General features: G+C 45.5%; 3 protein-coding genes across 3 annotated transcripts in view; 1 reads left to right on the top strand and 2 right to left on the bottom strand.

Annotated features, from left to right (window-relative positions):
* The window catches only part of LOC149461969 (uncharacterized), a 12,346-nt gene extending 6,789 nt beyond the window's left edge, over positions 1 to 5,557 (bottom strand). Inside the window, exon 1 of the mRNA XM_089677682.1 lies at positions 4,031 to 5,557. Coding sequence (XP_089533808.1) covers positions 4,912 to 5,547 — 636 coding nt within the window. The 5' untranslated portion in view covers positions 5,548 to 5,557 and the 3' untranslated portion in view covers positions 4,031 to 4,911. The remainder of the gene's footprint in view (positions 1 to 4,030) is intronic.
* A 1,923-nt stretch (positions 5,558 to 7,480) lies between these two features.
* On the bottom strand, positions 7,481 to 8,937 carry LOC149461968 (uncharacterized). The gene is made up of 3 exons (XM_089677771.1): positions 8,782 to 8,937; positions 8,394 to 8,600; positions 7,481 to 7,600 (listed from the first exon to the last, which is right to left on the bottom strand). The coding sequence occupies exons 1-3, from the start codon at positions 8,935 to 8,937 to the stop codon at positions 7,481 to 7,483; spliced, it is 483 nt and encodes a 160-aa protein (XP_089533897.1).
* A 7,103-nt stretch (positions 8,938 to 16,040) lies between these two features.
* LOC149461967 (uncharacterized) lies at positions 16,041 to 70,651 on the top strand. The gene is made up of 10 exons (XM_089677770.1): positions 16,041 to 16,736; positions 62,439 to 62,666; positions 62,746 to 62,952; positions 63,062 to 63,203; positions 63,595 to 64,392; positions 64,486 to 64,572; positions 64,659 to 64,730; positions 69,061 to 69,125; positions 69,222 to 69,287; positions 69,839 to 70,651. Exons 1-10 carry the CDS (start codon positions 16,041 to 16,043, stop codon positions 70,610 to 70,612), a joined length of 3,135 nt encoding a protein of 1,044 aa, XP_089533896.1. The 3' UTR covers positions 70,613 to 70,651.
* Positions 70,652 to 72,089: the final 1,438 nt, after the last annotated feature.

Genomic DNA, 72,089 nt, shown 5'->3' with positions numbered 1-72,089 from the left:
TGTTGTTTTCATTTCACCATAGTTAGCGCTAGAGTTATTCAATTTATTTTAGATACTACTGCTCATGAGATTGGTCTCTTTCAGTTGGGTTTTGGGGGTGGTAAAAATGGACAGCTGAGCCAGTGTTTCTGCTCTCAAACTGTAAAATAACAGCCAGATGGGGCTATTAACAGGCTGTGTCTGCAGCATTATTACCTCGGGGTGCAGAGTCTGACAAGCAGCACCTCTTATCAAGCTCCCCCACTGGGCTCAATGGGGCCACACCACCACTATGTACAATGCACACAATTACAATGTGGTAGTGAGTCATTGTAGGGTGAAATCAGGTGTGGGGGTGGTAATAACATGTCCTCATTCCCTGTCAGATGTCCTGTGAATGGAAGGAGAGAGCCTGAGATGGGTACAGGGGGGATTTCTGGGGGTCCTGGCCTGGAGTGAAGGACAGGTGAACATCTCCCGGGGTTTGCAGAGTGGAGGCGCTAACACAGGAAGGACTCGGCTGGGTAGCAGAGTGGAGGCGTTGACACAGGAAGGACTCGGCTGGGTAGCAGAGTGGAGGCGTTGACACAGGAAGGACTCGGCTGGGTAGCAGAGTGGAGGCGCTAACACAGGAAGGACTCGGCTGGGTAGCAGAGTGGAGGCGCTAACACAGGAAGGACTCGGCTGGGTAGCAGAGTGGAGGCGCTAACACAGGAAGGACTCGGCTGGGTAGCAGAGTGGTGGCGCTAACACAGGAAGGACTCGGCTGGGTAGCAGAGTGGAGGCGCTAACACAGGAAGGACTCGGCTGGGTAGCAGAGTGGAGGCGCTAACACAGGAAGGACTCGGCTGGGTAGCAGAGTGGAGGCGCTAACACAGGAAGGACTCGGCTGGGTAGCAGAGTGGAGGCGCTAACACAGGAAGGACTCGGCTGGGTACCAGAGTGGAGGCGCTAACACAGGAAGGACTCGGCTGGGTAGCAGAGTGGAGGCGCTAACACAGGAAGGACTCGGCTGAGTAGCAGAGTGGAGGCGCTAACACAGGAAGGACTCGGCTGGGTAGCAGAGTGGAGGCGCTAACACAGGAAGGACTCGGCTGGGTAGCAGAGTGGAGGCGCTAACACAGGAAGGACTCGGCTGGGTAGCAGAGTGGTGGCGCTAACACAGGAAGGACTCGGCTGGGTAGCAGAGTGGAGGCGCTAACACAGGAAGGACTCGGCTGGGTAGCAGAGTGGAGGCGCTAACACAGGAAGGACTCGGCTGGGTAGCAGAGTGGAGGCGCTAACACAGGAAGGACTCGGCTGGGTAGCAGAGTGGAGGCGCTAACACAGGAAGGACTCGGCTGGGTAGCAGAGTGGAGGCGCTAACACAGGAAGGACTCGGCTGGGTAGCAGAGTGGAGGCGCTAACACAGGAAGGACTTGGCTGGGTAGCAGGGTGGAGGCGCTAACACAGGAAGGACTCGGCTGGGTAAACATATACAGTAAATGGTTCCTCTGCTGATTCACAATTGTGTAAATATGGTGATAAGGTGGGTAAGCAAAGGGTCTTTCCAACCAACTCATGTAGCCTCCCTAAAGGATACTTCTGCTGCCCTTGTCTCCTCCTCAGAAGAAACCAATAAAATACTGGAAGATATTTGTGCCGCTCTATATCTAGATCCAAGACCTTGAGGTGACCACACAAGTCTTAGACTCTCTTCATTTACTCACTATTGGCCCCTCCCACCTACAATCTGTAAATGTCCCTATTTCATTAAAGGAAGAGTCTGAGGTGATTAAAGGCTTACCTAGTGGGAAATCACCTGGTCCTGATGGCTACACACCAGCATTTTATATGATGATGGACTCTCTTCATCCCTCAGCTACTGACAGTATATAACGAGGTTTGGGAGGGGGGCCCATACCTTCCAATGGGTCACCAAGCCTATATAAAACTGATTTCTAATAAGGGCAAGGACCCACTTGAACCGGAGGCATACCGACTCATATCCCTCCTAAATGTGAACACTAAAATACTCTCTGAAATAGTAGCATCCCTCTTGGCTGCAATATTACCCTCCCTTATCCATACTGCCCAGGCTGGCTTTATTAATGGTAGACCAGTGGCTTCCAACATTCAGAAAGTTATTGCAGTGCTGGAACAAGGCAAGGTACACCCGTCTGAGGATCGAGCTATTATTACATTGGATGCTGGAAAAGTCTTGGATAATGTCAGCTATCATTGGCTTGCTCTGGTTCTTCTGATGGGCTTTTCAGCAGTATGGATTCTGCACCTTCACCCAGGGTGGTAGCTGCAGGTCTCATATCAGGTGAAATATTGCTGCACGAAGGGTACTCACCAGGGTTGCCCCCTTTCACCTCTTCTTTTCAACCTTGTCCTGGAACCTTTCTCCCGTTACCTTTCCTCCAGAGCCCCAATACATGGGATTCAGACAGGTCAAGAAGAACTCTGTGTAGTCCTATTTGCCGATGATATTCTTATTTTTTATGGTGGATCCTGTGGCAGATATTCACATTCTCCATCAGGTCTTCACAAGCTGCCTACAGTGCTCTGGCCTTCCAATCAATTCTGCTAAGAGTGGAATACTTTCCTTATCTGGAACCAACACCCTTCCCTGGGCCCAGCAGTCTCTCTTCACGTAGCAAATGTTCAGATCACATATTCAGGCATTACGATAGGGAAGGAGCCATCCTCGGTCTATCATTACTACCCTCCACTGATATCTAAAATAGGAAATGAGATGGAAACATGGATGTACCTTCTCCTATCACTTTTTGGGGGATGCCACCTGTTCAAAATGGAGAGCTTTGCTCGCCTATTGTACCCTCTTCAAACAATTTGGTTCCTGCTTAAACAGGGGGAGCAAAAAAAGAGGGTGGAGCGAACTTTCCCAATATTTGATTGTATCACCTTGCCTGTTTATTGTGTATAGGGACAGACTGGATACTTCAGGCTTCCTCATACACCAATTATGATTTGGAGTTGGCAGTGAGGCAACCATATGACTTAGCTGCTCTCCTGCATTGCAATACAATTGTTCCCCACATGTATTCAACACAACCTTCTGATACGGGATCTGATTCTTACATGGAGGGACATACAGAGCAAACTGGGCCTGTCACCCCATGTCTCCCAATATTTGCCCATACAAAGTATTACAATGTTTCCAGAAGCCATTCAATATGCGGCTTTTAACATTTGGAGTTCTAAGGGGCTCTCCTGCGTTGCCTCCCTGTATGACGCATATTTGAACCATCAGGAACTTGAAATCTTTCCCAACCCTTGCATCAACTTATGACCTGCCAAGCCATCCCTCTCTCTACTACCTACACCTCTCAGGTTGTATAAACTGGTGCTGCCCAGCCAAGCAACAATGTTTTCAAACTTCCATATCGGATCGCTTCCTACAGGAATGGAAATACTCCATATCTGACATCTATCGACCTTTACACTCTCTCTTTACTAAACCTCTACATCCCACATCTGTGAAATCTTGGAGCAAGGTCATACCGGGGGAGAACCTGGTGGGCAACATACTGGAAGGATAGAACAAAGTGCAAAGGCTTGTGGTGAATGAATCCTGGAGAGAGTCTCAATGTAATCTCTTCCATGGGGCCATCATCCCATTTCTATCCACCAAGAACTCTCCACAAATCCACTATGTAGTGAGCACCGCCCTCTCTCTTCCACCGATTTCAGGAATGGCCCCCCCGCATCTCAACCTTTTGGGAACAAGTGTTAGCCTACATCTCAGGAGTTTGTGGCTGCTCACTCCCCATGGACCCAGTTCTTCTACAACTCTACATTCAGCTGAGAAAACCCACATCCACAAATCCCACGGGAGCTTGCAGTGGATATTATTATGTTTACTGGTGGCCCACAGGGCTATTCCTAAGAAATGGACTATCGCCTTGTCCCCCACCATCACAGAAACTAAAAAAGATCTACGTCTTCTGATTTACAGAGAGAAGGTAGACATGGAGCTCAACAACCAAGCCTCAGTCAAACATTTCCATAATAGATGGGACACTTTTATTGCAGCAACACTTACATCCTTGGAGCAATCCTCTATGTTGTCTTCTTTTACTTCTATGGATGGGTTGGTGAAGGTGGTTACATTGTAGAGATCAGACAGCCGTGTATGGAACACGCATTGAGGACACGCATACATAACAGGTGTTACTTGCTCCCCATCTGGCCGTGTATACTTTGGTTTTCTGGTTCATGACGTTGTCATTCTTTTGCTCTCCTCATGTGTCTGTGCGCACTCATGGCCGAACCTTACTTCCTTGGCTTTATCATGACATCTAGGAACATTATGACATTCTGCTCCTCTCACTTATTGGAGTTGGGAACAAAGTCTCAGGAGAGAGTCCATCCATGTTTTCTAATCAGGTATCACACCCGGTCACACCTCCAGGTCAGTTCCTGCCAGAAGATTCTTTCCTCTTTCTTTATTGGAGAGATTATAATTATTTCATTGGTTACTGTGATTTATCTTTTATTCAGAAGTCATGGCAAGAAGTATGAGGTGCTCGTCTCATCTTTCACCCCAGACATATTGCTTCTTTGTATATCTCTTTAGAAAACTCAATAAAGAATGTTAAAAAAATGTACTCAGCCAATGACAGGTAATGACTCCATTTTTATTCTTCTCCTGCTATCAATGGCCAACCCGGTCCCACACTTCATCTATGTCTTTGGGGGCCTCTGATCTCCTTATGAACTGTTCCTTCCATGATGAAGATCAGCCATGGAGTATATCTGAGGTGTATATCAGGGTGTGCTTCTTCCCTACATGAGAGCTGGGATGTCCAGCAACATTCATCTAGAAGACATTTCCCGCACTCAAGGCACTAATACACCTCCAGGGTTGTGTGGGGCCCCTGATGTACAGGAAGACAGGACTTCAGTGAGGAACATTTCCCTCACTCAGGACAGGAAATGTGGCTTCTCCCCCATGTGAGTTCTCTGATGTCTGTAAAGATCAGACTTCTGCAAAATACATTTCCCGCACTCAGAACAAGAATATGGATTTTTTCCTGTATGAAATCTCTGATGTGTGTTAAGGCCGGATCTCCCTGAAAAAAATTTCCCGCACTCAGAACAGGAATACGGCTTCTGTCCAGTGTGCAATCTCTGATGTGTGTAAAGATGGGACATCTGTGAAAAACATTTCCCGCACTCAGAACAGGAATAAGGCTTCTCCCCAGTGTGAGATCTCTGATGTATGTAAAGATGGGGCTTCTGTGAAAAACATTTCCCACACAGAGGACAGGAATGTGGCTTGTCCCCAGTGTGCAATTTCTTATGTCTGTAAAGATTAGACTTATCTGAAAAACATTTCCCACACTCAGTACAGGAGAACCTCTTCCCTGTGCCGGCTCTGACCCGCACAGTCTGAGGTTCCTCAGGATACGAGGAATCCGATGGTCCATCTACACTGGGTGGTGCCGGATGGACATTGGAGGGAGCCGAGTTTTCTCCTGGACTATACTGTGTGATGTCCTCATCTTCTACTTTCCAGTCTGGAGACAAAGTGAGACAATCCTCGGAGGTTTTCCTCATCTCCCGGCCATGGACTAAAATACAAAGACAAAGAGGATTACTAGACAGGAGCTGATTGGTTCCCCCAAACCAGGACTCCGCCCACATCAGGCAGCTTGGTCTCTGAGGAGCTTACAATTCCACCCTCAAGGGAACTAGGAAATGGCTCCTCTGATCTCCTACCAGGTCATTTCTTTATTCATGGACCTTAGTCAGAGAGTGAGGAAACAACCAGAACTGTCTTTTATAGGAGGGACAGTGATGAGGGGATTATAGGACGAGGGTCCCCACCCCCTCTATCACTCATCGCCATCTTCCCAACACAAGAAGTACTGCACTTCCTTATTTAGTCCATGATTTAGTCATGAAGAACAGCGGGGCTGAGCCCCACCAGAGGTCAGAGAGTGAGGATGGGGGGAGAACAACCAAGATGGAGACTGGACTGATCCTGAAGACCACCATCATTGGGGTATTGACTCCTCCCTCATTATCACTTTCTGTTTAAGGGTCCAAAGTTGGAGGATGTTATCACATTATTATCACCATGTAAAAGTCTGTGCTCCAATCACATCATCCGATATAAAATGTCCAGCTGGGAGGAAATGGGGGGAACAGAGGAGAAGACATATTATGTGTATATATAGCAGTGGGGGGAGGGGGAGAGCAGAAGTCAGGACTATGGAATGTACAACAGAGTATATAGTGCAGAGGTCAGGAGTATGCAATGTACAACATAGAGTATATAGTGCAGGGGTCAGGAGTATGTAATGTACAACATAGAGTATATAGTGCAGGGGTCAGGAGTATGTAATGTACAACATATAGTATATAGTGCAGGGGTCAGGAGTATGTAATGTACAACATAGAGTATATAGTGCAGGGGTCAGGAGTATGTAATGTACAACATAGAGTATATAGTGCAGGGGTCAGGAGTATGTAATGTACAACAGAGTATATAGTGCAGGGGTCAGGAGTATGTAATGTGCAACATGGAGTATATAGTGCAGGGGTCAGGAGTATGTAATGTGCAACATGGAGTATATAGTGCAGGGGTCAGGAGTATGTAATGTACAACATAGAGTATATAGTGCAGGGGTCAGGAGTATGTAATGTACAACATAGAGTATATAGTGCAGGGGTCAGGAGGATGTAATGTACAACATGGAGTATATAGTGCAGGGGTCAGGAGTATGTAATGTACAACATAGAGTATATAGTGCAGGGGTCAGGAGTATGTAATGTACAACATAGAGTATATAGTGCAGGGGTCAGGAGTATGTAATGTACAACAGAGTATATAGTGCAGGGGTCAGGAGTATGTAATGGACAACATAGAGTATATAGTGCAGGGGTCAGGAGTATGTAATGGACAACATGGAGTATATAGTGCAGGGGTCAGGTATATGTAACATGCAATATACTATATAATATACAGTATAAGGGTCAGGACTCAAATTATGGGTATTTAGAGGGAGTTTAAATGTTTACTGTAGACAAGTTGCAGAGATCCCACACCGCTGCCTCCCATCTCCTGAGACTGCACTCAGTGACTTGGGTCTGAGACACTACAGACATATCCCTCCACCCGGCACAGCCAGCAGACAAGCAGATCTTGCTAGATCTGGGCATTGGTAAGAACCCCAAGACACATGCCCCAAGTGCCTAGGTAGAGCAACACCTATGAAGAAGATGAACATTTTGCTGCCAGCTGAACCCCAGAATCAATATAAAAGCAGTCTAGATACATAAATTGTGTCCCATGTGCTGATATTGCAGTGGTTACTCTACTCTGGACCAATCAGAGAGCAGTATTGTCACGATCAGAGCAGAAGACCACCTGGGACTGTAAACTCAGGATCTATAGTGGACCAGTGGAAACAACTAAACAGGTGTACCTGGGTACCGGTCCTCACATATACAGGAGCAGTGTGACCGCACACAAGAGTCGCAGGATCTAAGGGGCCATCCGGTCTTCACCAGAGCCACTGGAGGGGTGGATGTTGTGCTGCATGGCAGCCCCCAGGTTGCGGCTCTCTAACACACCCGTGCAGGCACAGTGCAACCAAATAGCATGCTGGAAGGACACGCGGTACACACAGGATACTAGGAACCAAGGTCACCTACTGCAGCAACCTAGGAAGGGGCTCCGGGGGAGAGGATGCAGGGAACACGTGTAAAGTGCAGGAGAGGGAGGGATGCTGAGCAATGGTGCAGAGAGAGACTCAGCAAGATGGAAAGGGCTGCAGGCAAACAACAGGAAACAATGCTGAGAAGGACACACACAGCAACAGGAAATGAGGGGATCCACGGACAGAAACCAAAGGGAATATAACTGCACAGCCAGAGGGAAAACACTGAGAACAAAGACAGGATCAAACAGCACACAGAATATGGGAATACCCAAGCAGCAGTGAACACCACAGGAACCAGAGGGGTCCGGCTTCCACATGAAGACACGTTGCTGGAACACTAACACACAGGTACAAAGACTTGATAATACCTAGGTTCAGGGGGGATAGGCAGGAACCCGAGCAACACGGACAGGAGGCAAAACCCGGTGCTGGATCAATGTGAAGGGAAGCATGACAAGTATGGGTGGAGGAATGGATTTAGTGTTCATGACCCACCTGTGCTGATCTCTGTAGGAGTGTCCTCCTCTATAAATGTCCCCGTTATTCCATCCTCCTCCATAGACTGCTGATCATCCCTCACATACGCCTCTTCTTCTTCTGCTTTCACCTCAAATTCTATATCGATTGGATCTCCACTCTAAATCAAGGAAATGAGAGGAAATATCATCTGTAAAATATAAGGTCACATAAAAAATCTATATAGTGTCCCAAGTCCATGCTCTCCGCCCCACCAACCTTGTAATAGTGAGGGATGGTGTGACCTCCCTGTGTGGAATCCCGGGAATACAGAGGACGGGGACATCCCCCTGGGGGGTTCCTGGTATTAGGTGGCTCCATCATATCCTTGTGTCCTTCTGAAAACTCCTCCATCACTCCATACTCCTCATCCTCCTCTTTATACTCTTCTTTAACATCAATATTATCATCCCCGAGGATTCCACTCTGAAAGATATAATAAAACATTCATTGTAACAAACATGCTGTGTATAAATCACAACTACCAATAATTGTCATCATCTACCTGATGATGGTGAGGGATGGTGTGACCTTCCTGTGTGGAATCCCGGGAATACAGAGGACGGGGACATCTCTCTGGTGGGTTCCCATGACTGGATCCATCTACCTGATGATGGTGAAGGATGGTGTGACCTTCCTGTGTGGAATCCCGGGAATACAGAGGACGGGGACATCTCTCTGGTGGGTTCCTGTAGCTGGATGACTCCACCATGGTGTCCTGGTACAGATCTTTGTGTTCTCTTAGAAGCTCTGACTCCTCCATCCTCCCATCCTCCTCCTCCTCCTCTTTTATCTCTTCTTTAACCTCAACTTTAGGATCTCTCAGGTTTCCACTCTGAATATATAATAAAAATGCCATCAATGGTAACAATGCAGATAATGTACAGATCCTAATGATACTATCAGTGATTGTTCCTCATCTACCTGATGATGGTGAGGGATGGTGTGACCTTCCTGTGTGGAATCCCGGGAATACAGAGGACGGGGACATCTCTCTGGTGGGTTCCCATGACTGGATCCATCTGTAGGAAACACACACACTGACTGAATCCATTGTTTCTATGTGTTTATCAGATGATGGGGGATCTAGGTGGATCCTCCGTACTGCTCTCTCCTTTACAATAAAGTCTCCTCTTACCCGGTGATGTGAGGGGCGGCTGATTGTCCATCATGACGTCCTTGTAGAGATCCTTGTGTCCTTCTAAATACTCCCACTCCTCCATGGAGAAATAGACAGTGACACCCTGACACCTTATAGGAACCTGACACACACAATGATACAGTCACCATCCAGACACATCCCTTGTCTGTTACTGGAGAATGTCCCAGAATTCCCGGCACCGCTCACCTCTCCTGTCAGCAGCTCAGTGATCTCTCTGGTGACTTCTAGAATCTTCTTTCTCTCTTCTATCAGGGAGGGAGGTGGAGGCAATGTGATGTCATATGATCTCCAGACTTCACAGGAGGAAAACTCTACATCTGAACACAAATAGTCACATCAAATGATATTCCCAGAATCCTCCTCACCTCTCCATTCAGGTCTCCATTTTATTAAAGCCCCACTTCAGGCTGAGGTATAATTCCCCCCCACAGGACCCCCACACTACGCAGGGTATAGGCTTGTTGCAGCATTCTGATGTCATTACATACAACGCAGGACCAACAGTCCCACTTTACATGTGAGGATACCAAGGGGCCCCCACATCCTAAGAGCAACAGAGAAATGCCAGATGGAGGAACATTGGGGGGAGGAGCTGTGAGGTCAGTGTGATGTCATAGGATTCTCTGACTCTGGATGGAGGGACATTGGGAGGAGGAGCTGTGAGGTCAGTGTGATGTCATAGGATTCTCTGACTCTGGATGGAGGGACATTGGGAGGAGGAGCTGTGAGGTCAGTGTGATGTCATAGGATTCTCTGACTCTGGATAGAAGGACATTGGGAGGAGGAGCTGTGAGGTCAGTGTGATGTCATAGGATTCTCTGACTCTGGATAGAAGGACATTGGGAGGAGGGGCTGTGAGGTCAGTGTGATGTCATAGGATTCTCTGACTCTGGATAGAAGGACATTGGGAGGAGGAGCTGTGAGGTCAGTGTGATGTTATAGGACATATAGACTCTGGATGGAGGGACATTTGGATGGGGAGATTTGAGGGGTCCTCTATATGAGGCTCCCATGTAAATCAAATCCTTGTTCCTGGGTGCGTCCTACCTCTCCTAAACTGAAGAGTGACCTTTGACCTTTACCATCCAGAAATCTGTCCGGAATCTGTGGAAGTAAGCTGTCATGTGATCAGGTGACGTGCGGAGGAACGGAGTGTAAATAGCGGACAATTGTCTCCAGAGCCCCTAATGGTGGGGATGGATTTGGCGGCGTGCTGGTGCCAAGTTTCCTCCCCCCAGGGTCACTGCAGGTGTGGAGAAAAGCTGTGTAAGAGGATATGGAGGAGAGATAAGGAGGAGATCCAGGAATCAGGAGAAAGGTCAGGGCAAGCAACAGACGAGCACATCCAAGAGACCAAGCCGGGGTCACTACACAGAAAATCAATCCAAGGAAACAACAGGCAGGACGAGGAATAGCAAGAAGGAGCTGAGAGACAAATGAGAATATTGCTCAGCCAATGGGAGATGATCTCAGCATGACTTCCATCATGAAGGAGATGAGGGGGAGGGGAGGAAGTCACTGAAGGTGACCATAGATCCATGGAAATTCAGCTGGTTCAGCAGGGATCGCTCACATTTCCATCCATGTGTGGCCACTGCCGGATAAAAGCCACTCCCCCAGCGGCTGCAGCCAATAGCTTCAGTGCTGATCCGTGTATTCTGAGAGCGGAGGAGTCCCCCCATTGTCAGAATACAAGAGTGCAGCGGGGAGGATTCCCCCATCCACCTCCAATGTGTGGATGGGGAAAATCGCTTCAGTTTTTATGGTCATCCCGCTGGCTGAACGATAAAACTGAACCATGTAGGCCAGCTTTGGGAGCAAATATATTATCATCAACTCCTCCCCCTGAAGGGGTTCATCTACGTATTACCTCCTCTGACACCAGATTCAGATTCTCCTCTCCGCTTCCTCCCAATTCATCTCTCACCCAGAGCATCCTGTCTGTACCCGACATCACGTCCTGTCTGTACCCGACATCACTTCCTGTCTTCCATAGAGACTTCCTGTGTGGGTAGAAGTGAGATCCCCACCTTGTGGAGCTCAGAGGAACTGCAGCCCCGAGAAGCGTCTGGTAGTGTGACCCCGGCCTTGTGCTGGGTGTGTATGGACTGTAGATCCTTATAGAGGGGTCACCTCCACTCCCACCAAGGGGGACAGAAATATATGACTGCTCGGGGGAGGGATTTTGGCCCCTTTGATTTTGCAGTAAATGTGATTGCATTAGTCCCGTTGATTTTCGTATTTCCATGTAATAAAAGGTGTCACATGATGTCGGGTTCCCCTTTCTCTCCTCCCTGAGTGTGTATTTAGAGGCGGAGCTCCTGCTGGAATGGCGGTCGGAGGCGGAGTCTAGGAGGGAGACTGACAGAACCCGCAGCAGACTTGCAGGAGTGAGCGAGGAGGATCCGGTTCCTTTACCATCGGAGATGAGGAGAGTGTGAAGGATGTTTGTGACTCTGGGAGCTGAAAAGCTGGGAGTCCTATTGGTGTGGTGAGGGGGAAGCACTACTAGGGGGCGCCCTCACCATCCCGTGTACAAGAGGTGGAAGAAGGCGGGGCTACACTACAGCTGACACAGTTTGGAGGGCGGAGCACTTTCACCCCTTATCAACTTTTCACTGATTGGTGGATATTTGGAGTAAAATAAGTGGATTGAAGTAGCTGCAAAGTGGAAGCGGTGGACTTGCAGAGAACACTATACTGAGCACACAATATTGTCTGTCTCCATGGATTTGCACAGGATTTGAGATGATTTCCTATAGCAGCAAATCTGATGAGATGAATGAATGTAGCGCCCCCTCCTGGTCAGGTCTAGGATGTGTAGTCAGGTAAAGCATAGCTGTGTTTCTCTGCTCACCAGAGAGGCTGTCAGGTAAATTCAGTCGGATATTCTGATTTACAGAGAGCTGTGATTGATTAGTCAGGTCTGCTCATGCTGCTCTGGTTCTGTTGGAGTTTGTCTGAGTTCTTCCTGCCTTCAGGAAGCTATGAGAGTCTTCCAGAACATGGGAATTGGCTAGACAAATGACCAGCATGAATATGGATACAGTCCTGACCAATTGCAGGGGAGGGTGACCCCATTGCATGCTGGGAGTGGTATTTATACTCTGAGAGCACATGGGTTCAGTGTCTTTCCTCGGAGAGGATTGCACCAGACAGGCTGGAGGCAGGCTGCCTCACCTGGCACTTGCTGTTATGTGGCCTCGGGTGGGTGACCTGAGGGCCTGAAGTTAGAGAGAGTGACCCTGATTCTACAGTAAGCTGACTGAGGGGAGCTGTCTGCCAAAGCTCTGTCTGGTGTCACTGGAGAGAGTGGCTTGGAAGATTGGAAGGAGGCAACCATTCTGTCCTTGGACCTGTGAGTGCAAACTCTGAGAGATCTGGGGGGCTCTGTGTGCTTGTTACCCCTCTGCATGGTGCTTGATAGTCAGCCTGGGTCTGAGAAAGGGAGCCCTGCCTAGTGTTCTGCAGAGCTTGTCCAAGTATTTCTACTAATGGGACTTCGCTCTCCTACAACTACTTGCTGCTATTTGTTACTGAGAAGTCTGCTATCTACTGTCAGCCGAGACTTCACAAGTCTTCTACTAAGAGATCAGCTAGATGTCCTCAGTGTGAAGAGTTCTGATTCTGGAGGATCCGACTACATTCCCCATCCCTATCCCCAGTTCTACAATAAACTCCAAACACAAAACATCCCCTAGACTGGTCATTGGAGACAACGAGCAGAAGTGTGTGTGTTTGCCTTGCTGTGGGGCAAAGCAAAGGGGAACCAGGGGCAACATTCAGCTCCTTCTGAGGTAGTGCTACATGAAGTCAGTGTAAAGTGGAAGCAGTAGATCTGCAGGGAACTGCATCTTGAGCACAGAGCTCTTTTTTTATATGGATTTGCACATGGTTCAGTATTCTTAATTTACTGGCAAACACCTCAAGATCAATTAAGTAGGTGTAAAGTGGAAGCAGTAGATCTGCAGGGAACTGCATCTTGAGCACAAAGCACTTTGTTGTATATGGATTTGCACATGGTTCAGTATTCTTAATTTACTGGCAAACACCACAAGATCAATGAAGTAGGTGTAAAGTGGAAGCAGTAGATCCGCAGATAATAATATTTTGAGTTGGGATGGGCTGACGGTTCGAGTCAAACATAAGTTCAACTCGAACATTAGCCGTTTGAGTGTTCACCATTATGCAGGAAGTTCACCTGCGTGCCCAATGTAAAACATGTTTTGTGATTGGCCAAAGCATTGCACCTGACCACAGGTCAGGTGCAATGCTTTGGCCAATAAAAGCTGAGTTCTCAGGAAGAGCCATGATTGGCCAAAGTGCTGGCCGTATTATTGAACCACAACATGCAGAAGAGGTGGTGGAGTGGATAAGTCAGTCATCCTCATCCTCTGTCACCCAGGCTCATACTATTTTGCCTTCCACCACAGCTGCCAAAGTGTCCTGTTCCTCCGGCTCCTTGTCCACCACAGCTGCTCCTTCCGTAGCCCCACCATCATGCATGGAGGAGTCACCAGAATGATTGGATCATAGTGTCAGTCCCATGCTGCTGGAGGATGTGCAGCAATCTGAATGCTGTGATGTTGGTTCCCAGGATGAGGAAAGGAGTGACGTGAGCCTAGAGAGAGGGGGTGCCAGTGAGGGAAAAGAAATTGTCAGTCCTGTTCCCCCAGCCGTAGCACACTGCCAAGTTGGCTCCATTGATGAGGAGGATGGGGATGATGAGGTCACTGACCATACTTGGGTGCCTGAGAGAACAGAGGAGGACAGTGAGGAGGAGGCAGAACTCCAACAAGGCAGGATGTCCTCCAGGGACAGGCATAAGGGCAGCCAACCAATGGCATCCCACGACAGAGCTCCACAGGTGGGGGGCGCTGCTGACTCCATGCAGACTTCCACAAGTTCTCTGGTGTGGGCTTTCTTCAACACATGTGCAGCATTGCTGTTTGCAGTCTTTGACTGAAGCAGACCAAGCGTGGCCAAAACACCAGCCACTTGGGCACCACATGCTTGACAAGACGTAGGATGAGCTGCCATGCAGCCCGCTGGTAACAGCACCTGAAAGACCCAGAAAAAGTGCAGACTTCTCCTTGCTCCTCATCTGGGATCTCTACTGTAAAACGTCAGGTCTTCTCAACAGCCTCCACTGAGAGGAGTGATGGTACAGCAGTGGGTGGCCCATCTGACAGCAGGACACCACCTGTTGATTTCAGCAGGAACATTTCACTACCCCATTTGCTGAACCATGAAAAAAAGACTGTCCCACCCATCCACATTCTATCCTGGCCAAATTGCTGCCTTACAACTGCTGCCTTTCCATCTGGTGGACTCTTCCCCCTTCCGGGAATTTGCAGAATGTGCTGTATCACAGTGACAGGTTCCGAAAAGACAATTCATTTCATACAAGGCCATTCCAGCTCTGTACCATCATGTGGAAGGTCATGTTTTGGCCTTGTTGGACAAGGAGGTCAGCAGCAAGGTCCACATTACTGACACGTGGTCCAGCAGGCACAGTTGGTGATGGTACATATCCGTCACGGCACACTGGGTGACTCTGCTAGCAGCTGGGAAGGATGCAGGACAGGGTTCAGTTCTGGAGCTTGTTCCACCACCATGCCTCCAAAAACCTGGTGGTGATTCTGCCACATCTGTCTGCTCCACTCCCTCCCCTTCCTCTTCCTCTATGGCCTCTTCTGCTGAATTGTCATCTCCACTGGCTTCCGCACACCCAATGAATCAAATTCAAAATAATAACAACTTACAAAACCGAGGGAGAGGAGCCTAACTATGGCGGTGTAGGAGAGCGTGATGTGGAAGCTCTCCGTCCTTCCCCACCGGCTCGGATACAGATACTGGAGAGCAGGGACTGGGGGGACCTACCAGAGTATGGTGGGTTCCGTGCTGAAGCCGTGGCTCCGGGCGCTATGAGTAGGAAGTGAACGGTGCCGTCGGATTGAAGACAGGCTGGAGACCCGTCCTAGGGGAGAGAGAGCAGGGTTGCCGAGGAAACGAGCAGGCTCGGCTTGACCACGTGTCAGCCACAGAGAACTACTGGGTAGGGGAAAAGCCGGCTGTTTTTTAGAGCTGAGAGGGGAGAGGAAGACGTCAGATTGCTCCCCTCCCAGTACATGAGACATTCTTATGGGAGAAGTATGCAGCAAGATGCCTCCCTCCCCCCCCTGAATGGAGGTGACTTTGTTACAGAGGAGTGAAAACGAAGAGACCTGGAAGAAACCCCCCCCCCCCCTCCTGAAGAGAGCTATGGAATGTGACAACCGAGGAACTTGCTAGAGCTGCAGCTGTGAAGGGTGAGTGAGAGCAGCCTGGATGGATTATTGTGATACATAAATGACTGTAGTCTAACAGAAATTCTGTTGTCTAAAGGCAAAGGAGGAGTTGTGAGAGAGGCGGTTTCCCTGGGGGGTCTGACGGAGAGAGAGAGGAGGAGATTAAAGTAGCCTGGAAGGAATACTAAGTAGAGAACTTGAAGAAGAAAAAAAAGTCCCTGGTATATATTGTTATCAATCTTTGTGTACCCCCTATTGAAGAAAGAAAAAGAATGCATAGAAGAGATGAAAAATAAAAATGTTAAAAATAGTGGCCCAAAGGGGTCTCAAACTGGCACGATAAAAAAATATACATCTCAAGGAAACGTGACTCCAGATAGATCTCAAAGCGTTGGTGATAAATGTGAAATGGAAATGAGTATAGAAGGTAGCCCTAGAATCTCCTTGGGAAAAGAATATAACAGTCAACATCTTACAGAAAAATTGGAAAGGAGAGATACTGAAAGTGAATTACAAATTCCAAACAAGAAAGAGATGGCAGATATGTTCAAGAACTTAGAAAAAACATTAAAACATGAAATGACAAGTATACAAAATGATTTGGGCCGGATGCTATCGAGGGTGGAGGAGACAGAGGAAAGAGTTAAAAGCCATGCTCAATATATTTCTGATCTGGAGAAAAGGACAATGGAAATTAAGAAAGATCAAAAAAAGCTGTTATATAGAATGGAAGTACAAGAAAATAGGGAAAGGAGAAACAACATTAGGGTGAGAGGAGTTCCGGAAGTGGTAAAAGGAGAAGAAACAAGAGGCCTTATCTGTAAAATATTAAACTCCATTATGGATAGATCAGAAACAGAAAAGATTAACCTGGAAGGTGTTTTCAGGATAGGAAAAAATCAACAAGGAAGTGGAAAAGAGAAACCAAGAGATATAATAGTCCAATTTCAGAAATGGGAGGATAAAGAAGAAGTATGGAGAAAGATCAAGGGAAGATCAAGTATTAATTATGGAGAAATGAATATACAGATTTTTGCAGATTTAACACCAGAGACATTGTGGAGGAGAAGAACTCTAAAACCCCTGTTAGAGCAGATGATAAAGCAAAAGGTGCACTATAGATGGGGTATGCCAGAGTGCCTAATTGGATGGAAGAATGGAGTTACAGCCCAGTTGAGATTTCCTGAGGACTTAAGAAACTTCTGTGATAGACTTGAATTACAAAGGATGGAAGTCCCTGGTTGGGAGGTGGAAGAGGGTGGTTTGGGAGGTGGAGAGAGAGAGGAGTGGCAGTTTGCTAGAAGAGGGAGATAGAGAATTGAAGGAGAGGAGAGAGAAAGAGAAGGGGAAAGAATTTTTTTTTTTTCTCTCCTCTTATCACGCTTGACACCACCCTCTCTCTCTCTTTTCTCCGTTGGGACCTTAAGAAAGGTGGAACATCTTGAATTGATGATGGAAATACTTTTGGGGTATCTGAGGTGGTGGGAGGTGTGGGGATCTGTCCATGGTTGGAGTTCAACCCCAAGGAGGTAATCTATGGTGGGTTTGGCCCCGCAAAAGATGTATAGGCAAAACATAAGCCTAAAGGATGGGAAGGGTGGGAGGGAGGGGAGAGGTGGACAGGGGGGTAGAGGGATATGGGAGGGATGGAGGAAAGATAAGAGGCTGTATAGTTTGGAGGAAGAGAAGAGTAATTGGGGCAGAGAGAGAGAGGATAAGATAGAGAGAAGGGAAAAGATATAAAGGAAATGAAAGATCTAAGATTTATAACTTATAATGTAAACGGGTTGTGTTGTCCAGGAAAAAGATTTAAATTATATAAGGAACTACAACATAGAGCAGTATCAGTGGCTTTCCTACAGGAAACGCATTTTGAACTAAAGTCAAATGTAAAGTTGAATTCTAGATATTACCCATTATGGTACTATGCAGATTCCCCGGTTAAGAGAGCAAAGGGGGTAGCTATAGGATTTGCAAAAGATATAAGGTTTGAGTTGGAAGAGAGAGAGACAGACCCGGAGGGGAGGTTTTTATTTCTAAGAGGTAAAATAGAAGACATTGAATGTACAGTTGCTAATATTTATTGTCCTAATAAGAAGCCGGAAAGATTCTTGAAAAGAATTTTAAAAAGATTGATGGATTTTAGAAAGGGGTATTTGATAGTAGCTGGGGACCTCAATTTATGTATGGACCCACAAATGGATACTACTTCATCTATACAAAGAGAGGGTAGTAAGTCCCTAAGAGTACTAAAGAAAGAGATAAGGGAGTATCAGTTAGTGGATGGTTGGAGAATTATGCACATGAACGATAGAGACTATTCCTTCTTCTCAAGGGCCCATGAGATGTATTCTAGACTGGATTACATACTGATAGATCATCGATTAATAGAGTCTTTGGTTAGAGTGACAATAGAGATAAGGTCACTCTCAGACCATGCCCCAGTTGTAATGAAAATAGGATGGGGAAGAAAGCCTCCAGGTGGTTTGATGTGGCGGTTGAATGAGTCTCTCCTAATGGATCCAGAGACTGAGCGAAAGGTTGGAGAGGAAATTAAGAGATATTTTGAGGAAAATTAAACGGGAGAGATATCTGAGGCTACAGTGTGGGAGGCTCATAAGGTCTACATAAGGGGAATTCTTATTGCAATAGGGGCTAGAAAGAAAAGGGAAAGGAGAGAGAAGATCAGTAGGCTCCTAAAAGAACTGGCGGATGTTGAACAATTGCATAAAAAGAATATAACGAAAGAGATAATGCAGAAGGTAAAGGAAAAGAAAGAGGAATTAGAGATTATGATGGAGGAAGAGAAGAAGAGAGTCTTTAACAAAGTATTATGCGAAAGATATAGATGGGGTGATAAATCAGGAAAGCTTTTGATGAGAGCTTTGAGGAAAAAGAAAAATAGGAATTACATAGAGAAAATAAAAATCCTCAACGGAGAACTGGTGCACTCAACTAAAGATATTGCGAAGGTGTTTAGGGATTATTATAGCAAACTTTATAATATTGCCCCTCAAGATTCAACACGTAAAGATGGAATAATAAACGTAGAAAAAAGAAGAATATATTTAAAAAACGCAGGACTACCGAAATTAAATGAAGATCTTTTGAATTCCTTAGAATCTGAAATTACCTATGAAGAAATAAAGATAGCATTAAAAAAATCTATGATAGGTAAAAGCCCAGGACCAGATGGATATACTGTTAGATATTATAAAAAATATAGTGAACTGTTAATACCTAAATTGAAGTCCTATGTTAACGCCTTGGGAGAAGAGATGGATATGAGACGAGAATCACTGCAGGCTCAGGCGGTCCTCATATACAAGGAAGGAAAAGATCCCACCCAATGTTCAAGCTATAGACCAATATCTTTGCTGAATATAGATACGAAGATTTATGCAAAGATTTTGGCAAATAGATTGAAAGATTTAATGCCCGAATGGATACATGAAGATCAGATGGGTTTTGTTCAGGGGCGAGAGGGTAGAGATCACTGTTGCTTATCCAGAAAAGTAGAAAGGGAAGGTTGCCAGCGGTGGCTCTTTCAGTGGATGCAGAGAAGGCATTTGATAGAGTCAAATGGGGATATATGATGGACACATTGGAGATCTTAGGAGTGGGCGATAGAATGAGAACTTGGATAGGAAAGTTATATAAGAACCCCTCTACAGTGGTAATGGTAAATGGGGAGCTATCGGAATCTTTTGAGTTGACAAATGGAACAAGACAGGGCTGTCCACTGTCCCCATTGTTATATGTTCTATCTTTGGAATCATTATTAGCAACAATAAGGAAAAATGTAGACATAAAAGGAATACGGGTGGTAAATATAGAACATAAGGTTGCCGCATTTGCAGATGATTTACTGTTTTATGTAGAAAATCCTAGGATAATGCTCCCTAATTTAATGAGGGCTTTGAAGGAATATGGAGAGATGTCAAACTTAAAAATAAACCCGTCTAAAACAGAGATATTAAATATAAACCTTTCAAATAAAGAAAAAAGGGGGATACCAGGGGAGTTTCCCTTTGTGTGGAGAGAGAGAGAATTGAAGTATTTAGGGGTAAAACTCACCTCGGCCTATAAAAACTTGTATCAAGCAAATTATATAGTAATGTTAAATGAAATTAGAGAGGAACTAAAGAGATTAGGGGGAGGAAATCGGTCCTGGTTGGGACGTATAAATTTGATAAAAATGGTTGTAGTTCCCAAAATCCTATATAAATTTCAAATGGTCCCTATTAAGTTGCCTGAGGTATATTTTAAGATACTGAAAAAGATGATGACAAGATTTATTTGGAGTAATAAAAAACCTAGAGTATCTTATGAAGTGATAACTAGAAATAAAGAGAATGGCGGATTGGGAGTCCCTGATTTTAAGAGATATTATAATGCAGTTATTTTGGCTAGAATATTTGATTGGACATATAATGCAAAAGGGAAAAGTTGGGTCACAGTGGAAAACTCACTTAGTGGTAATGATTTAAGTAGGAGTATATGGGTGCCATCAGAGTATAGAGGATTAAAAGAAAGCACAAGTGTGTATACTTTAAATGTGTTAAGAGTGTAGGATAAAATGCACAGACAGTTAAAGTGGGAATTTAATTCATTATTGATGCCATTGAAAAATTCAGGGTTCTTCCCACCAGGTAGGGAGGAGGTTTCAGGAAAATGTATCACAAATGAGAGTGCCCAATTGAGAGATATAATGAAAGGAGTAGAACTGAGAACACTTAAAGATTTGAAAAAGGAAGAGGGAAAGATTTTCACTAGGATAGATGGTTGGAGATATAATCAATTAAAATGTTTTGTGGGGAAATTGCCTAAGCCTTTGAGAGCGAGTATAGATTGGAACTTGTTTGAGAAGCTGTTGGGAGCACGAGGTGATGGGAGACACGGTACGGCAAGGATATATAAAATTCTCACTGAGTTAGATAAAGGTGGAAAAAAACTAATGTATATAGTAAATGGGAAAGAGATTTGGGTGTGGAGATAGATGAGGTTAAACAAAAAAGAATATTTAGGTTGGTTCACGAGAATATAAGTTCACGGGAGGTGGAAATGAATTTTAAATGTTTGACAAGAGGATATATTACACCGAGTATAGAACATAAGATGAGTGGGGAGAAGTCACCTTTTTGTTGGCGGGGGTGCAGAGAGATAGGCACGTTTTATCACATATGGTGGGAATGTCCAAAGATACAAATATTCTGGAGAGAAGTGGTAAACCAAATTAGAAAGATTACGGAAATTGATATTAGTCTGGACCCTGGAACCTGCCTTTTACATAATACAGAAATAGCAGTAAATAAATATAAAGAGTCAGGAGTATGGTATTTTCTAAATGCAGTCAAGGGATTGATTCCAAAATTTTGGCGTCAACTAGAAGGTCAAAAAAAACAAGACTGGATAGTTAGAATGGACCATATTGTAAGATTAGAGAAACTGTTTTATGCCCAGGAAGATGGTATGGGGATATATCAGGCGAAATGGAAAAAATGGGAAGAGTTTAGATCAAGGGTGAATGGACGAGAGTAAGGCCTCTCTTTTTCTTGCCTCCTTATGATGAGAGCACGATTTAGAGCCTCTTTTTTCTCTTGCCAAAGAGCGGTGGATGTAGGGTAGGGTGGGAGGTTAGGGTGGGGGGGTGACTATGGAGCTGCTAGTGGGGGGGTTGGGAGAAATAAGGAAAATATGGGAAATTAATGTTTAAATTAGATACTGTTGTTATATAAATGTAGAGAATTTATACTGTGGATTTTAAATTTCCTAATATTTTGAAAATCAATAAATATTTAAATAAACAAAGCAGCATGGCTTTACTGAGGGCAGATCATGGCAGACTCGACTGATTGGACTTTTTGACTATATTACCAATGATTTGGACCAGGGTGGTGCTGTGGACATAGAATATCTTGATTCCAGCAAGGCATGTGATATAGTTCCACATAACGATCTAATACAGAAGTTGGACAAGCTAGGACTTAGCCCTTGGGGGGTTCAGTGGATGTGCAGTTGGCTAAAGGAGAGATACCAGAGTGTGGTTGTAAATGGGGTTCACTCAGAACAGAGACCAGTCACTAGTGGTGTACCCCAAGGTTCTGTACTGGGAGCTGTTCTATATGTAATCTATATGTAAGTGATAGAACTAAAGGGTTGTTGGGTAAGGGGATGTCTCTTTGCTGATGACACAAAGGTGTGTAATAGGGAGGATATCCCTGGAGGTGTCTGTAACATGGAACAGGATTTAGCATTGCCGGAAGATTGGTAAAAAAGTGGAAATTGTGGTTCAATATTTCAAATCTAAAATAATGCACCCAGGAAAAAAGAATCCCTTGAGAAAGTACAACATTGGAGGTACAGTGTTGGCCAGCACTTCAGAAGAAAAGGATTTTGGGTACTTATTTCAGATGATTGCAAAATGAACAAACAGCATGGCCAGGCAGTGGGGAAAGCGAATAGAATTCTAGGATGCATCACTAGAGGGGTCACCAGCGGGAGGAAGGTATGACAGAATGCGGCATCCGACCTCAGCCCTTCTCACCAACTCGTGACCGAAGGACCAGCCGATCTGCCACTTGCGTAACAATGCCACTCTCAGTTGCGCCCTGAACAAAGGTTTTCCAGCTTGTGGGACTACAATCTATGTGCCAGCAGCCTGAGGGCGATTGTTACTGGTTAATTACGCAATTAACCCTTCACACTGCCACCACCACCTTTTTACAGAGAAGGAGGAAACACACAAATCTTAGCAGTAACACTATGATATTAGTATAAGTGTCTGTAATACACACTGTCACCTCAGACAGGGATATCAGAGGATTATTACATACAGGAACACTCTTCCAGGGACAGAGATATTCAGAGGATTATTACATACAGGAACACTCTTCCAGGGACAGGGATATTCAGAGGATTATTATATACAGGAACACTCTTCCAGGGACAGGGATATTCAGAGGATTATCACATACAGGAGCACTCTTCCATGGTCAGAGATTCTTTAATTTGCATTAAAAGCTTTAGAGACAGTTCAACACTTTTCAGAAAATAGGATTTATTACTAAAAAGGTCAAAATGGTGCAATAAAAATATTTACAAACAAAGTTGTAACAAAGATATAAAGAGAGCAATAAAACAACAGAGAAATAAAAGAAAGGAGTTCAGAAGGCAGAATACTTTCAATATCCTTGGTTTGAGCAGAGTCCAATTGTCCGAACAAAAAGATTGCCTTGGCTCTCAAGTCTGTTAGATGTTTTCTGATTGATGTTAAATGAGAGCTGTCTTCTCCAGGCTGTCAGTCTTTTTCTACCATATTAAAGGGGTGTCTCCTGAGAACAAATGACCAATCATCCAGTTTGGGGATGGGTGTTAGGCGGTGTCATGGAAATTTTGTATTGTTGGTCGAACTTTAAATGTGTCATGTATTCGTGTTATTCATATGTCTCTCGTGTGGCTTAATTAAAGCTCTGAAGGCTGCAATTGGGCCATGCGCATGTACAATGTATGTATTACAGTACTCGGCTTGGTAATGGATGAGATGGCAGATCTGCGCTTATAGACCGGCGTGTATACCACCACGGCATTCCATGCGAATGCTGCTGTCAGTAGACCGTGGGCCTGTATCCACATATCAGCAGCATGGTACCACGTGGGCTTCATAACGCAATGCGCAAGCGGTGTGAACTCCACGTGTAGGCTTATGCATATCTTACAACCCATTACCAACTTGAAACTGTATCTTGGATGGATGTGTTTTAATAAAGATCGTATCGGGCCCATCCAGGTACAGACTGATATTTTTAGGGAGTGCTTGTGCAGAGAATTTTGCATACCAATAGAAGCTAGTAGGACAGGAAATATGACCTCAGATGGCTCATAGGGGGGAAGGGGAGGAAGTCTGCTGACCTCAGAAGACTCATGGGGGAGGACCAGTGATAGATAATAGCAAAGGCTATGCTCCAATTGGAATGTATATCCTCTGTATAGGCAATCCCCATTGTATTGTTCGGTGGGAGGGTTTGACTTTATTCATGTGGGGGGCATGTGTGTATTCTTAATAAAAACAGAGAGCTGAGCCTAAAGCCGGCCCTTATGTGAGTTGCAACCAGCCTTAGAGTGTCGTGTGATCATTCCAGGGTAACGGAGCTCCATCACCCACAAATTCAACAGAACCAAAGTATTTGGATGGGCAGGAATCGTGTAGTTTGGCTGCAGTCGTGGTAAGCGAGATTCGCACAGCTTTATGGGGGATTTCTGCGCATCCAACTGCGAGTACTCACGGTAAGGAGAAATTCGTTAAAGCGAATTTCCAAGACAGTTTGGCGAGCCTGGTGGATACTAACGCGTATTCTTGCGTAGCTAACCTAGAACGAGGGGGGAATGGCCATCATGAACTAGCAAAAAGTATGCCGGCACATTTCAGGTCTCTCTGCCATTAAGAGGATCGCTTTTTGCGTGTTCGTGTGGCTGATTTCGCTCTCTGTTAGCTAACAAGAAATACCGCTTAACAAGGACCTCGTTTTTTGTCCTAAACTCTTGATTTGTGGGTGAAAGACAAGGGTTTGTCTCTGCGGAACGCAGCAGAGGGGGGGGTTTTGGTTGGCTGGATTTGGTCAAGTTTAAAAAATCTTCCAACCAAAAATTAAACGGGTATATGTTTTAGTGGGTAAAAGTTGTTGCATAGTGTTAGGTAAGTATTTGCGGGTTGTAGGTACTGTGGTGATTGCTTTACCCCCCTCCACGTGAGGTAATTATTACAGTGCTGAAAGGCTTAGGTTAATTGTTAACTGTTGTAAGATCTGTGTTATGTGGTCTGTACAATGTTTTGTGGTACCACTGCTCCCAGCAAGCATGCAGCAGGGGGTCCTTTTTGTTACATGTGCATGTTAGTGTGATATGTTGGTGTTTTATGTCCGTTCTGTGATTGTGCCCAAATTGTGTTGTATGTGTACTTCATATTGTTGTGTAATTGTCCAGTGTATGTTCTGTCTAAAAGTCTGTTTTATGTAAGAGGCAATTTTGAGGCTAGAGTCTGCAGTGTGTTTCCCTGTGGGGGGTCATTCTAGTATCTGCCATGTGCTCCTCTGTGGGGGGTCATCTTCTTGACTAACCACATGGACTCTTTTTGTTTGGTGGCCATTTTGTTGGCTACCATGTGCTTTACCTGTTGGTGGCCATTTTGTTGACTACCATATGTGTAGTAATCTCTATGCAATGTGCATGAAGTTTCCTATATGCATTTGACCCATATTGTGTTTTTAATCCAAATTTTTTACAGTTTAAGTTGTTTGCTTTTAGCTTTAAATTTGCGTATTGCCAGCCAATTTAAAGTGTATTAAGCGAGTTTTCCCTCACGTGTTCCACATTTAATGAGCGCGGTGAAGTCTGGGTTTTTGCACATAGATTTCTTGTATAGTGATTATGTTTTTCTTGTGTTTTTCCTGTTAAAAGTAGTTCCTTATTGTAAAGCGGGTTTGTTTTAAGCTGCTGTGTCGCGTGTTTCACGTCCAGCAGACTTTTTGTGTAAACGGTTCTAGGTGGTTGCAGCGAAGATTGCGTGTGTAGCGCAGATCGTTTAGCGGTGCTGATAGGAGTGATTTTTGCGTCAGCAACAAGGTTACTTTTGGCGCAGTTTTTCGGTTTACCTCTGTGTAATTGTTTTACTGTGAAACGTCCCGTGTTTTTCATAAGGATCCACTTTGTCCTTTTTAACAGTTTTTCAGGTTGAAAAGGGTTTTTTTTTCTGTGTGTATTAGGAAAGTTTTTTTCTTTACACAAATTTCCTAAAGGTCAGTTAGTAGGTTTCTGCCCAACCAGTGACCCCTAAGTAACATCCAAGAACCCCTCTTTTTGTTTTGACTTGTGTTAGCTACTGTGTGCAGGGAGAGAAAAGCCACTTTCATCATTGTGCGGTGTGGCCTGCCAAACACAGTGGGTGATGAGAACCACATAAATTACGCTGTGTGAGTGGGCGGTCCAGGGAAATCCTGGTTACCACAAACACTTCGGGTGGTCAGGATCACACAAATTGCGCTGTGGGAGTGGGAGGTGTGCTCTCAGTCTGACCGCCACTTGATGCGCTTCGGGTGATCGATAAGTATCACATAAATTACGCTGTGCTGGGAAAGTGGTGGAATCAGGCCTCTCGGTAGGATCCCACCGAGTGCTCCAGGGGGTAAACAGGTACCCGGACGCGGGATATATACCAGTGACTAGTCACGATGGGCAGTAGTCAGTCCATGAAGAGAGAGGGGGAACCAGCCCTCTTCAGGGTAAGGACAGCTGCACAACTGATGAAGGTGAGTTTGGGGGGGAAGTCTACAGAACCCCTCAAAAGGTGGAATAAATGGTCGAAGGGTACCAGATGGGAAATTCCCCGGGAAGGTACATTTGACGCATGGAGGTGGGAAAAATTCATCTCTGAATTTGGACCACGGATGCAGGCGTCAGAACTAGAGATCGCACAGCTATGGCTTCACAGGTCAATCCGATTAGGGAAGCAGGGCATACATAAACTGGTGTCTGTCCGGAAGAACCAGGTGATGTATACCTGGCCTCCAGAGGGAATAAAACAGGAAGATCCGGTGTCAGAGGTGGAGGAAGCTCTTTCAGGGCTGACTCTACTAAGGCAGGCAGGATCAGGGTCTGCTGGGGTCCCCCAACAACCAACAGTGGCTGAGATAAGTATAACTGCACCTGTCTCTTCTGTTAGTGACGTCACTCTTGACATACCTTCTGTGTCTTCTGTCTCTATGCCTCAGCCTCTACCTCTACCTCTCCCTTCTCCCTGCTTCACCCCAGCTCCTTCTGTTTCCAACTATGAAGCCTACTCAACAACCGATTTGCAGACTATCTGTGAATCAAGGGGAATAGACACCCGGTTAAAAAAACAGGGCGGATTGCATCAAAGCGCTACGAACCACTGATCAGACCCCTGCCCCCCAGCTATACCCTGATCTGAGGGACCTCAAACCTGAAGGTGCAGTAAGCGAGGTGGTTAATCTAAGCCCACCGATGATGCTGGGTCAGCCCTTGCACTCTTCCCGGACCGAGGCCTATCCAGTCAGGGTGCAGCAATTTGAAGGTCCTCCCAATGCACGGGGGGAACGGACTTTAGGGGAACGGGTAGTTTGGCATGTCCCTTTCACCCCGGCAGAGATCCGCACTATTCTGGCTGAGCTCCCGGACTATCGAGTCAATCCGAGAGGATTTGCTCGAATGTTTGGACAAAACCAGTTCAGCTATGGTATGAGCGGGTCAGATTGTGCACAGATCCTACGGGCAAAGGTGGGCATGGAAGTGGCCAGTACAGTGATTGCAGGGTGCTCTATAACCACGCATGAGGAGATGACTTCAGGGGGCAAAGAGTTCTGTACACAGCTAAAGGCAAAGCTTCCAGAAATGTATGGTGCTACCTCTACTACGGACATGATGAAGCTCACCCAGGGTCCTAATGAGGAAAGCGCCTGCTTCTGGCGCCGTCTCAAGCAGACGGCACTGGATGCAGATCTGGAAGTTGGACCTGATGCTCCAACTGAAGGGGTAAAGGTGACCGCGACGCACATTCTGTTGCGGGCCAAATTTTTGGAAGGCATCAATATTAAAATTCGGGAAAGGCTAGTTCTGGCCCGACCCGAATATAATGAGATGTCTATCCCTGCTATCCTTTCCACTCTTGCGGCAATAGAGAGGGAAATGGATAGAAGAAAACAAGACAAGGCCAAAGTTCTTATGTCCCAGACCCCACACGAAAAACCAAGGGATCTGGGTCACAGGAAGGATAGGCCCCCACCCAGGTGCTTCCAGTGCCACCAAACGGGGCACATGAGGAGGAGCTGTCCCCAATTACCTAAAGGTCGGTGGCAGTTCATTCCTGATGAGTCCTCCGCCCCTATGACCACCATGGTAAGTAACTCCTATGAATTCTCATAGGAAGTTGACAAATCGGTGTCGGCCCAGATCCATCTTTTTCTAGAGGAATTAAAATATCCCCTCCCTTGCCTCACTGACACCGGTGCAGCAAGAACGGTCCTGCGAAAACAGGACATCCAAGGCAAGGTACCCCTCTCAGGGGAAAGCCCTCCTAACCCCTACTAACCTCACTATCAAACGATGCACTATTCTTAACCCAGCTTCTCTTCTTCCTGTGTTGGAAGATGAGAAGGGGGGGGAGGACAGCAATGACAGTGCTGAATTTTGCAACACGACTAACAATACTAACACCTCTTCTGCTAACATGTCTTCTTTGTCCACTACTAATCTCTCTTCCAAAGGACACGACTGCATTTCTTTGGTGGAACTGGAGTCAGCGGCGACACACCCCATATCACCCCGAGAGTAGCGGTAAGGTTGAACGTCTTCCGATACCCAAAAACCTTGGCCTGAGTGTCTCCCCATTGCCCCCTATTCCATCCGGAATGCCCCTCGGCAACCACATGGGCTGTCACCCTACGAGGTGTTGTTTGGGGGACCTCCCAAAACAGGGTTGTACTTTCCTCAACAGTTGTCGTCTTTGCATTCACAGCTTACAGGTTATGTGCAATCTCTGCAACGGGAGCTGCAGAAGATACACCATCGGGTTCGCGAATCGCTCCCCGATCCAAATACAATAACAGGTGTTCTTTCTATTGAGCCAGGTGATTGGGTCGTCCTAAAGAAACATCAAAGAACCGGACTCGAGCCACGGTTCACCGGACCATACCAAGTCCAGCTGACGACACCTACCTCACTCAAGCTCGAGGGACGAGACAACTGGGTGCACGCAAGCCACTGCAAGAAGCTTCTCAGCTACACCAGAGAATGAGGGGTGTCATTTTCCTTTTTCTTTTTGTTTGTATGTCATACATGTGTGTGAACGGAGGAAAAGACGGCAGATACCCCAACCTTTTATTTAAAATGCACCTGCGTTTAGCCAGAACCGCCAACAAAACCAACTGTTGGGTATGCTCAAAGCCCCCACCCAGTCATCACATGTCCGCAATGGCCGCTGTTCATGCCCTATATGACATCCGCGTCGGCATGAAAAAGCAAGGGACCCCTGGTCAGCCCCCACGTAGACATTTGTCGGTAGAACTTAATGACACATTTTTAGCAGGTAACATCAGTTTCAGCACCAATATTAGCTCTAGCTCCTGTAGGGCCCTCACCAGTCCATTATGGGTAACTGGGCAGCTAGGCAGCCCTCAGGTGTGCTTTAACATCAGCTTTGGCACAGGTAACAAGTTTGTTGGGACTACCACCTGTGAGGGAGGTATAACTGTCAATCTGACTAACCAGACTTCCCTTCTGAGTAACCACACTGACCGACCAGACCACGTGTGTTGGAAGGACGGATGTGATGTGCAGACTGAGGGAGCAATCCCCCAGTCTGTGCAACTGTTGCTCAGTACCAGAGGCCGAACGAGGAACTCCTCCTGTTCTGCTCTGACAGGTCCATACTATTTTCTGTGTGGTTCGGCAGCCTATAGAACATTTCCCCAGAACGCGAAAGGTTCGTGTGCCCTCATAAAGCTAGTCCCCGCATCCTATGTAGTGATGGACCATGAAGAGTTGATGGTCCACAAGAAGGTAAGGATGGCAGGGAGAGTTCGCAGGGAGCTGTTCTCTGAGGGCGACCAGGCATGGGCTTGGTTCCCCTCATGGACAGGATGGGGAATAGAACTTATGAAGCGCCTGAACAATTTTTCTGTCATCGTGGATAGTATGTTTAACGAGACCGTAGAGGCTGTCAGAGAAATTGCCCAAGAACAACGGCAGATGGGAATTTTAGTGCTTCAGGAGAAGATGGCCCTTGATTATCTTTTAGCCGCCAAAGGGGGGTTCTGTGAGTTCATCGGAGAGGATTGTTGTACTTGGATAGAAGACACCGATGACAAGGTCCAGGCCCATATGGACAAAGTTAGTGAACTACAGGGAAAAGCTAGAGCTATAGCTAGTGAGGGTTGGAATCCGTTCAAGGGTTTGGGAGGATTGGGAGATTTCCTGTTCTCCATCGGATCTTGGTTGAAGGAAGTGGGAGTGTATATCCTGATGCTTTTCTTTTTCATCTGCCTTTTATATGCCGCGGTGAGATGTTCCTGTTGCCTCATCGACCGTGTAAGCCAAGCTCGGGCAGACGACCACATCTCCATGCCCGCTCCGGGGATCCCACTCCAACCACTGATCGGGGGAAGACCTCACCAACCAACCACCTTCTCTACAGATTACGTCCTGGCTTCCCTCTAATTTATCTCTCTGAAGACCACATTCTCCAAGACCTTCAAGCAAGCTTCAAGCCTCATCATTGTTTGTGTCTGCGATTTGGAAAACTGTCTGGGTCGAGACCAGCCTTGTGTGGCCCCGTCTGCAGGGGCAATTTGAGAATCTATTGCTGGATCTCCCCAGACCACCGTGGGATCACAAGCTTTATTCATACCACAAGTCTGTTTGTGGTTTTTGCAAGAGCCTTCCTGTAGTGAAGGTTCCAACGCTCTTGAGGATCATCGCTTCAATCAAGCCTGTTTGCGTCGAGTCTGCGTCGGGTCTTGTTGTTTCAGGTACCCCGTGGAGCTTTATTCTCAGGGACAACTACAGGAACTCTTTGAAGTTTGAGACTACACCCATCAAGCTGAAGAAGATCAAGAAGGGATACGAGGAGAATATGATAAAACAGGAGGGAATGTCATGGAAATTTTGTATTGTTGGTCGAACTTTAAATGTGTCATATATTCGTGTTATTCATATGTCTCTCGTGTGGCTTAATTAAAGCTCTGAAGGCTGCAATTGGGCCATGCGCATGTACAATGTATGTATTACAGTACTCAGCTTGGTAATGGATGAGATGGCAGATCTGCGCTTATAGACCGGCGTGTATACCACCACGGCATTCCATGCGAATGCTGCTGTCAGTAGACCGTGGGCCTGTATCCACATATCAGCAGCATGGTACCACGTGGGCTTCATAACGCAATGCGCAAGCGGTGTGAACTCCGTGTGTAGGCTTATGCATATCTTACAACCCATTACTAATCTGAACTGTATCTTGGATGGATGTGTTTTAATAAAGATCGTATCGGGCCCATCCAGGTACAGACTGATATTTTTAGGAGATGCTTGTGCAGAGAATTTTACATACCAATAGAAGCTAGTAGGACAGGAAATATGACCTCAGATGGCTCATAGGGGGGAAGGGGAGGAAGTCTGCTGACCTCAGAAGACTCATGGGGGAGGACCAGTGATAGATAATAGCAAAGGCTATGCTCCAATTGGAATGTACATCCTCTGTATAGGCAATCCCCATTGCATTGTTCGGTGGGAGGGGATTGACTTTATTCATGTGGGGGGCATGTGTGTATTTTTAATAAAACAGAGAGCTGGGTCTAAAATCGGCCCTTATGTGAGTTGCAACAGCATCCTGAGTGTCGTTTGATCATTCTAGGGTAACGGAGCTCCACCCCCACATTTCAACAGAACCAAAGTATTTGGATGGGCAGGAATCGTGTAATTTAGCTGCAGTCGTGGTAAGCGAGATTCGCACAGCTTTATGGGGGATTTCTGCGCATCCAACTGCGAGTACTCACGGTAAGGAGAAATTCGTTAAAGCGAATTTCCAAGACACCCTCTTATTTTGCATCTGCAGGTAAAGATCCCTGGGAGGGGCTTCTATTTATCTGCTGATGTATGCTCTCTACATGGTGAGTCTGTGTCTGGCCAGCCCTGATTGATGCTGTGCCGGTCACATGACTAAGAGCACAGCTTCAAAAAAGCAATTCATATTAAATTATAAATATAAAAAAATTATTTATAGCTCCCTATAAATCCTTATTGAACATCAAATGTGTAATTTTTGTGCATTAATATGGTGTAGGCGGAGTCAGAATTGATGACACTAACTTTCATTTTGTTCAGATGGCAGCAGCATCCAAAGCTTTATTTTTTACTGTACAGGTATTAGCATTTACATTTAAATCTTGCACCAATGCTGGGGGTTTTTATTGTGTAAACTGGAACTGATACTGGGGGTTTATTATTGTGTAAACTGGAACTGATAAACTGACACTGATACTGCGGGTTAATATTGTGTAAACTGGAACCGATAAACTGACACTGATACTGGGGGTTAGTATTGTGTAAACTGGCACTGATACTGGGGTTTTTTATTGTGTAAACTGGCACCAGTGCTGGGGGTTTATTATTGTGTAAACTGGCACCAATTCTGGGTTTGTTTTATTGTGTAAACTGGAACTGATGCTGGGGGTTATTATTGTGTAAACTGGCACTGATGCTGGGGGTTATTATTGTGTAAACTGGCACCAATGCTGGGGGTTATTATTGTGTAAACTGGCACTGATGCTGGGGGTTATTATTGTGTAAACTGCACCAATGCTGGGGGTTTATTATTGTGTAAACTGGCACCAATGCTGGGGGTTATTATTGTGTAAACTGGAACTGATACTGGGGGTTATTATTGTGAAAACTGGCACCAATGCTGGGGTTTTATTATTGTGTAAACTGTCTCCAATTCTGGGGGTTATTATTGTGTAAACTGGCACTGATGCTGGGGGTTTATTATTGTGTAACCTTGCACTGATGGTGGGGGTTTATTATTGTGAAAACTGGCACCAATGCTGGGGGTTATTATTGTGTAAACTGGCACCAATGCTGGGGGTTATTATTGTGTAAACTAGCACCAATGCTGGGGGTTATTATTGTGTAAACTGGCACCAATGCTGGGGGTTATTATTGTGTAAACTGGCACCAATGCTGGGGTTATTATTGTGTAAACTGGCACCGATACTGGGGGTTATTATTGTGTAAACTGGCATCGATACTGGGGGTTTATTATTGTGTAAACTGCCACAATGCTGGGGAACTTTTGCTGATACTGAAACCAATTCCCGAGGTTATTGTCAGGAGTGTGGTCTCATTTCAATATCCTGGTTTTGGCTGTAATACATTCTCCCTTTTCTGTCTGTCCACCTACAAGGTGATGGAAGTGGCCAGTCTCTGGGTGGAGACCAAAGCTAATTTAGGCCAGTCTCATGCTTGTGATATTGCATTGGTAGCACATGCTGCAAGTTCCCTGTTTTTTTGTCAGTTTGAAATCCCTCATTGACGACCTCAGATCAGACATTGACTAGCAGGAACAACTTTTTACAGCATATTATGCATCCAATAAAAGAAAGTTGTGAGAGCACTGAAACTACTAAAACAAAAATGCTGGTAACGTGTGTGGGTGAATTCTGTTTTGAATTAATTAAACCTAATTTCATTGAAATTATTTGACATATGTTCTCTTGAAAAGACACTGACTAATTTGCAATAAACCAGTGAAAAGGCATTTTTTTTCTGGGCACTGGATGTCCTTTCCCTGGGCACTGCATTTAAGGCATGCCTCGGGTGATAACTGTCACACTCCTCCACTGTGTTTATAGAAGCTCTAAACCAAACTTTCAAGACCTCAGATGTCTGAAGTCATAGCTGATCACGTGTGCAGCACCATGAAGTTGTCAATTAATTGCAGGATAATTGCAGGATAAAATGGCACCTTCCTGGGATGCAAGGGACGGGAGGGTTTGGTTCCACTTTAAGAGAACAATAAAGGTGGGCTTACCCAATCAGTGTTTAGTATAAGGAGTTCAGTGTTGGTTGGATGAGTCTCTTTTATACATGTGATATCAGCCTTAAGGTCCTATGCACACTTGTCTGTTTTCATGCAGCAATACTTATGGATTTTGTTGCATGTCAAGTAGAAATCCCATTATTTCCTATGTGGGCGGTTCCCATCTATGTGCCGCAGTTTAGCGTGAAATCTATATGGAGCCATTCACCCCTCCAATGTGTGCATCACCACATATGCTGCAAAGTACCCGCAACAGTTTATATCAAGACTAAGACTTTTCAGGTGGGTGACAAATCACCTCCATTTCACAGGGGGGTCCAACCAATATTCCATGACTTTATCCATCCAAATGTCCCAACATTTCATTCTCTAAGACCCGCCCACTGATTATTCATAGGAATGTGTCTACTTCTGCCAGTCACTGGAAGAACATTTCACCTTTCTTCTGTTTCTCCCCTCAGACTTGTGGACTGTGAAGCGACATTCTGGTGCTATGATGATCTTTGTTCACTGATCACCACAAACCAAACTCTGACCGAACTGGACATATCATTGGACGTTGATGAATATATGTCAGACGCAGAAGTTGATAATTTTTGTCAGGTCCTCCAAAATGCCGGATTCACTCTGACTGAAGAGTAAGCACTGTTATATATTGGGGTAACACCCATACTAAGCCTTAGACTGTGAATAGTTAAATGTAGACATTAGATAGTAATGATGATGGAAGGGGGGAGTTGTCTTCTGACACACAGGCTGCACTGTAATGAAAATGGAAGGATGGGATGACAACCATTCTATACAATGTCTGTAGAACCCATTGGAGGTCTCTGGAGTTATACAGATAATGAGATGACTGAGATTTCCTGTGCCAGTCACAGATCTCCCAGATGATGGAGAATGTATTCCTCATCCCAAGTTTTATCATTGGAGATGGGTGGATGAGGAACATCAGATCCACCACTAATAATCTTAGTCAGGTCCTACAATCTTCCACAAGATTCTACCTTTAAAGAAAACAAAATGTTACTTTCATAAAAAGCCCTCCGTCTATCTAATTTATATAACTGATGTGTGTTCTCAGCCTGTACACATAACAGCCCAGCACAATAGGCATACAGTCTGCTATACCATAGGAGGGATGGCAATGAGTATATGGACCCCTGCCATGGTGATAGGTCCTCAGTGATGGGTGCTTCACAGGGTGGTGGGGACCTAGGGTTGCCACCTCATCCCTTTAAAACCAAATACATATGAATGACACAGGTTCTGAATCTAATTTAATGCAGATAAGGCACTAGGTGAGTTTACGTACCACCTAATGAGCCACAGAACCTGTGTAATTATTATGTGTTTGGTGTTAAAGGGATGAGGTGGCAACCCTATGTGGACCTATAAATGAGGGACACTTTTCAAATCCTTAAAGTGTGAGGACAGAGGAGATGGTTTGGTGTATTTGCATACTGGGCTCACACATCCCACCATCTACATACAAGACATACGTCAGATCTCCTCCCAGCATAGGAGACCACTGACGTACAGTTGTGTCCAAAATTATTCAACCCCCAATGCTGTAAAGGGGTTTAGGGACTATAGTGTACATTTGGAATTGTATTCAGAATCAAATCCTACAAGGACGTTGTAACTACCCAAATGCAACTAAAATGACATCAATTGTTTATGTAATACAGTAGTAAATGGTTCTTATGTGGTTTCTTCATTGCCACAATTATTCAACCCCTTAAAGACTACCACTCTGAAGAACAGAGGTTCATACAGGTGCTTTCCATCAGGTATTGAAAACACCTGTGGATGTCACCGAGCAGCAATCAAGCATAATAAGCACCAATTAGGCAGCTTTAAAATGACTGTGATACTCAGCTCCTTCTAGACATTTACTGGTGTGGTTACAAACATGGTGAAGGCAAGAGAATGGTCCAGGAAGACAAGAGAAGAGGTGATTTCTCTTCACAGGAAGGGCAATGGCTATAAGAAGATTGCAAAGATGTTAAACATACCAAGAGACACCTTAGGAAGCATCATTCGCAAATTCAAGGCAAAGGGCACTGTTGAAACGCTACCTGGTCGTGGCAGAAAGAAGATGCTGACTTCGACTGCTGTGCGCTACCTGAAGCGTAGAGTGGAGAGAAGTCCCCGTGTGACTGCTGAGGAACTGAGAAAAGATTTGTCAGATGTGGGTACAGAAGTTTCAGCCCAGACAATAAGACGCACACTGCGTAATGAAGGCCTCCGTGCCAGAACTCCCAGGCGTACCCCCTTGCTGTCTCCAAAGAATAAGAAGAGTCGACTGCAGTATGCCAAAAGCCATGTGGACAAACCACAAAAGTTGTGGGATAGTGTTCTGTGGACTGATGAAACAAAATTAGAACTGTTTGGGCCCATGGATCAACGCTATGTTTGGAGGAGGAAGAACAAGGCCTATGATGAAAAGAACACCTTGCCTACTGTGAAGCATGGTGGAGGGTCAATCATGCTTTGGGGCTGTTTTGCTTCTGCAGGTACAGGGAAGCTTCAGCGTGTGCAAGGTACCATGAATTCTCTTCAGTACCAGGAGATATTGGATGGAAACGTGATGCAGTCCGTCACACACCTGAGGCTTGGGAGACGTTGGACCTTTCAACAGGACAATGATCCCAAGCATACCTCCAAGTCCACTAGAGCATGGTTGCAGAGGAAAGGCTGGAACATTTTGGAGTGGCCATCGCAGTCACCAGACTTAAATCCGATTGAGAACCTCTGGTGGGACTTAAAGAAAGCAGTTGCAGTGCGCAAGCCTAAGAATGTGACTGAACTGGAGGCCTTTGCCCATGAAGAATGGGCGAAGATACCCGTAGATCGCTGCAAGACACTTGTGTCAAGCTATGCTTCACGTTTAAAAGCTGTTATAACTGTAAAAGGATGCTGTACTAAGTACTAAGATTGAATGTCACTTGGGGGTTGAATAAAACTGATAATGCTGTGAGCACAGAAAAGACATTTGTGGTTATTTCATTATAACTGTTATGTTATATTTGTCTGACCTACAAGTGCCTCTTTAATGTAAATGTAAGCAAGATGACTGAATGATCAAAAGCAATGTCAAACTGGCCAAAACACTCAATTTCAGTGGGGGTTGAATAATTTTGGACACAACTGTACATTGAACAGCTGCAGATTTGTACATTACACATCACACACATATCCAGGAAGACATACAGGGCTGCTATCAGGGGGAAGCCAATACACATGTAGGGGGCCTGGCCACCCATGTGGAGTTCATTTGTTTCATATTCTGAGGCACCTTGTAAACAAAGACAGCCAGGCCATTATCACTGAAAATTCTTAGAAAGCAGACACAGCCATACCCAGAATGCTACCCCCTCTCCATGTATGTCAGCCCAGACTCCCCATCCACTCACTGCTTACTGACCATCTACAGTACTTACTGTACCCCACCCACCACACACCCTAACAGAGGTTACATGAACCCAAAGACCAATGTTCTCTGTGTCCAATGAATGTGCTGATTACATCCCCCTGCCCATGCCCCCCCCCCCCCCGCTATGTGCCTGGTTGCTCCATACTGTGTGTGTGCAGGGAATGAGGAGCATGATGATGAGCGCGAGGAGGGGGGGAGAAGATGACAGGGGTGGTGTGCCTAGGACCAGACACAGGTAAGTTTACCAATACTGCAATATATCATTGGGCTGTTTGTGACTGTCTCTTTTGTAGGATGCGGATGTCTTTTTGCTATATGGGGATGTCTGTTTGCTGGATTGGACTCTCTCTTTGCTGGATTGTGATCTGTGTTTTGCTATATGGGGATGTATTTTTGCTAGATTGGGATGTCTCTTTGCTGGATTGGGCTTTCTCTTTGTTGGATTGGACTGTCTCTTTGTGAATCAGGCTCTTTGCTAAATGGGATGTCTCTTTGTTGCGTTGGACCACCTCTTTGCGGTATGGGGATGTCTCTTTACTGTATTGGGCTGTCTATTTTCTGGATTCAGAAGTATCTTGGCTGGATTGGGCTGTCTCTTTGCTGTATGGGGATGTGTCTTTGTTTTATGGGGATGTCTCTTTTTTGGATTGGGCTGTCTCTTTGCTAGATTGGATGTCTCTTTGCTATATGGGAGACTCTTTGCTCTGTGGGGATGTCTCTTTGCTGGATTGGGATGTCTCTTTGCTATGCGAGGATTTCTCTTTGATATATGGGGATGTCTCTTTTTTTGGATTGGGCTGTATCTTTGCTGTATTGGAATGTCTCTTTGCTGAATATCTGGGGATGTCTCTGTTGGATTGGGTGGTCTCTTTGCTGGATTGGGATATCTGTTAGATTCAACCTCCTCTATGCTATATGGGGATGTCTCTTTGTAATATTTTGCTGTCTCTTTGCTGGATTGTGCTGTCTCTTTGCTGGATTGGACTGTTTCTTTGCTATACGGGGATGTCTCTTTGCTGGATTGGGATGTCTCTTTAAATATTTTGGGATGTCTCTGCTGGATTGGACCATATCTTTACTGAATTAAGCTGCCTGCTGGTTTGGGATGTCTTTGCTGGATTGGGATGTCTCTTTGCTGGATTGGGGTGTCTCTTTGATGGATTGGGATGTCTCTTTGCTGGATTGGAATGTCTCTTTGCTGGATTGGAATGTCTCATTTCTGCATATATGGGGATGTCTCTGCTGGATTGGAATGTCTCATTTCTGCATATATGGGGATGTCTCTGCTGGATTGGGCCATTTCTTTGCTGGATTGGGATGTCTCTTTGCTGAATATATGGGGATGTCTCTTTGCTAAATATATGGGGATGTCTCTTTGCTAAATATATGGGATCTCTGTTTGCTAAATATATGGGGATGTCTCTTTGCTGGGTTCAACTGTCTCTTTGCTAAATAAATGGGGATGTCTATTTGCTGCTCTTTGGCCAAAATATAATTCCTTACTGTTAAATATTGAAAGCACTTATGACTTGGAATACAATTTTTATTTTCATATATTAAGTTGCAAGATTTAAAATAAATGTGGGTGCACTGAAGAAATTGGTGGGATGGTCAGTGGGCAGGCCCTAGAGAATGTTCGTGATCAGGCCTGTGGGGGGGGGGGGTAAGGGCAGGCCTAAAGCTGTGTAAGGGGCCCTATTTGATGGCTGCCCTGACATAAAAATAGTTACCATTAGTGTATATAAAAACGGCCGTCATTTCTTCCAGAGCACAGTACCAGCTCCCCCTTTTCCATCATCAGCAACATTTCCCCCTCTAACACTCTCATTGTATTCTTCATTGAAGGTTTGCACCTGGGCAAATAATTCTATACAGAAGAAGATTAGAAAATGATTCTTGTGAAGCCGCCTCCTCCTCTGCAGGTAATAAATGGATCCTGATCTGAAGAGAATGTCCAGAATGGAATGATATCAGATTAACCTGTTCATGACACTGACTATTCATCATTTTCCTTTTCTTCAGAATCAGAAGATGACTGGCTCTAATGCTTGATATCTACTGAAGAGTGAATTCACTGTTCCTCAGATTCCTCAACTTTATATATTGTTGCTCCTTAATGTACTCATTACTACAAAATAAAGATGTGATTTTGGATCTTCACACCAAAACTGCCACCATGGATGAGACCAGCATGCTGGGAAATTTCTGTTTACGACATGAAGATTCCTCCTACACAAGTAGAAGACACTGAACACACAGTGACAGTGCGGTGAGGACAGCGGGGAGCACTGTCCATCCTTTATCCCAATTCTCCTGTGCTGACAGTTGAGGACATTGGGGGGCACTCTCCATCCTTCATCCCAATTCTCCTCTGTGGACGATGAGGACAGAAGGGAGCGCTCTCCATCCTTCATCCCAATTCTCCTCTGTGGACAGATGAGAACAGTGGGGAGCACTCTCCATCCTTCATCCCAATTCTCCTCTGTGGACAGATGAGAACAGTGGGGAGCACTCTCCATCCTTCATCCCAATTCTTCTCTGTGGACAATGAGGACAGAGGGGAGCTCTCTCCATCCTTCATCCCAATTCTCCTCTGTGGACAATGAGGACAGAGGGGGGCGCTCTCCATCCTTCATCCCAATTCTCCTCTGTGGACAATGAGGACAGAGGGGAGTGCTCTCCATCCTTCATCCCAATTCTCCTCTGTGGACGATGAGGAGAGAGGGGAGTGCTCTCCATCCTTCATCCCAATTCTCCTCTGTGGACAATGAGGACAGAGGGGAGCGCTCTCCATCCTTCATCCCAATTCTCCTCTGTGGACAATGAGGACAGAGGGGAGTGCTCTCCATCCTTCATCCCAATTCTTCTCTGTGGACAGATGAGAACAGTGGGGAGCGCTCTCCATCCTTCATCCCAATTCTCCTCTGTGGACAATGAGGACAGAGGGGAGTGCTCTCCATCCTTCATCCCAATTCTCCTCTGTGGATGATGAGGACACATCATGACTGAGATTTATAGCATTCAGGATTTGTATGATGTTAGACAAGGTGAAGAGATATATGGAGAGGATGATCAATACATGGAGAAATCAATCTATTCTATCATAGAAGGGAATCAATAGATCAATAAATGACATCAACCAATCAATAAGATCCATTTCATGGGATAGATTTATCATTCTGTGCACTGGTTATGTTGGAGGATCAAACCGTGATCACTGGATATTGGAAACATTCCTATTGATCTGATGATTGCTGGCATGGATTCCTGATTGATTATTGCTGGGAATAAAGTCCAATAAACACGCAGATTTGATAGGATTATTGATAGAAAAATCTCTTCATATTCCATGGAATAAATATGTGTAGAATAGTTTGGATTTGATGGAATAAATCTCTATAAAAAGACTTTGTGGGGTTTGTTGGTTCTTTTCTATTCCTCTCTAGGTCTGGATTTCAGGAAGAAGAAACAATTCCTCCAATTTCTAGTGGATGGTGAGGAGGGGAGAGATTTGGGGGAGTTTTGTACATACAGGAGGTAATAGAGAGAATCCGGCTAGTAATTGATGAGAGGAGATTTCACTGGAGAGTTTCACTGTACAGCAACAAAGCTTTTTTCAGATCCTCAGAGAGTTCTTTGCCATGAGGTGCCATGTTGAACTTCCAGTGACCAGTATGAGAGAGTGAGAGCAATAACACCAAATTTAACACACCTGCTCCCCATTCACACCTGAGACCTTGTAACACTAATGAGTCACATGACACTGGGAGGGAAAATGGCTAATTGGGCCCAATTTGGACCTTGTCACTTAGGGGTGGAGTCAGTTTTGTTGCCAGCGGTTTAGACATTAATGGCGGTGTGTTGAGTTATTTTGAGGGGACAGCAAATTTCCATGTTATACAAGCTGTACACTGACTACGTCACATTGTAGCAAAGTGTCATTTCTTCAGTGTTGTCACATGAAAAGAGAATCAAATATTTACACATATGTGAGGGGGGACTCACTTCTGGTGGATACTCATACACTGCTCAAAAAAATGAAAGGACAACTTTGAAAACCCATCAGATCTGAATGGGGAGAAATCTCCTGCTGGATCTCTATACTGACATGGACTGGTTAATATGTTAGGAACGTAAGGATGCCCCATCATTTGATGGAAATGAAAATGATCGACCTACAGAGGACTGAATTCAAAGACACCCGGAAAATCAAAGTGAAGAAATGATGCAGCAGGCGAGTCCATTTTACTGGAATGTCATTGCAGCAACTCACAATGGTCCTCAGTAGTTTGTATGGCCCCCACGTGCTTGTATGCATGTCTGACAACGTCGGGGCATGTTCCAAATGAGACCACGGATGGTGTCCTGGGGGATTTCCTCCCAGATCTGGACCAGGGCATCACTGAGCTCCTGGACAGTCTGAGGTGCAACCTGGGGGCATTGGATGGACCAAAACATGACATCCCAGAGGGGTTCTATTAGATTTAGGCCAGGATATGGTATCAATTCCTTCATCCTCCAGGAACTGCCTGCATACTCTCATCACATGATGCTGGGCATTGTCGTACACCAGGAGGCGCCCAGGACCCACTGTACCAGGAGGAGCCCAGGACCCACTGTACCAGGAGGAACCCAGGACCCACTGCACCAGGAGGAGCCCAGGACCCACTGTACCAGGAGGAACCCAGGACCCACTGCACCAGGAGGAGCCCAGGACCCACTGCACCAGGAGGAGCCCAGGAGCCACTGCACCAGGAGGAACCCAGGACCCACTGCACCAGGAGGAGCCCAGGACCCACTGTACCAGGAGGAGCCCAGGACCCACTGTACCAGGAGGAGCCCAGGACCCACTGTACCAGGAGGAACCCAGGACCCACTGCACCAGGAGGAGCCCAGGACCCACTGTACCAGGAGGAACCCAGGACCCACTGCACCAGGAGGAGCCCAGGACCCACTGTACCAGGAGGAACCCAGGACCCACTGTACCAGGAGGAGCCCAGGACCCACTGTACCAGGAGGAACCCAGGACCAACTGCACCAGGAGGAGCCCAGGACCCACTGTACCAGGAGGAGCCCAGGACCCACTGTACCAGGAGGAGCCCAGGACCCACTGCACCAGGAGGAATCCTGGGCCCACTGCACCAGTGTAGGGTCTGACAATGGGTCCAAGGATTTCATCCCAATACCTAATGGCAGTCAGGGTGCCATTGTCTAGCCTGTAGAGGTCTATGCATCCCTCCATGGATATGCCTCCCCAGACCATCACTGACCCACCACCACAACGGTCATGCTGAACCATGTTACAGGCAGCAGAACATTCTCCACGGCTTCTCCAGACCCTTTCACGTCTGTCACATGTGCTCAGGGTGAACCTGCTCTCATCTGTGAAAAGCACAGGGCGCCAGTGGTGGACCTGCCAATTCTGGTGTTCATTCCTGCTACAGTCCTACTAAGGCCTCGTTCAAAGATACATGTGTATATATATATTCCATTTTTTTTTTTTTTTTTATGTGTTGTTTTTTGATGCGTTACTTTTTTGATATATATTTAGCAATTTATTTTTCTGCTGTTTTTATATATTCTGGTATGAATATGTATGTTTTTTTGTGATTTTTTTTTTTTTGTATTTTATTCCAAGTAGACATACATTTTTTGTTTTTTTTATGCGTTTTTTTTGCATTTAAATTTTGATTATTTACAAATGTGACTTCTTAGCTCATATCTTGGGATATTTACTCACTTTTATCTGTGTTTGTTATTCTATTTTTCATTTATAATTTTTTCATAATTGTTTTTTCAAAATTATTTGTATCCATTATTCTTTTTCTCTTTCTTTGTATCTCCTTTTATTCCACTTTACTTTCCTTTTTTCTTTTCTTCCTTTCTTGTTCTGAGATCACTGCTTTTGATACAATGGTTTTCTATGTCTTGTTACAATGTATTAGTAGGTGTATCCTCAGGATGCAGGAGTGCTGATTAGGACAGGTGTTCTTTATTAATTAACACCTATATGAGGGCACTTTTGTTGTTTTCTTTGTTGTGATTAAGCATGAGATGGTGTGAAACACGTTAACAGGTCCTGTATTCATGTCCTGGTGTTTTGTGTGTCCTATGGATCAATAAATACACACTATATTCATCAATCCTCAGGTGTGTGGCTGACCCTTCTTCCTAAGGCCTCGTTCACACAGGAAATCCTATAGTGTACGCCCTGCCAGGCCTCGGTTCCCCACACGGTGATGGACACGTGCTGTGCGGTCCCATTGGTGTCATTGGGGATTCAGTGGCTGCATGGAGGACATAGCTGCTGCTCCCATCCTGCCATCCATGAGGAGGGTGCACAGCCCTGAATGCAGACAGTGTGACTTCTGGGACATGCATCCACATGGATGTCAGATTTGTAGTATATTGTGTGTGTGTGTATATATATATATATATACGGGTGACAAAACACAGATGATAGGTAGAGATCATAACTCACATTACTGTATGCATGGGAGCAACCTGGGTGTATATTATATATCGGAATATGCTGGATGGTGTACTATCTCTATGCTTGATATGAAGTATCTTGAATGGGACTTTGAGGGTTGTTGTTCATTGTAACATTTACAAATATTCAGCTGGATTTCTGTCACCTGTAACAAATATCTTTATCTGCATAAATGCATCTCTCTGGAAAAGGACTATTGGTTGCTGCAGGAATAGTACATATATAATACACCCTGGTCATACGTCCTCCATTACTGATATAAGACAATAGATTTGTCATATGAACTGTTCCTGTGTGGACTTCATTATAATAAGACAACAAGATTGAGATCAGCAGCTGTGTCTGTGCAGTTGCTGTGTACCAATTGTCATCAATGGGACTGCTTGTACAGGGATACACAGAGCACCACTGTATATCTGTGCAGGTGAACAAGGACTGGCATGGGCCTATGCTGTAATGTGCCCTGTAAAGAATTAATTTTTTTTTTTGGGGGGGGTGTGGTTAGATATCAGAGGACTAAAGAAATCTTTAATGGAGTTCTCAATGCAACCTCACCTGCACTGTAGATGAATAAATAGGAGTCTACTTGTAACGGAACCGGACCCCGACTGCACTAGGGTATTTCTGTTAGACTCTTGCTTCCCTGTCTGAACACAGATCCACGGACACCACCGCTGACCATATAGGAAATAGCACCAGGTTTCTTAAGACAGGAAGTGAGACTGCTTTTTTTTAACACAAACACAAGATATATACACAGGGCGGGGAAATACAACCAGGAACAGGAAACACATCAGCAGGCCGACCCATCAGGGAGAAGGGTTGCAGGAAACACCCCCCACCAAACCAAGACACACAATAGAACAAAGGGATACACCATGTGGCAGTAGACAATACACACACAATAGAACAATGGCACAACCATGTGGCAGTAAACAATGAACAACCTCCACACCCCACCTATACATGTCTACACAACATCAGGACATTCCACTCTGCACCCCTAACTGGCACAGGGTGCCTTACACATAAGAGGGATTTGGGGAGATAATACAGGGTTCCCCCACCCCCAAAAGTCACTCCCATCACACTACTGTACAGATGCATTCATCTATTCATTCATGAAACTAAAGCACAGAAAACACTCTTTACTAGGCTTCAGTGATGAATGAATACAGGAGTGATCGGTACTGATCAATCATTGTGTTCATTCAGGAAGGGGCTGGTAAACATGACATGCCCACCCTCCACTCTCCATCCTGAACACCACACTGATCTCCCACTCCAGCAGCAGCTACAGCCATGGGCGGGGGTAGAGGGGAAGCCGGCAAAGCAGCACTGCAGGGAAGGTGCTTCAGGGGATCAGTAAGAGGTCTAAGGACAAGGGGAGAGTCTGAGCGGCAGAGGGAAATATTTAGACATTTTGATTCCCAGTGGCTCCCCTGCAGCAGCTGAAGCTGGTGGGAGGGGAGAGGAGAAGAGGCCAGCAGCAGGGAAGCTAAAGGTAGATCTGTGCTGTGGGTGAGCAATGGGTGCTGCGTGGGGGGATCGGTGCTGTAGGGGGGGATGTTAGAGGTGCAGGGAGCCATCCTAGAGGACAGGCAGAGGGTCTGTGGAGTGGAGGGAAGCTCAGGAGACCATGAGGTTATAGCAGAAGGGGAAAGCCATGGACATATGACGTACTGACCTGGCCAGCTGGAAGCAGTTCTATAGGTCAGTACAACACCCATCCATGGCAGCACAAGGGTTAATGATCACCTCGGGGGGGTTTTAGGGCACCAACATTTTCCATCATTTCATCAGCAGACACCATTCTAAGGATGGACATGTTGGGTGTCTATTCACTCAGCACAACCACATATTTTACATTTTATCCCCCATAAAATTAGTAAAATCTTACATTTGTGTGCTCTAATATTACATTTAGAGTATTTATTTACTGAAATTTAATCTTGATAAATCATTGAGCTTAATCATGTGAAATACAAAACTGGAACTACCACCATTTTATTCTCCAGGGCCTCTGATGTCACAGAATAGATGTTTGGGGGTTTATCTCATCTTCAGGACCAAAATCTGCATTTTCCCATGTGTGCAAAATCATGCAGAAACAGCTCTGGCAGTGAGAGGGTTAATGTGGGCTAGATGGGATCACTCTGCTGGGGTGACATTAGAGCTCCCCCTAGCTGCAGCCTGGTAATAACATTGCTGGGAGGTCTCTTCATTTCTCTGCTCCATACTTCCCGTCTTTATAGAAACGTCTCCTGACATGGATCCATAAATGACTGCGTATCGATTATCCCGGGAAAGTGCAGAAACATCCCTTCTGTGTGAATGGGGGAAGTGAAATATTGTTAGGATATTTGCTAAGCGGGTTGAAAGATATAAAATGGAAAATGCTGCATTGGGCCGGTTCTGGTTCTAATGGTCCAATGTCATATTTTCATTCAAGATTAATATTGTTGGTTTAGAGAACTTCCTTTCCTTCAATGTCTCATGTAGTCACAAGTGTGGGGGTATGAGCTCAGGTATTAGTAAGAAGCCATCCTGACCAAGGACACTAAGGGGTCTTTTCATAGGAAATTCACCAGAAGACTGTGACAAACATTCACTCAGCCATGAAATATGAGGGATGTAGTTCAAGTAACACAGTGATTTCCTATGATTGTCAGCGCCATCTAGTGACCATCATACAGTATTTCTTCTGAAATGAACCCATCAGTAAAAATAGTGCAATACAACATTATAGCCACTATATGGAGCCAACGAGCAGCATGAAGTTACAGGCTAAGGTCACCTTTGTTTCTAGAATCCATCCCCCTCTGCACCAATACACCATTCATGTGCCTCACTGCATAAATATACAAGATGTCTCTGGTCTGGAGAACAAGGCCTTACCTTAGTCTTTGATCAATGTCTTAGAAATCGTTTTCACTTCCTGGAATGTAGACAGAGGACGGAGGAACCAGTAAGACCAGGAAGTAGATTACCAGCTGATCTCATTAGGACACAAATCCTGCACTGACCTCATTGGTACACACCTTTCACCCATCAATGTTTTCTTCACAGCATCCCCGGGATCTCTCCCCACATGCATTGCCTGGCTACCCCAGATGGGCTCAGGCTGCATGCTAAATTCCCTGGGGCCACATGCAGCCCCCGGGACACCCCTGATGTAGTGCAAGGGCCAGCCTGATCAAATAGATGGAAGGTCCTCCTATTATATTGTTTTGGTAAATCTAAAGAAGATTGTACAATCAGATGGTATAGTGTATGGCCCCTTTATACACCTAAAATGACCTATTTGTCCTTTCAGTGTCATTAATTGGTAACGGCACACGCAACACAGAAACAAGAACATATTTTACCACATTAAAAAACGGGTGACAAATCCAGCAAAACACGTGTAGCGCTCTTTGTACAATTTTTGTGGCTACTGGGGTATGATGGCGCCACCTGTATAAAATTCAGGAGCAGAGTCCTTATAATCTGTGTGATCAGGACAAGATCTCTAACAAGCACTAGTGCCTCCACTCAATTGGGGCTTGTGGATAACAAGTGAAATCCCAACTGAGAAATGTATCATCCACATAGACAGTAATCCACACAGCATTGTATATGAAAGTCCATGTATTGGAGAAATCACATTCAGTGACCATCCAACATAAAGTATCTTCCACACAGGAACATTAAAGCATTAACAGTGTTTTCTGCATGTCTCAGTGAGGGGAGGCTGCAACACTGACAGTCTGAGCTCTCTCTGCAGGAAATCCACACCCCTCTCTTCCACAAGTGCTCTCTCTGATGACCTCATCCTCAGTGCCCAGAGAGCATAGTAGCCATATTGGAAAAGGGCAAAACAAACACTGCATAACAGAAGCATACACTGGAAAATGGGCAAAGAAATGATCACATCACTACACACGCAGTAAAAAATATTCAACACGCACCCCGCCAAAATGTCCCATGAGCTACTCTGCCATGTAGCACAGCCCATTGCAATTAATGGGCTGCCCTACGTGTGTCAAAAAACCTGCGTTCCCTCTACTCTGGGTGTGAATGGGGCCTGAAACTCACCGTGCGTGGGGCACGTCAGCAACTATGTATTGAGCATTCATGGCGTGTGCGTGTCACGGGACACAATACTTGGAAGACAGAAATCTCTCACTAGATAATTCGGGACTTTTATGGATTCTGTGTTTGTTTCTATTAGTTTTATGTGTATGCGTTTACATGTGTTTATAGTATTTATGACGTTTAAAGGGGAACGATGGATTATGAAGCTCTGTATGGACAAGGGAAGTCGGGGTTTATTGCACTTTATCCACTTTTATCACTCATTGTGTTTTATGCGTTTGCCAGTTTGTGATTTTCTTGTTTTCTTTGCACATTTATAGGAAGTTCTACACATTTAGTTGGGCTGCATTTTTCCTATTATTTGTTTTCTCATCAGTTATATCATCACTTTTATCACTCTCTGTGTTTTATGCGTTTGCCATTTTTTATTTGTTTTCTTTGCACATTTATAATGGGGTACACACATTTCATTGCCCTGGACTTTGTCTGCCCTTGTACTACATACCTGGTGGGAGATCTAAAGGAGATTGTCCAATCAGATTGTATAGGAAGGTATTATAATGAGGGAGGTGTGGTCCAGAGTGGTGAACACGCCCTGTCACACCCCTTTCTGTGATGCAACAAGGAAATGAAGACTTCTGGGAAGTGGCCTACAGGAAGTGAATGCTGAGATATCATGGACAGGAAATGATGCAATCTGAAAATCTGTTCCAATAAACTGACAGACAAGTAATGGTCCTGTGGATGAGGGGAGAGGAAAGCCCATCGGGACGGCCGGGCCAGAGACGGCATCAGAGAACGCTTCTGTGTATTATGGGAGGGAAATTCTGCCCGAAAAGGGGAACTTCTCCTTCAAGTATGGACCAAACTGGTCACGTCTGGGTGAATGACGGTCCATTCATTCAACAATTTATAGACTCAGCCAATCACAGGGCAGGACTCCATTTTTATTCTTCTTCTACCATCAATGGCCAACCCGGTCCCACACTTCATCCATGTCTTTGGGGACCTCTGATCTCCTAATGAACTGTTTCTTCCATGATGAAGATCAGCCATGGAGTATATCTGAGGTGTATATCAAGGTGTGCTTCTTCCCCACGAGAGCTGGGATGTCCAGCAACATTCATCTAGAAGACATTTCCCGCACTCAAGGCACTAATACACCTCGAGGGTTGTGTGGGACCCCTGATGTACAGGAAGACAGGACTTCAGTGAGGAACATTTCCCTCACTCAGGACAGGAAAGTGGCTTCTCTCCTGTGTGGGATCTCTGATGTCTGGAAAGATGGGACTGCTGTGAAAAACATTTCCCGCACTCAAAACAGGAATATGTCTGTTCCCCTGTGTGGGATCTCTGATGTGTATAAAGATGGGACTTCACTGAAAAACATTTCCCACTCTCAGGACAAGCATATGGTTTCTCCCCTGTATGAGATCTCTGATGCTTGTAAAGATTGGACTTCTGTGAAAAACATTTCCCGCACTCAAGACAGGAATGTGGCTTCTCCCCCGTGTGATATCTCTGATGTTTGTAAAGATAGGACTTCCTTGAAAAATATTTCCCGCACTCAGAACAAGAATACGGCTTCTCACCTGTGTGAGATCTCTGATGGCTGTGAAGATTGGGCTTCCTTGAAAAACATTTCCCGCACTCAGGACAGGAATACAGCTTCACCCCGTGTGAAATCTTTTATGCGCATTAAGCTCTGATTTACACCGGAAACCCTTCCCGCACTCATTACAGGGGAACCTCTTCTCTGTTGGAAGGCCGGCCTGGTTCTGCAGAGTCTGAGGTTCTTCTGTGTGAGATCTCTGATGGCTGTAAAGATTGGACTTCTGTGAAAAACATTTCCCACACTCAGGACAGGAATACAGCTTCTCCCCCGTGTGAGATTTCTGGTGTTTGTAAAGATAGGACTTCACTGAAAAACATTTCCCGCACTCAGGACAGGAATATGGCTTCTCCCTTGTGTGAGTCTTTTTATGTCGATTAACAAGGAATTTAGAATGAAAACATTTCCCACACTCAGGACAGGAATATGGCTTCTCCCCTGTATGAGATCTCTGATGCCTGTAAAGATTGAACTTCTCTGAAAAACACTTTCCGCACTCAGGACAGGAATACGGCTTCTCCCCCGTGTGATATCTCTGATGTTTGTGCAGACTGGACTTCTGTGAAAAACATTTCCCGCACACAGAACAGGAAAGTGGCTTCTCCCCAGTGTGAGATCTCTGATGTCTGACAAGATGGGACTTTTGAGAAAAACTTTTCCCGCACTCAGGACAGGAATATGGTTTTTCCCCCGTGTGAGACCTTTGATGCCTAATAACAAAGAATTTATGATGAAAAACCTTCCCGCACTCAGTACAGGGAAAGCTCTTCCCTGTTGGAAGGCCAGTCTGAGGTTCCTCAGGATATGAGGAATCCGATGGTCCATCTACACTGGGTGGTGCCGGATGGACATTGGAGGGAGCCGGGTTTTCTCCTGGACTATACTGTGTGATGTCCTCATCTTCTACTTTCCAGTCTGGAGACAAAGTGAGACAATCCTCGGAGTTTTTCCTCATCTCCCGGCCATGGACTAAAATACAAAGACAAACAGGATTACTAGACAGGAGCTGATTGGTTCCCCCAAACCAGGACTCCGCCCACATCAGGCAGCTTGGTCTCTGAGGCACTTACAATTCCACCCTCAAGGGATCTAGGAAATCCTCTGATCTCCTACCAGGTCATTTCTTTATTCATGGACCTTAGTCAGAGAGTGAGGAAACAACCAGAACTGTCTTTTATAGGAGGGACAGTGATGAGGGGATTATAGGACGAGGGTCCCCACCCCCTCTATCACTCATCGCCATCTTCCCAACACAAGAAGTACTGCACTTTCTTATTTAGTCCATGATTTAGTCATGAAGAACAGCGGGGCTGAGCCCCACCAGAGGTCAGAGAGTGAGGATGGGGGGAGAACAACCAAGATGAAGACTGGACTGATCCTGAAGACCACCATCATTGGGGTATTGACTCCTCCCTCATTATCACTTTCTGTTTAAGGGTCCAAAGTTGGAGGATGTTATCACATTATTATCACCATGTAAAAGTCTGTGCTCCAATCACATCATCCGATATAAAATGTCCAGCTGGGAGGAAATGGGGGGAACAAAAGAGAATCCATATTATGTGTATATATAGCAGTGGGGGGAGGGGGGAGAGCAAAAGTCAGGACTATGTAATGTACAACATAGAGTATATAGTGCAGGGGTGAGGAGTATGTAATGTACAACATAGAGTATATAGTGCAGGGGTCAGGAGTATGTAATGTACAACATAGAGTATATAGTGCAGGGGTCAGGAGTATGGAATGTACAACATAGAGTATATAGTGCAGGGGTCAGGAGTACAATGTACAACATAGAGTATATAGTGCAGGGGTCAGGAGTATATAATGTACAACATAGAGTATATAGTGCAGGGGTCAGGAGTATGTAATGTACAACATAGAGTATATAGTGCAGGGGTCTGGAGTATGTAATGTACAACATAGAGTATATAGTGCAGGGGTCAGGAGTATGTAATGTACAACATAGAGTATATAGTGCAGGGGTCAGGAGGATGTAATGTACAACATAGAGTATATAGTGCAGGGGTCAGGAGTATGTAATGTACAATATAAATTATACAGTGTAAGGGTCAGACTGCACTCAGTGACTTGGGTCTGAGACTATACAGTCATATCCCTCCACCCGGCACAGCCAGCAGACCACAGAGCAAGGAACCCTGGGACATTGCTCTCTCAGTAAACTTGCTAGACCCACTAATGGGGAAGCAGATACAAGACTCACACCCCAGGTGCCTAGGTCTAGTAACAATTATGGTGAAAATCAACATTTTTCTGCCAGCTGAACCCCAGAACCTCCATAAATCCAGTCTAGATACATAAATTGTGTCTGCAGCACAGAGAAGGAAGATTATCCGAGAGAAATCCAGGAATACAGGACGGGGAACACAGCTCAGGAAAGTGACCAGGGGATTACAGGCTGATATCACCCAGTCCCCGCCCTACTCTGGACCAATCAGTGAGCAGTATGGGTGGAGGAATGGATTTAGTGTTCATGACCCACCTGTGCTGATCTCTGTAGGAGTGTCCTCCTCTATAAATGTCCCCGTTATTCCATCCTCCTCCATAGACTGCTGATCATCCCTCACATACGCCTCTTCTTCTTCTGCTTTCACCTCAAATTCTATATCGATTGGATCTCCACTCTAAATCAAGGAAATGAGAGAAAATATCATCTGTAAAATGTTAGGTCACATAAAAATCCACACATCATCTCCACAAGTCCATGTTCTAGATTCTCCATCCCACCAACCTTGTAATAGTGAGGGATGGTGTGACCTTCCTGTGTGGAATCCCGGGAATACAGAGGACGGGGACATCTCTCTGGTGGGTTCCTGGTATTAGGTGGCTCCATCATATCCTTGTGTCCTTCTGAAAACTCCTCCATCACTCCATACTCCTCATCCTCCTCTTTATACTCTTCTTTAACATCAATATTATCATCCCCGAGGATTCCACTCTGAAAGATATAATAAAACATTCATTGTAACAAACATGCTGTGTATAAATCACAACTACCAATAATTGTCATCATCTACCTGATGATGGTGAGGGATGGTGTGACCTTCCTGTGTGGAATCCCGGGAATACAGAGGACGGGGACATCTCTCTGGTGGGTTCCCATGACTGGATCCATCTGTAGGAAACACACACACTGACTGAATCCATTGTTTCTATGTGTTTATCAGATGATGGGGGATCTAGGTGGATCCTCCGTACTGCTCTCTCCTTTACAATAAAGTCTCCTCTTACCCGGTGATGTGAGGGGCGGCTGATTGTCCATCATGACGTCCTTGTAGAGATCCTTGTGTCCTTCTAAATACTCCCACTCCTCCATGGAGAAATAGACAGTGACACCCTGACACCTTATAGGAACCTGACACACACAATGATACAGTCACCATCCAGACACATCCCTTGTCTGTTACTGGAGAATGTCCCAGAATTCCCGGCACCGCTCACCTCTCCTGTCAGCAGCTCCATCATCTTCTTGGTGACTTCTAGAATCTTCTGCATGTTGTGTCTCTCAGGGTTTAGGGAGTCACATGGAGGCACTGTGATGGTCATATGATCACCTGACTTCAGAGGAGGAAATCTCTGTATTGAGGAACCAATAGGAATATCATGTTAGAATCCCAGAATCCTCCTCACCTTTCCGGTCAGGTCTGTGTGATGTCATGTGACCTCCCAGAATCCTCCTCACCTCTCCGGTCAGGTCTGTGTTTTATTAAGAGATGAGAGCCATGTCATGTGACCTCCCAGAATCCTCCTCACCTCTCCGGTCAGGTCTGTGTTATTAATAGAGATGAGAGTGATGTCATGTGACCTCCCAGAATCCTCCTCACCTCTCCGGTCAGGTCTGTGTATTATTAATAGAGATGAGAGTGATGTCATGTGACCTCCCAGAATCATCCTCACCTCTCCAGTCAGGTCTGTGTTTTATTAATAGAGATAAGAGTGAGGTCATGTGACCTCCCAGAATCCTCCTCACCTCTCCGGTCAGCAGGTAGATGATCTCCAGGGTGAGGTTTAGTATCTTCTCAGTCATGTGACTCCGGTCCTCCTCCATCCTCATTGGTGCCATCATGTGATCTATACAGGTCTCCTTGTAGACGGATAACTTTGGGAAATGAAATTAAGAATGATTTGGATGGTATTGGTCACACAATAATAGGATGTGGATGTGAGGGGGGAATAGGAGGGTTGCTGGACATTGAAGAACTACTCCCCCCATGGGAAGACATTTTGTTTGGACTGTTTAGTGTTTACTACAATTTTGAGGTCCGGGGCCCCTTTTCTCTGTTGGGTTTGTTTGGTCTCTGAACTGGTTTTGATGAGTATTAGATCTGCAGACAAGGAATGATAAATCTGATCCTTCCTATGACTAGTTTGCTCTGAGGCAGTGCTGTGAGGTCAATGTCGGCTCATCATGCAGGGATGGTCACTTTACATCACCTGACGCCCGGGACATGTAGTTCTGGGGGCCGGGCAAGTATTGTGTTTAATCTTTATCCCTGCTGAGGGCAAGCCGCAGGGCTCTCCTTTCAGGTGCCGGCCTCTGCCACCCCATGTGTGTGATCCTCTCCTGTACCTACTATGCTTCCCCGGCTCTGCTTGCCCAGCTGTGGGCCCGGGTCAGTGGGTGTCGGAGGGTAGAGGGGACGGAGGAGAGCGGACATATTCACTCCCTTCTTGTCCTGACCCAGAAGTGACATTATGACAGATTTCCAGACCATCGAGGCCGGCAAAGAATGTAATGCGGTGCGATGTGCTCTACATTACATCCAATGGAGTACAGGGGAGACATTGGGGGTCTTTTACACCCTGGATGTCTCAATAAAGAGAACCTGTCATCAAAAGTCATCTCATAGAGGACTTTGTCCCCTTAAGTAAAAATGTTTTTACTTAAAAATGTTTTAATTGTAAACAATTAAAGTTACAACCAAGTACATAACTCCTCCCTTTAAAAAATTTTAAGTCCTCCCCTCCCCCACATATATGCAAACCCAAACGTAAGAGCACACGCTGGAGGGCCTACACGTGATAACATTGATTGTGATACACGTTACATATCGCCGGTCACACCAGAATGAGAGGATAATTCTAGGAGCAGACCTCCTCCGTACTCTATACTGATGACCTAGAAGGGGCTATAAATGTGTCCCCTATAGATAATACCGGGGACTAAAGGTTGTCACCATTTCAGCACACACAACTTAAGGTTTGACATGTTGGATATCTATTTACTCGCTGCAACCTCGGCTTTTATATTTTTACACATAAATGGGTCATTTATTGCTTTTTTTGTGCCCTGAACTTAACAAGTGTATATTTTACTGAAATTTGACATTTCCTAGACTTTGGATAATATTTTGTGACATAAAAAATTAGAACTGCCGCTATTTTATTCTCTAAAGTCTCTACTTTCATAAAATCGATATTTTGGGGTTTTGTATCATGTTTAGGCCTAAAATTATTTTTTTAAACATGCAAAAACAGTTCTGGCAGTGAAAGGGATAAAGGATAAGCTGGACACTCCCCTTTTCTGATGAGCAGCCAATCGGTGCTCATTACACTGCAAGGTCTCTTCCCTCCCTGCTAGTCTGTGGGTGCGGTGCTGGAGACAGGCGGGGGAGGGGAGGAGGAGATAAACAGCACAATTTTATACATATTAAACTTTTTAGTCGCTATAAAGCCCCTTTCATTTTTGAAAGCCCCGGACATTCCTAAAAGAGCCTCAGATTTATATACATTTTTTGTTAAAAAGGATTGTTTTCTTCCTCCTGAGCAGCAATGTAAGGGGCTCTATGCTCCATACTCCTGACCCCGGCACTCCATCATTGTGTTGGCTGCATAGTGTAATGATTGCCCATTGGCTGCCTGTGTAGTGTCATCATTGCCCTTTGTAGGCCATGTATGGTCAGGATGGTCCTTGTCTATTTATTGTCAGTGCTGTTTGTTTAGAGGACCATATTACTAGAATTTATCTCCACAATGAGGAGAATGTTCCGGCCCCGGAAGTGGGGGGATGTTCTGCCCCTGAAGGGGTTCATCTGGGTTCCCACACTATATATGTGTGTATCATCATCTGCTGGAGATAAAAGATGTCACAGTGACTATGGATGAAGAGGACGGACATGACTATGGAGGAAGAGGACGGATGTGACTATGGAGGAAGAGGACGGACGTGACTATGGAGGAAGAGGACGGACGTGACTATGGAGGAAGAGGACGGACGTGACTATGGAGGAAGAGGACGGACGTGACTATGGAGGAAGAGGACGGACGTGACTATGGAGGAAGAGGACGGACGTGACTATGGAGGAAGAGGACGGACATGATGGGGGGTTACTGGGTGTAAATATGAAATAACATCTTATTACCTCCTCTGCTGCCACTTCCTCCAATGTCTCTCTCTGCTTCCTGTCTGTACCTGACATCACTTCCTGCCTGTACCTGACATCACTTCCTTTCTGTGATTGACATCAATTCCTGTCTGTCCCTGACATCACTTCCTTTCTGCGTTCCATAGAGACTTCCTGTGTGAGTATAGGTGAGATCAGCACCTTGTGGACCCTTTACTCCCAGCTGGGGGGCTTTGTATCCATATACCAGATGTTCTACAGGACTAAATCTGCAATCAATGTTACTGCAAAATCAAAGGGGCCAAAACCCCTCCCCCGAGCAGTCATATATTTCTGTCCTCCTTGGTGGGAGTGGAGGTGACCCCTCTATAAGGATCTACAGTCCATACACACCCAGCACAAGGCCGGGGTCACACTACCAGATGCTTCTCGGGGCTGCAGTTCCTCTGAGCTCCACAAGGTGGGGATCTCACTTCTACCCAGACAGGAAGTCTCTATGGAAGACAGGAAGTGATGTCAGGTACAGACAGGAATTGATGTCAGGGACAGACAGGAAGTGATATCAGGTACAGACAAGACTTTCAGTGTGGAAGGGAACCTGAGAGGAGACGTTCCTGGAAGTGGCAGCAGAGGAGGTAATAAGATGTTATGTTCTATTTACACCCAGTAACCCCCCATCATGTCCGTCCTCTTCCTCCATAGTCACGTCTGTCCTCTTCCTCCATAGTCATTGTGACGTCTTTTATCTCCAGCAGATGATCATACACACATATATAGTGTGGGAACCCAGATGAACCCCTTCAGGGGGAGGAGTTGATGATAATATATTTGCCCCCAAAGCTGGCCTACATGGTTCAGTTTTATCGTTCAGCCAGCGGGATGACCATAAAAACTGAAGTGATTCCCCCATCCACACATTGGAGGTGGATGGGGGAATCCTCCCCGCTGCACTCTTGTATTCTGACAATGGGGGGACTCCTCCGCTGAGATCATCTCCCATTGGCTGAGCAATATTCTCATTTGTCTCTCAGCTCCTTCTTGCTATTCCTCGTCCTGCCTGTTGTTTCCTTGGATTGATTTTCTGTGTAGTGACCCCGGCTTGGTCTCTTGGATGCGCTCGTCTGTTGCTTGCCCTGACCTTTCTCCTGATTCCTGGATCTCCTCCTCATCTCTCCTCCATATCCTCTTACACAGCTTTTCTCCACACCTGCAGTGACCCTGGGGGGAGGAAACTTGGCACCAGCATGCTGCCAAATCCATCCCCACCATTAGGGGCTCTGGAGACAATTGTCTGCTATTTACACTCCGTTCCTCCGCACGTCACCTGATCACATGACAGCTTACTTCCACAGATTCCGGATTTCTGGATGGTAAAGGTCAAAGGTCACTCTTCACGAGAGGTAGGACACACCCAGGAACAAAGATTTGGTTTGCATGGGAGCCTCATATAGAGGACCCCTCAAATCTCCCCATCCAAATGTCCCTCCATCCAGAGTCTATATGTCCTATGACATCACACTGACCTCACAGCTCCTCCTCCCAATGTCCCTCCAGCCAGAGTCAGAGAATCCTATGACATCACACTGACCTCACAGCTCCTCCCCCCAATGCCCCTCCATCTGTTTTTTTCTGATGTTCTTGGGATGTCAGCAGGTACTTGTTATTCTCACTAGCACAGTGGGACTGTTTGTCCTGTCATATGTAATGACATCAGAACTGCTTACGCCAAGCTTTACCCTGAGTTATGTGGGGGTCCTGTGTTGAATTTTGGATCCATTTTCAATTGAACTGAATGTATCTGATATTTACAGCAATTATTAGGGATTCTTTTTTGAGTTACCTCCATTGCTATTTTGTAATAAATTTGGGCTTCAAAGACGTAAGTAATCTTCCTAGGAACATATTATGATATACTGCGTTTCCGTGATCCCTTTATAATTCTGTCATTTCCGTGATCCCTTTATAATTCTGTCATTTCCGTCATCCCTTTATAATTCTGTCATTTCCATCATCCCTTTATAATTCTGTCATTTCCGTGATCCCTTTATAATTCTGTCATTTCCGTGATCCCTTTATAATTCTGTCATTTCCGTCATCCCTTTATAATTCTGTCATTTCCGTGATCCCTTTATAATTCTATCATTTCCGTCATCCCTTTATAATTCTGCCATTTCCGTGATCCCTTTATAATTCTGTCATTTCCGTGATCCCTTTATAATTTTGTCATTTCCGTGATCCCTTTATAATTCTGTCATTTCCGTCATCCCTTTATAATTCTGTCATGTCCACGAACCCTTTATAATTCTGTCATTTCCGTGATCCCTTTATAATTCTGTATTTTCCGTGATCCCTTTATAATTCTGTCATCTCCGTGATCCCTTTATAATTCTGTCATTTCCGTCATCCCTTTATAATTCTGTCATTTCCGTGATCCCTTTATAATTCTGTCATCTCCGTGATCCCTTTATAATTCTGTCATTTCCGTGATCCCTTTATAATTCTGTCATTGGCGTCATCCCTTTATAATTCTGTCATTTCCGTGATCCCTTTATAATTCTGTCATTTCCGTGATCCCTTTATAATTCTGTCATTTCCGTGATCCCTTTATAATTCTGTCATTTCCGTCATCCCTTTATAATTCTGTCATTTCCGTCATCCCTTTATAATTCTGTCATTTCCGTGATCCCTTTATAGTTCTGTCATTTCCGTGATCCCTTTATAATTCTTTCATTTCCAGGAACCCTTTATAATTCTGTCATTTCCGTGATCCCTTTATAATTCTGTCATTTCCGTCATCCCTTTATAATTCTGTCATTTCCGTGATCCCTTTATAATTCTGCCATTTCCCTGAACCCTTTATAATTCTGTAATTTCCGTGATCCCTTTATAATTCTGTAATTTCCGTGATCCCTTTATAATTCTGCCATTTCCCTGAACCCTTTATAATTCTGTAATTTCCGTCATCCCTTTATAATTCTGTCATCTCCGTGATCCCTTTATAATTCTGTCATTGGCGTCATCCCTTTATAATTCTGTCATTTCCGTCATCCCTTTATAATTCTGCCATTTCCCTGAACCCTTTATAATTCTGTCATCTCCGTGATCCCTTTATAATTCTGTCATTGGCGTCATCCCTTTATAATTCTGTCATTTCCGTCATCCCTTTATAATTCTGTCATTTCCGTCATCCCTTTATAATTCTGTCATTTCCGTGATCCCTTTATAATTCTGTAATTTCCGTGATCCCTTTATAATTCTGTCATTTCCGTCATCCCTTTATAATTCTGTCATTTCCGTCATCCCTTTATAGTTCTGTCATTTCCGTGATCCCTTTATAATTCTGTCATTTCCGTCATCCCTTTATAATTCTGTCATTTCCGTCATCCCTTTATAATTCTGTCATTTCCGTCATCCCTTTATAATTCTGTCATTTCCGTGATCCCTTTATAATTCTGCCATTTCCCTGAACCCTTTATAATTCTGTAATTTCCGTCATCCCTTTATAATTCTGTCATCTCCGTGATCCCTTTATAATTCTGTCATTGGCGTCATCCCTTTATAATTCTGTCATTTCCGTCATCCCTTTATAGTTCTGTCATTTCCGTCATCCCTTTATAATTCTGTCATTTCCGTCATCCCTTTATAATTCTGTCATCTCCATGAACCCTTTATAATTCTGTCATTTCCGTGATCCCTTTATAATTCTGTCATTTCCATCATCCCTTTATAATTCTGTCATTTCCGTGATCCCTTTATAATTCTGTCATTTCCGTCATCCCTTTATAATTCTGTCATTTCCGTGATCCCTTTATAATTCTGTCATTTCCGTCATCCCTTTATAATTCTGTCATTTCCGTGATCCCTTTATAATTCTGTCATTTCCACGATCCCTTTATAATTCTGTCATTTCCACGAACCCTTTATAATTCTGTCATTTCCATCATCCCTTTATAATTCTGTCATTTCCGTCATCCCTTTATAATTCTGTCTTTTCCGTGATCCCTTTATAATTCTGTCATTTCCGTCATCCCTTTATAATTCTGTCATCTCCGTCATCCCTTTATAATTCTGTCATTTCTGTGATCCCTTTATAATTCTGTCATTTCCGTCATCCCTTTATAATTCTGTCATTTCCGTCATCCCTTTATAATTCTGTCATTTCCGTGATCCCTTTATAATTCTGTCATTTCCGTGATCCCTTTATAATTCTGTCATTTCCGTGATCCCTTTATAATTCTGTCATTTCCATGAACTCTTTATATTTCTGTAAATTTCTTCAAGTTACTGTTTACATACAGTGCCTATATTGTGGGAATCATTGCAGCTGTGTGTGCTACTTCCCCTACTGATGTAGTTCCCAGCCTTGCTATAACTTATGTCCATTTTGTAACCTTTATTATGATATTTATTTTGTTTCTATCTCTGTATACTACGCTGTTGCAGCACATTGCTGTATGATTATCAATCTTTATATGTGTATGCATCCTGCTGCTGTTTCCCCTCCTGGCCTCTGGGGTCTGGACCTGCTATTGCTCCTTTGTTTTTTCACTGGGCTGATGGGCCGTTTGGTTGGGCCTGATGTGCGGCCGGGTGCCCGTGGTGTCCCTTGTGTATCCTTGCTAGGGTCCAATCTTCCGTGGCTTGGTAGGGACCTTCTGTCCCTCCCTGTGCAGGCCTGTGATGTAGCATGAATGGCCATAGCACGCCGGTGTCATCATTGATGGCCGGACGCAGTGACGTCACGCGTCACAACACAGACGTGCCTCGCCTGGACACTACATAGGTCTCGGTTCACAGCCACCCAGTGCCATTCTTACAGGGCTGTTAATCCGTACAGGTTATCAGATTTATGATCCTCGTGGCACAATCCTTATTCCGTGCCCTTTTGCGGTTGTGGTCGTCTCCTCGCCGGACAAGTGCGTTTGTTCCATCAATTAAGCACCAATATAAACATTTTTTGGTAAGATACCTTTTTGAAATTGTTGGGATGAATAAGATATTAGATTGTTTTATCTATATTTACACCCTTAGACCTGCCTTCCAATGACTGGCTGGGCCTACTTTTTTCATACCCCCAAAGTGTTTGATGGGCTGGCCCAGGTGTATTATCCTGTGGCTCTATGGTGACTGGGAGTCATCTCCTCATAGCTGGGATGTCATTGTAGTTGATGCTATTATACAAGTGACTACTCTATGGAGGTGTTGTGTTACTTTCCTCCCCTCCCTTTTCCTTTTCTGTTTTTGGATAGTTGTCATGAGTCAAAGATATACACAGTAATGTTGTAGGGGGCAAAAATTTGTAAAAAACGTTTTTCGCTGCTACTAGAAAAGATGGGACTATTGGGACGCAGCGCACACCCGGCTATACCACTAGTAACAGACAACAGACAGAACATTGATGCTGCGCTAATCACAATAATGCCGCAGATATTCCAATACAAATCATGAGATGAGAAGACAACAGAGAATACACCAGAACATCATCAGTAAATGGAAGGAATATGGGAGAGAAGGGAAAGGTGAAATCATAGAAGTCCAAAATGAGGACCACAGGGTGTAACAGACAATAAATTGTGACCGCGGGCAAAACGCACGGAAATGATCCGGGAGAAATAAAATCTGAACTCAATCCCAGTAATAGTGGGACATAGGAGTCCGTCACAACATACATGACATAACGTGAATACAACTGATGAGAAAGTGGAGCAAAATGTGAAAAATACAAAATGAAGAGCTTAATATGAAAAGTGTACAAACCACTTATCACAGAAGAATGACAATAACAACGCACAGTGCGGCCAAACATTGTGACCGTGCAACTAAAGAGTCACCACAATGTGCAACAAAGGCCATGTGACATAAACCGACTAATAAGTGACCATAGAAATACCATCAATAAATGTGGCAAACATATATAGAGTGCGGCTAGTATAAAAGAGGAAATGGTGATATAAACGCACAGCGACACCAAATGAATGGATTACTGAGCACTGCAAATACAATAACACAATGAAGAAAAAAATTTGTAAAAAAGACATAAAGTCCATGTGCAAAAATGTCCAACAAAAACACATAAAAAAACAAACCACAACGTGGATAGGTAAATGATTGTTGAATCCCACACCGGCTACATTGCCTCCTCACCTCTGTGCCCAGACCCCAAGGGGCCAAAAGGCTTTCAGGACACTCCCTGCAGGGGCCCTTTAAGTGGAATCCCAAATGGCGATGTAGGGATGATATCCCCTCACTGGTGGACCATACTGCTCAGCGGTGGTAATAGATCTTTCACCTTTGGACACGGAAATCCACCAGCGCACAGAACTCCTGCCAGGGGATTGTTGGACCAGAAAGAACAGCCGGCTCACAGCACTCCCAGGGAGACAAGAACAAGTCCTTCCATAGTGTGATATTATAAATGAATCATATTTATTGTAAAGACAAATGAGGACTTACATGGGAATAGATCCAACAACGCACCAATCACATGTGCTGATATGGGTGTACTGGGTGTACCAATATGGCTGTGGCCGTTCATGTCAGAAATGACGTCACCACATTCCGTTCTCCGACCTACGCGTTATGTCACTGTCATGTGACTTCATCAGGGACTTGCAATCAGCCACCCCTCACATCACCGGGTAAGAGGAGACTTTATTGTAAAGGAGAGAGCAGTACGGAGGATCCACCTAGATCCCCCATCATCTGATAAACACATAGAAACAATGGATTCAGTCAGTGTGTGTGTTTCCTACAGATGGATCCAGTCATGGGAACCCACCAGAGAGATGTCCCCGTCCTCTGTATTCCCGGGATTCCACACAGGAAGGTCACACCATCCCTCACCATCATCAGGTTGACAATTATTGGTAGTTGTGATTTATACACAGCATGTTTGTTACAATGAATGTTTTATTATATCTTTCAGAGTGGAATCCTCGGGGATGAGAATATTGATGTTAAAGAAGAGTATAAAGAGGAGGATGAGGAGTATGGAGTGATGGAGGAGTTTTCAGAAGGACACAAGGAGATGATGGAGCCACCTAATACCAGGAACCCACCAGAGAGATGTCCCCGTCCTCTGTATTCCTGGGATTCCACACAGGAAGGTCACACCATCCCTCACCATCATCAGGTAGATGAGGAACAATCACTGATAGTATCATTAGGATCTGTACATTATCTGCATTGTTACCATTGATGTCATTTTTATTATATATTCAGAGTGGAAACCTGAGAGATCCTAAAGTTGAGGTTAACAAAGAGATAAAAGAGGAGGAGGATGAGGATGGGGGGATGGAGGAGTCAGAGCTTCTAAGAGAACACAAAGATCTGTACCAGGACACCATGGTGGAGTCATCCAGCTACAGGAACCCACCAGAGAGATGTCCCCATCCTCTGTATTCCCGGGATTCCACACAGGGAGGTCACACCATCCCTCACCATCATCAGGTAGATGATGACAATTATTGGTAGTTGTGATTTATACACAGCATGTTTGTTACAATGAATGTTTTATTATATCTTTCAGAGTGGAATCCTTGGGGATGAGAATATTGATGTTAAAGAAGAGTATAAAGAGGAGGATGAGGAGTATGGAGTGATGGAGGAGTTTTCAGAAGGACACAAGGATATGATGGAGCCACCTAATACCAGGAACCCACCAGAGAGATGTCCCCATCCTCTGTATTCCCGGGATTCCACACAGGAAGGTCACACCATCCCTCAGTATTGCAAGGTCGGTGGGATGGAGTATCTAGAACTCGGACTGATGAAGACAATTTGTGGATTTTTTAATGTGAGTTTATAAATTACAGATGATATTCTCTCTCATTTCCTTGATTTAGAGTGGAGATCCAATCGATATAGAATTTGAGGTGAAAGCAGAAGAAGAAGAGGCGTATGTGAGGGATGATCAGCAGTCTATGGAGGAGGATGGAATAACGGGGACATTTATAGAGGAGGACACTCCTACAGAGATCAGCACAGGTGGGTCATGAACACTAAATCCATTCCTCCACCCATACTGCTCACTGATTGGTCCAGAGTAGGGCGGGGACTGGGTGATATCAGCCTGTAATCCCCTGGTCACTTTCCTGAGCTGTGTTCCCCGTCCTGTATTCCTGGATTTCTCTCGGATAATCTTCCTTCTCTGTGCTGCAGACACAATTTATGTATCTAGACTGGATTTATGGAGGTTCTGGGGTTCAGCTGGCAGCAAAATGTTGATTTTCACCATAGACGTTGCTTGACTTGGCATTTGGGTCTTGGACCTTCTTTCCCATGCCCTGGTCTTGCAAAATCTCTGACAGAGCAATTCTTCCAGTCTTTGGAGCCCAGACAACTGACCCATGCCCTTATGTCCCTTTTTCTGTTGCAGATTTCCACACTAACACACGGACATCCCACCACTTAGGACCCACTGCTGCTGCAAACAGCATCCAGCCAGACTCCCTGCCCACGTTTCCTCCCATGGCACCCCCAAGGGGGCAAAAAGGCCAGGCTTCCAGGGGGAGCCATGGTGCCAGGTGGGACACTGGGCCACACCTTGGCCATGATGCCAGGGGAGCTACTGGGGCCCAGGGGTCCATTAGGGCTAGGGTGGACCAGAGGTCTGACGGTGGTGTGAAGGGGTCACAAACTGGTGGCAGAAGGGGCCAGTCTTCCTTCAGAAAAAAGGCGGAAGCTAAGTTGAGGACCTCACCTGGGGCTGCTGTATCCCCTTTGAGCCCAGGAGAAGGGACATCAAGGGGAGGCAGAAGGTCCCAGGCCCAGGCCCAATCCCAGCCCAATTTTCCACCCTTCTCCCATGATGAGATCTGGGCCATGGTGGTTGCTTATGTAGAACGGGCTGAATGCATCTCGGGGCCCAGGTCCTACCGCAGCGGTAAGGCAGCAAAGGACCGTCTGTGGAAAGAAATCACGGTGGCCGTAAATGCAGTGGGCAGGATGGTACGCCGGTACCCCAAGAATGTGAAGAAGCATATGCGTGATCTGAGGTGGAATTTAAAGGAGAAGCTGACTCTGTGGGCTCGGCAGGGACATGTTACAAGGCATGGGGTGGACCCTGACCATCTGCAGGAACTGTCTCAGGCAGAACGGGCACTTCTGCCAATCATTGGTCTCAACACGATTTTTGGGGTGACGGCTCATGAAGATACTGATGACTGGCAGAGTGGTAAGTACACCACACATGTCCATATTGTGTCTTCAAAGTTGTGTTATCTTTTTAACATTTACCATTTGTTGTTCATTTTGTCTTGTGTTGTAGCCAATCCCGAGGCAGGGGCAGCCCCAGCCAGCCCATCAGAGGACAAGCCAGATCACGCATACACTGATCCAGAGGTGTTCCCTCCTGGTAAGTACTCATTGGGAATGCACCCCGTAATGTTGAACAGACTGCTAGAACATCAAACATCTCACATGTCAATGTCCTATTCACAGCACAACATCAGCAGGAGGAGGAGGAGGAGGAGCGGCTCCCCCCACTGCAGCCAGGAATGGAGGAAGATCTGGGTATGTATTAATGTGCTTGTCTACAACAATCATAATCACTCAGGATGAGCCAATGAGCATCCTCTTAGGAATGCAGAACAAACCAATGCTAAACTCTGTGTGAACACAAATATATCTCCACAACACGCTGCATTTCTGGGGTTCCTCACTGTATTGCACTCAAACCCCTAGAGAAATCAGTGTGGAAAACTGTTACCACACAGAAATGTGTCTAATCCCTGCCAAATGTCCTGGGACCAGTTTCCCTGAACCATGAAAAGCGGGTAACCCCACAAAACCAAATGGGGAACTAACTGATGAGAGCAATAAAGTTCCAAACATCACTAACTAGCTGACATCTCCTGAGCGTTCCAAATCAGACTCGCCCTCGCAACTTCTCCCAGACACAAAAACATTCCACGCATGTAAACACATACATGTAATCTGACCAACGTCAACATGCTCAACTCTGACAGTCCCAGAATATCCGATGTGTTTGGTGTTTAGTGACATCATATATCATGCCTGCTCAATATACAGGAAATGATCCACTACAGGGACCCATCACCTCCCAATCGTGCTGCTCACCTTCAGGTTTGAGCCACATAAAGGGAAGGTCAAACACACTTTGGTCACCACTATGGGTGGCAGAACTGGCAACATTCCTCCACTTCACTTGGAATCAGTAAGTCTCATTTCATCCCTTAAGGATGCTGATTTCTGGAGTAGTGTTTAACCACTTGTCACCCGCACTGTAGCTGTCATTTGGCTACAGTCTGGGGAGGGCGTCATACAACATCCTCCCAGAACATGCCCTCCCACACGCCCCTGGGGGTGCACACCCAGCCATCTCAGGGGTCGCTGTGTCCTACGGACACAGCTGATCACATGATGTGGTAAAAGGCCAATCACAGCGATAACGGCAGATCACCGGTAAATGCAGTTGCCGGTTATCAGCTGCACTTTCCTCATGCTGTCTCAGTGTGAGGAAAGTACTGCAGATAACTGACAATTGGCAGAGGGTGGATCGGCACCGATCATCAGGGCACTGATTATCAGAGCCCAGCAGTGCTGCCAGTCAGTGCCCATCATTGGTGCAGATCAGTGCTGCCTATCAGTGCCCATCAGTGCTGCCTATCCATGCCACCTCATCGACACACATCAGTGAAGGAGAAAAATTACCTGTTTGAAAAAGAGAAACAAAGGCAAAAACTTTTTAATTTCAGATTTTTAGCTCTTTTTTTGTTTATAGCACAAAAAACAAAACACCCATCAGAGATTAAATACCACCAGAAGCAACCACTATTTGTGTGAATAAAAGGATAAAAATGTCATATGGGTACAGTGTTGTATGACCACAATTGTCATTCAAAGTGCGACAGCGCTGAAAGGTGAAAATTGTCCGGGGCAGGAAGGGGGTCTAAGTGCCCGGTAGGCAAGTGGTTATAAAAGCTGTGCTGACACTGCTGGCAGTGATGTCTAGTGGGCCCCTCTCCTGACTTGTTTCATCATGTGATCTGGGACTTCAGCATAGGAAAACTTGAGGTCAACATCAAGAAATGTAGCTACTCACCCAATTGTCAAGTTCCAAGTGACAGCGACCATTCTCCTATTGCTCCAAATGTAGAGGCCAAATCAAATACATACCAAGACTGAGTATTCTTGGGGCCATTTTCCCGAAGCCCAAAAACCCAACCAGATCCAAATAATATAACACAATTTAATTTTCCTGATTCCAGGAAAACGGTCAAATCATTTTACAGTGCCCCTCCACCCCCCAAAAAAACTGGAACCTAACTAATGCTTTGGGCCTCTCATGTAAACTTGGGGCCGATAATTAGACTGCTTGGTTTTGGCACATCACATGACTAGCAGGAAGATCTATTCCTTTGTCAGACTTATCCACCGAGAATCTCAGGATTGAAGTCACCTAAAGCCCAAAAGGCATCATAAAGACTAATCTATAGGTCATTGACAAATACACTATATTGCTAACACTGCTGGGATGCCTTCCTTTCCACACACATGAACTTGAATGGCATCCCAGTCTTAGTCCGTAGGGTTCAATATTGAGTAGTCCCGCCCTTTGTAGCTCAAACAGCTTCCAATCATCTGGAAAGGCTGTTTAATGTTTTCAGATACAAGATCAAGTAACTCTGAGACTGCCACATGAGTTCATTATTTTCTTTTTCACATTGAGTTTGCAGGAGGTCTGCAGTTTAAAAGTGATTAAAGGAGTTTTGGATGCATTGCTCTTGGTCTCTTCAGATCAACAGTTATATCAACAATTCTTTTGGGTGCATTTACATGCGTTTGGCTTTGGAAATATTTTGGGGAACATTTATATTTGATTCGACTCCTTTTTTTCCATGGGTGACCCTTCTATAACCTATTGAATCCTTTTTGGAATGTTGCCTTTACAACAAATGTTATATCTTTTGCTTTAATGTTTGAAGCCCATGGTCAAAATGGCTGCAGTAGCCTATGGGCATAATGGAGCCATCCTAACACATCTGCCTCCTTGTTTGGCAGGAAAGGTGGCCCCTCATTCTTGTGGCCCCTGCTCCTGAGCCTTACCATGGCTCTTTCTACTCCCTACCAGTCTCCTGGGCTGTGGCTGCCAGTGTTCTATTTGTCTGGATAAACTGGAGTGAAGAACATACCAATGAGCAATCCCTCAAACCTTGGTCACAAATGTCACATCATACATGCAGCCTGTGACGGAAGCGTAGGCAGGACAGAACACACATGGAGGATGATAAACACACAACGTTTTATTGAAGTAGGAGAGACACTCAATCAGGGTAACAAGGGTAGCGGGCGGGTACCCAAAAAGGGGGAAGGAGTCCAAACAGTGATAATCCGGCCCACGATAGGACAGTTCAGGTAGCGATAATCCGAGCATTCAGTGGGGCAGGCCAGGTAGCTACAATAATCCAGGCACACAAGAGGGGCAGTTCAGGCAAGTATTAATCCGGGTGCACAATAGGGGCAGTTCAGGCAAGTATTAATCCGGGTGCACAAGAGGGGCAGTTCAGGCAAGTATTAATCCGGGCACACAAGAGGGGCAGTTCACACAAGTATTACTCCGGGTACACAATAGGGGCAGTTGAGGCAAGTATTAATCCGGGTGCACAATAGGGGCAGTTCAGGCAAGTATTACTCCGGGTGCACAATAGGGGCCGTTCACACAAGTGTTAATCCGGGTACACAATAGGGGCCGTTCAAGCAAGTATTAATCCAGGCACACAAGAGGGGCAGTTCAGGCAAGTATTAATCCGGGTACACAATAGGGGCAGTTCACACAAGTATTAATCCGGGTACACAATAGGGGCCGTTCAAGCAAGCAATAGTTCAGGTATTCAATGGGGCAGTCCAGGCAAGGGGCATAGGGGTGTTCCACAGGGCAGTCTGGGCAAGGATAATATGGGAATTCAATGGGGCAGTCCAGGCAAGGGAAATATGGGCATACAATGGGGCAGTCCAGGCAAGGGAAATATGGGCGTACAATGGGGCAGTCCAGACAGGGGTGATATGGGTACACCATAAGACAGTCTGGGCAAGGGCAATGGGGTGCACAATAAGGACAGTTCCACACTCTGCCACATGCGGCTTGTAGGGGCACTCACAGCAGGAAGTTTTCAGGGGCAACTAGCAAACAATGTGCAGGAACACTCACGGCTCAGGGACCCTCACAGTGGTTAGCTTTCCAGAAACAGCAGCGATCAGTAGACATGGACCCTCACAGCAATCAGCAGCAGGGTCAGCTTTCCAGGGACAACCAGTGATCAGCAGACAGGGTCAGCTTTCCAGGATCAACAGCGAGGGTCTTGGCTGTGGGGTCTGGCCTCAGCTCAGACCTCACACAGCACTTCTCTCAAGAGCAGGGGACCAACAGCTCATGGGTCTTCAGAGGGTTGTGTGTCTTGGCCGCAGCTTCAAGACTACACAGGCAATATAGGACCACAAGTCCCAGCAGTGCACAAAGCAAAGCACAGTTCAATGCATCTCCTAGTTAGGGCTCGGCCAGGAGGGGCTCTGACATCCTCTCTCTAGCTCTCTCCTTTTTCAAGAGATCGCATGGCCCTTTCAATTGTCCAAGCCCCAAACTCCCAGTGAGAACTGGTCGGGCCTTTCACAACCACAAAAGACCATGCTGTCTGCACTCCCTGCTGAGATCAATCCCATTTCCCACCTCCTGCGGGGCACAATAACTCCAAATTGTAGACAAAGCAGACAAGCTAACTGTTTGGCCACAAACAAAACACAAAAATAAAAGAATATTTCTGCTCTCCGTCACACAGCCTAACTAGTATCTGTTACTAATCATCATCTTGAACTCTATTTGCAGATCATCTTTTGCCCCTGGAGGCCCCAGCTGTTGGAGTGGGAGAAGAATCTGCATCTGATGTTGGGGTACGGGAACTGTTGTAATGGGGTGGGGATGTACAAATGCATGTTACATGTGTATTTGGGAAATGTCATGCATTTTTTTTTTGTTTTGTGGTGCAGGGAAGTTCAGGCACTCCAAACTTGTGTGAAATGCCGTCACCTCCACCTGAGTTGCGTGAACATCCGGTAAGAGATGCTAAAGATGTTCTCCCTAATGAGTCACCCATTTAGAGTATAACTCCGTTCCTGGCTGGGCAGGACTTGGCAACATGATGTGTAACTTACTTTTTTTGGATCATTGCTTAGTCAGGAGCTGGAGGGAGTGATGTGCATGTGACAAATCAGCAGGAAGGTATCAGTCTGGGGAAAGATGCCAAACCATTCATTTCAGTCAAATGTTCATCCAGTGTAATTTGTCAGGGAAAGGCATTCACCAATACCTGGTCCTAGGGGTGGGACAAGAACATGAGCTAGTGTTTGGTGCAGGGGCGGACTGACAACTCATGGGGCCCCGGGTCAACAGGGGATCATGGGGCCCCTGTGTGCTCGCTCACCCTCAAACCACACCCAAAAAGGCCTATGAAAGGTACCAGGGACATTTCATGGGGCCCCCTACTGACCCCAGCAGTGCCCGAGTTCCCCAATGGTCAGTCCGCCCCAGGTTTGGTGTCAAACGAGCCCCCTGTCATGCTGTGTGTTAAACACGCTTTCTTTTTTTTGTTTGTTTCTCCTTGCAGCCAACATTGGATCCAGCTGGTTCAGCACCCCGTCCACCTGGACCCAGCCCCCTTCGCAAGCTTAGGGAAAGGCTGTCGTTCAACATGGAAAGATTATGGGAGCAAAGGAGGCTTTCTAATGCATCCAGTAATATAGAAAGGTTACTGGGGCTCCAACATGAAGCCCTGCTTGGACTTGTCACCGCGGTCAGGGATCAGACTGTAGTGCTGCAGGACCTTAGTCATGATATCCGGGCCTTATGTCAAGCAGGGGCTGAACAAAATGCACCTTCAGCCAGAGGCTCCCAACCCCTGTGCAGTAGTAGTTTGGGGTCAATGCCAAGGTTGCCACAGAGTTCCCCTGTAGAAAGTGCCGGGGAATCAGCAGGGGAACAAGCCTTGGAGGTGCCGAATCTGGAACTACCCACTCTGGAGCAGCCCCCTCAAGAAACCCCACCTGAAGACCAGTATGCCTCCTTCCCCAAGGATCCCTCTTCTGCACCTTCCTCACACTCCACTTTGCCCCTTGACCACACCCCCACTTTCACACCCCCTCCCGTTGTTTCTACACGCTCCTCTTCTCAATCCCGTTTCCACCCTTACCTTCCACATCCTGCCCACTCTCCTCAGCCCTCAAATGCCCCTCCCCACATTCTCCCTGTCTTCCATTCCCCCCATTCAACCTCTCCCCCAGCACTCCCTCCCCACCACTCTTTCCCAGCCCCCCCACACACTGTACTTCCCCAACCCTCACACCCACCCCCTCTGCAGCAGCCGCCTCCTCCTCCCCATTAATTTTGTATGTTTTTTGTAATAAACATTATTTGGAAAGTAGCAGAACGTGTCTTTCAAATTGTCAGAAATGCATTTGGGGTAATAATGGTGGCTTGGTCATGTAGGGAATCCAACACAGGCGCTTTTCTGAGTATGGCTACCAATAATTCCAAATAGCGAACACTAAAAAAGCAGCACTTCAGAAAGAAAACTAAAAGGTGACCCTTCCAGAGGCATTGGTGGTTAGACTCTTTGGCCTTTCTGCTGCTTTCACCTGGTGGTCTGTCCTGCAAATAGTTTTAGCTGTTCCCCATCACACAAGTTCTCTGGCACATGTAGCGGTTGGCCATTATCTGCTAACCATTTGGCTGCCCCAAGGGAGCTTAGAATTATCAGTGGACTCTGTGGGCAAGGCTAACGTTCCCCAATATGGGAACACACAATATTGCAGCTTGTTCTCTAAGTGTCGGCTAGCTTTTGTCTTTTTGGGGTGCTGGTTTTGGCCAAGACTCCTGCATGGAACACTCACGCCCCCAGAGACTGACACTGCTGTCCAAATATGTTCCCTGTGCTACTTCATTGACACACACTATACAAGAAGTGTGTAATATCCAGGACACCAGGCGTGACACCAGGACACAACTTACACACAGTAAGCCTGCCAAGGAATGCTAGAGACACAGAAAAGTTGGGAGAATTAGAAGAAGGCCTTCTGTTGTTTGGACTATCATTATGCTGGACTAACTGGACCCAGACTAAGTTTGCTTTACACCCCGTGTAACATCTTGTCCTGAGATTGGTTGGGGAGCATAGGATCTTTAGCTGCCTGATTCTAGACGTGTGTGCCTATGGAATTTATGTGCCCAGTGGACACTTGTTCCTCACTTCATTCCCTCCCCACCTCTTGTTGCCAAAACACTGACATGTGAATGAGGAACAAGTTGGATCTAAGTGGTATGTGTGGAGCAGATAGACAATTTGCCCATTAGGGCCCCTTCTTTTCTGGGGGACATTGCATGTAACTGGTCTCATCCATAACTGATAGTCCTTCCAAGGGCAGCTTTCAAGTCATGTGACTTCTGTGTAATGCCAATCCCAACTAGAGATGAGGTGATGGGAGACATCTTGACAGAGTTGGGCCACAGGATCCCCCCACATTGTCTACTTGGCTGCACCCCCTTTTGGCAGTCTGCACAACTACACCCCACCAAGCTATGTAGAAGTCCCTGGATGGAATGAAGATCTACTCCAAACGTGAACAATGTAACGTGAATGGAGTGTTCTGTGTAAACTGTTGCAGCATTTCACAAGAGGAAGCAAACCAAGATTGGGAGTAGCTGCAGACAGCAAGCAGACAACTTCAATCTTTATGTATCCCAGCTTAGGATGGAAGGAGCTGGTTTACCTCTCGGAAACATGCAATCCTATCTGCTACAGTCCTAAAGCTGGACTTGCCAGAAAACACTTCGTTTGGACATTACCAGAAATTCCAGGTAAG

Source organism: Staurois parvus, unplaced genomic scaffold (genome assembly GCF_062004578.1).
Source record: "Staurois parvus isolate SC_StPar_1 unplaced genomic scaffold, SC_StPar_1.0 ptg000191l, whole genome shotgun sequence".
Lineage (NCBI taxonomy): Eukaryota > Metazoa > Chordata > Amphibia > Anura > Ranidae > Staurois > Staurois parvus.
Note: the sequence above shows the minus strand (reverse complement) of the source record. Positions and strands in the feature narration are given on the sequence as shown.

Excerpts from the sequence above, each read along its gene's own strand:
- LOC149461968 (XM_089677771.1), bottom strand. The coding sequence starts at position 8,937 with ATGGAGGAGTCAGAGCTTCTAAGAGAACACAAAGATCTGTACCAGGAC. Across the intron at positions 8,601-8,781 it reads CCATCCTTCACCATCATCAG|AGTGGAATCCTCGGGGATGA; the intron begins GTAGATGGATCC and ends TATATCTTTCAG. Across the intron at positions 7,601-8,393 it reads CCATCCCTCACTATTACAAG|CATGCTATTTGGTTGCACTG; the intron begins GTTGGTGGGGCG and ends GTGTCCTTCCAG.
- LOC149461967 (XM_089677770.1), top strand. The coding sequence starts at position 16,041 with ATGAGTATAGAAGGTAGCCCTAGAATCTCCTTGGGAAAAGAATATAAC. Across the intron at positions 62,953-63,061 it reads CCATCCCTCAGTATTGCAAG|AGTGGAGATCCAATCGATAT; the intron begins GTCGGTGGGATG and ends TCCTTGATTTAG. Across the intron at positions 64,393-64,485 it reads TACTGATGACTGGCAGAGTG|CCAATCCCGAGGCAGGGGCA; the intron begins GTAAGTACACCA and ends CTTGTGTTGTAG.